Source organism: Leptodactylus fuscus, chromosome 6 (assembly GCF_031893055.1).
Source record: "Leptodactylus fuscus isolate aLepFus1 chromosome 6, aLepFus1.hap2, whole genome shotgun sequence".
Lineage (NCBI taxonomy): Eukaryota > Metazoa > Chordata > Amphibia > Anura > Leptodactylidae > Leptodactylus > Leptodactylus fuscus.
The window spans coordinates 61,533,680-61,605,768 of NC_134270.1; the positions used below are offsets into that span (position 1 = coordinate 61,533,680).

At 45.2% G+C, this 72,089-nt stretch overlaps 1 protein-coding gene across 1 annotated transcript; it reads left to right on the forward strand.

Moving 5' to 3' along the window:
- Positions 1–13,691: 13,691 nt before the first annotated feature.
- Positions 13,692–56,960, forward strand: LOC142209120 (gastrokine-2-like). The gene is made up of 8 exons (XM_075278059.1): positions 13,692–13,720; positions 17,323–17,439; positions 17,557–17,694; positions 18,771–18,887; positions 19,265–19,387; positions 56,552–56,605; positions 56,697–56,813; positions 56,931–56,960. The coding sequence occupies exons 1-8, from the start codon at positions 13,706–13,708 to the stop codon at positions 56,958–56,960; spliced, it is 711 nt and encodes a 236-aa protein (XP_075134160.1). The 5' UTR covers positions 13,692–13,705.
- The last annotated feature ends 15,129 nt before the right edge of the window (positions 56,961–72,089 follow it).

Sequence of the window (72,089 nt, forward strand, 5' to 3'; positions counted from 1 at the left end):
TTCGGCACTCAGTCTGTCAGGGGGCAGGTCAGCCATTTGTTGATGTACCTGTTTTCCCCTGGTTTTACGACATTTAACACAGCGATGTAGTGCTCCTGCTACACGTCTTTTCATACCTATGATCCAAAGTCCTGCAGACCATAATAAGCCTTCTGTAATCTGCCTGCCTTGGTGTTCGGTTTTTTCATGAAAGTGCCGGATTAATAGATCGGTGATATGATGTTTACTGGGTATGATGCAAGGATGTTGCTCTGAAGCCACGATCTTGGCTTGATTCAAACGACCACCGACTCTCAGCAAACCAAAACTGTCCATCACTGGATTTAAATGAGCGATGGGGCTTTTGAGAGGGATTTGCTGCTTGTGGTATAGGCATTTCCATTCAGTACTGAATAAGCTCTGCTGGACGCAACGTATTATAAGGGACTCACAGTGAGAAATGTCCTCGGGAGAGTGGTTTATGGCAAACGTGCCAACCGTGACAGTCTTTGTCTTCATGTGAGTTATAAGATCTCGCAATGTGGACTAACCTTGCTATAGACTTGACAAGTTTCATCCAATTGGAGAAGCGTTCAAAGCGCTGGCAACCGAGGCTGGAGGTTGTTTTAGTGTTCGTTGTCAAAGCACTAACCACGGAGCGGACTTCTGGGTCACTATCTGGATCCTGAATGCTGAAGACTTCCTGGACACATTCACTTCCCTTCTGTTCCAACAGAAACTTAGGACCTGAAAGCCAAGAAGAGTTAGCGAAGGAACTTATAGACATACGTCTAGTGGCATGGTCAGCTGGATTAAGTTCAGATGGGATATAGTGCCATTGTTCGGGCTTGGAAGATCTCCTTATTCTCTTGATGCGGTTACTGACGTACACATAGAAGCGCCTTGTTTGGTTGTAGATGTAACCTAAGACAATCTTACTGTCACTGTAGTATTGTACGTTATCTATGTTGACGTCCAGCTCGTGCTGTATAAAGTCTGCGAGTTCTACTGCAAGCACGGTCCCACAGAGCTCAAGCCTGGGAATAGTGTGTTCAGGCTTAAGAGCCAACTTAGCTTTGCCGAAAACGAACCCAACGTGATCTTGATTGTCGGGTCCCGTCACCTTCAGATAGGCAACTGCTGCAATGGTCTCCATGGATGCATCCGAGAACACATGGAGTTCCCTTCTAGTGCAAGCAGCGAGTGAGGTTCTGGCGTAACATCTTGGTATATGGATTTCATCCAAGGCACACAAAGATTGCTTCCAGGTTTCCCATTTTGAGTCCTTATCAGGGGGAAGGGGGGCATCCCAGTCTTTGACTGTTTCGGAAAGTTGTCGCAGAAGAGATTTACCTTGTATGGTTATTGGTGCTACGAATCCCAGTGGGTCGTATAAGCTATTCACCACTGACAGGACACCACGTTTAGTGAATGGTTTATCTGCGCAATTTATTTGGAAACTGAAGGTGTCGGCTGACAGGTTCCACCTCAAGCCTAGGCTTCTCTGCACAGGCGGACAATCTTATCCCAGGTCTATGTCCTTGAATACTGGAGCATAGTCACTCAACTCAAAGGCTCTCATGACAGCCGGGCTGTTTGAAGCAATCTTGTGCAGTCTAAGATTAGCTCGGTACAGCATACCTTGGGTCCTCTTGAGTAGGTCGATCGCCGCTTCTTCTGTGGGTAGAGATTTTAGTCCATCATCTACATAGAAGTCTTTCTCTACAAAGTCTCTGGCGTCTATTCCATATTCGGACTCTTCTTCTTGTGCGGTTCTCCGCAGACCATAGGTTGCAACTGCGGGGGAAGGGCTGTTCCCGAACACGTGCACCCTCATGCGATACTCCACCATCTCTTTGTTGGGGTCATTGTCCTTGTACCACAGGAACCTGAGGAAATTCCTATGGTCCTCTCTGACTATGAAACAGTGAAACATCTGTTCAATGTCAGCGGTGATGGCAATGGGCTCTTTCCGGAACCTCATCAACACTCCTACTAGGTTATTTGTTAGATTAGGACCTGTGAGGAGGACATCGTTGAGAGATACGCCTTGATGTTTGGCACTTGAATCAAAGACAACTCTAATTTGCTTAGGTTTCCGTGGGTGATACACTCCGAATGAGGGTAGGTACCAGCACTCCTCATTTTCCTTTAAAAGAAGCGCTGGCTCCGCATGGTTATTCCGGAATATTTTGCTCATAAAGGTGATAATGTGTTCTTTCATCTCCGGTTTGTTGCTAAGTGTACACTGGAGGGAGTTGAATCTGGACAAGGCTTGTTCACGATTGTTCGGGAGTCTTACCCTGGTGGCTCGGAAGGGTAAGGGAAAAACCCAGTGATTAGTCTTGTCTTTAAGGAACTCATTGTCCATTATCCTGACAAATTCCTTGTCTTCCATTGATGGGGCTACCTTGTTGTCATCCTTAGTTGTATGAAACACTGATTTTCCCAAGTTGTCTGCATAGGGAGAAGGAATGGCATCAGGTAGTTGTACGGGATCCGGAGGCTTCTCTTTCACATCGTAGTGACGAGGGCATGGTTTGCAGAAAGTAGTTCGTCCGTCCTGGCGTACATAGGTCTTAAAGGAATCAACACTTGTTCGGTCCAAGCACACATTTCCTATGATTACCCACCCTAAGTCGAGTCTCTGTGCGTAGGGGGCGTAGTCAGGACCATTGCACTGTTGGCGGACCTTATGTATCCTTAAGTTGTCTCTGCCAAGCAGAAGTAGGATTTCAGCGTCTGTATCCATAGGTGGGATAACGTTGACTAGGTGCCTTAGGTGTGGTTGATGGAACGCAGCTTCTGGGGTAGGGATCTCATCCCATTGGTTTGGTATTTGATCGCATTCAATTAGCGTAGGTAGGGGTATTTCTACGCCTCCATTGATGGGAGAAGCGATGAAACCTTGTGCCCTCCTGCCGCTAGTTTCTATGCGGCCTGAGCAAGTGTTCAGAGTATAGGGCATCGCTGGTCCTTTGATTCCAAAGGCTTCAAAGAACTTAGGTCCAGCTAGGGATCGATTGCTCTGATCGTCAATGATGGCATACATTTTTACTGCATTCTCTGGTTGCCCTTCTGCATAAACTCTGATTAGGCATATCCTAGCACAACATTTATCACTTTGGCTCTCCCCACATACTTCTGAGCATGAGCAGGAGACCGCTGTGGTAGACTTGGTGTTAGCCTGTGGCTCCCCGCCATGGCTTGTAGCCGGACTAGAGGTAACTGCGACTGCTGGATCGCTTGTGGTTGAGGATGGATGCAAAGCTGATGGGTGTTTGTCACTATGACACTCTTCACACTTAATGACACACTTAATTGGCCATGTGTTCTAAAGAGGCGCAGAACTTGAAACACACCCCAAGTTCACTGAGTATTTTCTTGCGCTCCAGCATAGTTTTGGACCTGAAGCCTCTACATTTGTTCAACGAGTGTGGTTTTTTTGTGAATGGGACACTCACGATTGAAAGATTTATCTCTTGAGGAAACAGTGTGCTGTTTATCAGTGGGTACCGCAGGTAGTGGCAGGTTAGTCTTTCTGACACTTACACTGCTCTTCAAATCCTTGCGTTTATGTGTGACGCTTTCATACCTTGGTGAGGATGTTGCTGGGGCTGCGGTGTTAGACTCCAGGAAGTCTAGGCTAGGGTCATTCCTCATTTGGGCCTGTTCGTCGATGAACTTGCAGAATTGAATGAATGGAGGAAAGGTGACATCATGTGACCGTTTGTACCTGGAGACACATACCGCCCACTTTTCTTGCAGACTATGTGGCAGCTTTGAGACGATTGGGTTCACCCCATGGGCGGTGTCTAGGTAGCACAATCCAGACAGACGAGGATCTTTTTTTGCAAGTTCCAGCTCCATAAGCAGATCACTCAAGTCCAGAAGCTTGTGGGCTTCCTTAAGGTTTCTATGGCTTAACCTTTCTATGGCTTCAGCGCTGCCATAGGTTCTTTCAAGTCTTAGCCAGGCAGCAGCGAGACCTGATTCCGCTTGCCTTACATAGACGGTCTGAAGGCTTTTAATACGGTTTGAGGAGTCAGGACCCAACCATTTAACCATAAGGTCGAGCTCCTGTTCCGCAGATAGGTTAAGGTCAGCAATGGCGGCCTTGAAAGTAGCCTTCCAGGCTCTGTAGTTCTCTGCACAATCATCAAACTTTGAGAGGCTGGTACTGATCAGCTCTCTGCTCACCATAAACCTGGCAAATTCAGACATATCTGATTCTTCACTCCTTGTTGCCGTGTTAGCTTGTGGTTCTCCTTGGGCGTATAAGCTGTGTGGCGTGAAAGGGTGAATCGCTCCCGGGTAGAATGATGTCGCTGCAGGGTTGAGCTGTGGTTTAACCTCTGGAGATTTTGATGACTGCGGCTTGAACTGTGGAGATGGGCTGGAATGCGTCTTGTGGTCGTCTTGTGATGATTGCTGCTCCTGAGGGGACACATTATGGCATTGGTCTTGGGTCTCTGCAGATGCTGTGGGTAACACTGGCACCGTAGATTGGGGTGACTTGGATGTTTCCACATTGTTGGGTAGAATGTCACTGGAGAAGGCATGTGCTGCAGATATCTGTCTCTGTACGTAGACACTGGTACGAACAGCTGGATCATCTTCTTCCAGTGGTGGTAGGCAAATTGGGTCAAGGTTTTGCTTCAAAGCTTGCTCGAGTATTGTTACTTCAGCTAATGCGATTTTTTCCTCCATTTCTGTTTGAAGGATCTTTGCTTTGGCTTCTGCCTCTGCCATTGCTTTCTTGGCTTCTGCCTCCGCCTCTGCCATTGCTTTCTTGGCTTCTGCCTCCGCCTCTGCTTTCTTGGCTTCTGCCTCTGCCTCTGCTTTCTTTTCTGCATAGGAACGTCTTAGTTTGGATCGCTCTGCGTTTAAACGAGCCTCTAGAATTCTGTCGCTGAGGGCAGAAGTTCTTGAGCAGGATGATCTGTATGATCGAGAAGAGTGCTTGGATGAGCCTGACCTGTTAGATCTAGCTTCTTGCAGATAAGTGATAGGAGCTCTGCTTTATCTCTGGCATCTTGCACAGCAGCGTCCCTTTCTCTGTTTGTGGAATCTGCTTTGCTTAGCTCTGATAAGGCTTCGTCAATATTAGAGTCTTTTAGGAAGGCAGCGTACCTTGTGGATAACCTCTTGTACCTTCCATGGGTCGCATCTAGCCGTTTTATAGTGTCCTGTAGACTAGCTGCATCATTTTTGTGGCGTTGGATGCTAGACATGAGGGAGGTGACTCTTTCCCATAGGTCATGCAGGTTGTCATTGAACTCATCCTTCATGTAACGGTAGTTCTCAAGGACCTTTACGGTTGGCTTAAGAGTGTGTACAGGTCGTGAGTCTTGGCCTGCTTCTGGTGCTGACTCTACTTCCCATTCTTCATGGTAAGTAGTATCGGGCTGTATTTGCTCTGTTTCGACACTGAGAGACAATGCAGAGTCCTTTTCGGCCATTTTGGTTTAAGGTGCGCTGTCTCTTTAAGAAACTGAACTTTTGAATTGGGGCCTGGAAATCGTAGTGCATCTTAGTTAAGGTGTTCTGACAAGATTCCCAAGCTGTTTTGGAGGATCGTGGGGTTTTGCAGTCCGACAATCTGCAGTAATGTTGTATAACATACGGAGAGTCTCTATATACAATGCAGACTAGGGTGACACTGCAGAGAGTTTCTTAGCAGAGCAGAGTTGTGGTATATGGGCAGGCAGAGGGGTTACTACAGGTTGGGGCCGGGCTTCAAGGCAGTTTTCGACTGTTCTGTCCCCACATGAAGCAAATGAAGATGTGGCAGATATATAGGGGCTGGGAGAGGTCCTACCTTCGTTTCCTCAATGCAGGGCAGACAGGACCATGTTGCTCAGCGTCCGGAGAGATGATGCACATCAGGAATGGTGAAGTTCAGGCTTGTTTATTTGGAAGACTGGACATACAGCATGTGATGGTAATGCAGCACTTCTCCAGGAATACTGGCAACTACTTACAATTGTGGTAGTAAGTGTGCGTGTGTGTGGTCGAAAACTGATGCCTTCTGCTGCTCAGTCCAAGGGTGTCTCTCCCAGAACATGGAGACTAGTGATAGTGAAAACAGGAAACACTTACCCTTGAACCAGGAAGTGAAGGCATGTACAGAATTAATTAACTACAGGCTGTCATACAGAAAAAGGACAGCAGGTGGCAGCAAGCATTACAAAGAATACAATCTATGTGTGAACGGTATGATTACATCTAGATGAAACAGCACACTAACCACGTCAAAAGTAGAAACTACATGGTAACCCTGAGGGCTCCAGGAGAATTACAGGTAAAGGAGCAGTTTTATGTAATGTGTATATACTGTATAGAATTTAACTCTTCTCTGTTCTTGCTCAAAAGAGTACCAGAGACACCCTTTAAACTGTGCACAGGGTGTAACTCTTCGGCTTCTTCTAATCACTGCGTGTGAGCCAGGGGTTCAGTGCTGAGTGGTGCGCATGCAAATTTTCTAATTTGGGGGACACCATTTCACATTTCACCTCAGGCAACAAAAAACCTAGAATTGGCCCTTAGTGTAGCAAACATTATATAAGCACAAATCTCACAGAAGCACAGCAACACACACCACACAAGCATAGCAACACACAAGTGTAGTCTGTGGAGTAACAACCACAGTCACTGATGGCTGCTCCTTGGCATCCTCTCTAGGGCTCTTTCAGCCTGTGACTAAGGTGATGCACCACTGCTGGGTCACATTAGGCATATTCATGTAATTACATCAGCGCACCCCACGTGACCGCTGAGGCCCAATCACAGGCCCCAGGCAATTACGTCTGGGCTGAGTCATCGCAGTCGCTGACAGAAGAGGACCGAAGAAGATGCTAAAGAGAGTCAAACAGAGCGTAGATGTCCAGGAGAAGTGAGGCAAGGTGACTATAAGTCTTTGTTATTTTTAATCACTTCCTCTGGGCTTTTGCTTAGTATAAATTAGGGTCTGAGGAGACCCCCAGAGTATACTAATAGCACCAAAGTGGAGGCCCATACCTCATGAACATTTTTCAAATTTTGTGGGGTTCACCTGAAGCGGCTCTTGGGGGCTCTTGGGAACATTTTATACTGTGTGGGGCCAGTGTGGGGAGAATATTATACTGTTTGGGGACCAATGTAGAGCATATAATACTGTAGAGCATTTCATACTTGGTGGGACCACTGTGGAGCATATTATACTGTGTGTGGCCCCTTTACTATTCATATCACACACCATCAGTTTTATAGCAGCCCTGCACTATTATTAAAGGCTGTAATAACATTCCATGGTGTTTATAAAACAGATACTGTGCAATAGTGAAGGAGTCACGACACTTGATAAAGCACTACAGTACCTTCAAACAGTTGATCAGCAGGTGCCTCGGTGTTGGGCCAACACTGATCTCTTACTTCAAATAGAGTGTTAGCATACCTCCCAACTTTTGAAGAACTGAAAGAGGGACAAAATGTACAAAGCTTGTACATCGCGTCTACAAGCCAGGAGCCGGCGGCAGCAGCGAAGCGAGGAGCTGACACAGGTCAGCTCCTCGCTTCAGCCGCATGTGTCAGCGAGAGAGAGACGCAGCGGCGAAGCAAGCACGCGAGCAGCTTCAGCCGCATGTGTCAGGGAGAGAGGCGGGCAGCGGCGAAGCGAGGAGCTGACCTGTGTCAGCTCCTTGCTTCAGCCGCATATGTGTTCAACTCAGATCTGCGTCCTCTGGACGCAGATCTGAGTTGAAATTGGGACATACCTCCCTCCAACCGGGACCGCGGGACATGTCACCCAAATCGTGACTGTCCCGCGGAAATCGGGACGGTTGGGAGGTATGGTGTTAGGACCCTGCAGATCAGCTGTTTCCCACAGGTCACAGCTCCCAGTATTGTTTACATGCCGGGTGCTGCGCTACTCACTCACCGTATTCTTGATAACTGCAGTTGTGGGTACTAAAGCTGTATCCTTTCCAAGTATCTGAGATACCACTGCGGCACCCGAAACCACCACTATCAAGAATTTGCTGTAGGGAGAGGATAGGTTTGGATTGGGTGCCACAAAACTTCACAAGACCAAATGCAGCAACAGATACATACCAGGACATGCATACTAGGCCCCACTGGAATTTTGTGCATGACTGAGGGCCCTGTTGAAATGTATTACTTGAACCGGTACTGTAATGTAGTTGGGTGTTCCTTTGTTCTTGGCCCCTGTGCAGGTAGCATGTGCAGCTATATATTTCTATCCTTGTATGTTCCTAATGTCCAGTGAATTAATGCCCAGCCATAATGTCTAGGGATGTATTTAGTACACACCCTGCTGTGTTTAGTCTCATTACCAACTATTTTCTCTAGATACCTTCTATACGGTATTATTGTAATTATTATTTATTGGTTTGCTGGGATTATCTGATGTTGTGAAATGTTACAAAATAAAGAAATTCACCTGTGTGTCGCAGTATTTTGGCAGAGTATAAGAAGTACATCTAAGTCTAGTTTCACTCTACTACAAAAAGTACATTGTGTTATAGTTTCACACTACTGGCACACTCTTACATTGCCAGTTGTTCTGTTGTCGTCAGAGGATCAGAACAATGGAAGTTAAAACTTTCCATATTACCAGACACAAACGGAACACACAGCATCCATTTTTATTTGTCTTCATTCGCTGCAATATTAAAATAAAAACAGAGAGTCCATTCTGTCTGCTTTCCATAGTTTTTTTCCCTTTTACAGAAAAATTATTCCTGCAGTCTGCATTATTTTTTTATTTTGTCGAAAAACATACCCTAACAGAATCTGTAGAGAAGGTAGACAAGAGTATTAGATCACAAAGGATCTTGCTTTTTATTTTTGAAACAAGGGACTGATCTTATTACTGTGTGTTCTGGCAGCCGATGCGTCAGAGTCCAGTGTAGATTTCAGGTATAGCTCATGCTAGTTTTCTGGTGTCAGGTGTAGTAAAATTGTCATCCCAATTCTCTTAATCCCCTCTCTGCTCTGTCCACTTTTCTGTAAAATGGTGAGAATGCTGGAAAATCAGATAAAGTTGCGCAATTTTGGTCAGATTTTTGAGGTGCAAAAAGTCATGCACCAAAATTGCACTACAAATGCTTAATTGATGCCAGCATAGAAGCACTATAAATTGATTGTAGTTATTCAATCTAATGAGTCCACTGCCTAATCCATACCTCCTAGCGTCCAGTCCCGCTGTTCTGGTAGGCGGAAGGTATGTCCCAGCTTCAACTCATCTGTGTCCTCTGGACAAATGCAACAATGAAGCAAGAGCCATCTGCGGACAACTCCTGCTTCACCACTTTGCCCCTGTGTGCCCCGGCCCCAGGAGCTGTAGGCACAATATGATGACGACACTCACATCGCATCTGCAGCTTCCTGAACACTATGGGAAAAGAGACTGCAGACTGAGCAGAAGGGAAGTGAGGAGAGATGAGTATCAATGTCTTTATTTTGCCTTTATTACGCTTTGGGGCAAATGGAGGGTGAAAACTAAACTGGTAGCAGATGAAGGGGGGACATTATACTGGTGGCAGATGAAGGAGGGCATTAAACTGGGGTCAGATGGAGGGGGAACATTAAACTGGAGGAAATAGGAGGGGGCATTAAACTGGGGGAAGATGGAGGGGGCATTAAACTAGGAGCAGATGGAGGGGGCCTTTAAACTGGGGGAGATGAAGAGGGATATTAATGTGGAGGGAAGATGGAGGGTGACATTAAACTGGGGACAGCAGGAGGGGGACATTAAATAGTGGTGGTCACTGGATGGGGAGATTTAACTGGGGCAAATGGAGGAGGACATTAAACCAGGGGAGTAGCTAGAGGAGGACATGTCTGCATCTATTTGCCCCCAGTCTAATTTTGCCTCTAGTTGCCCCCAGTTTAATGTCAACCTCCAGCTGCTCCCAGTTTAATGCCCCCCTCTAATTTCCCTCAGTTTAAACTGGGGCACGAGGAGAAGGAATTCATACTATAGGGCAATTAAGGAGGAACATTATAATCTGGAGGCATATAATGTTAGGGTAACTGTAAGAACATTATACTGTGTGGGTGTACAAAGAAAAATGGATGAGAATCGGGTCAACGTAGCAGTGAGTGGAGCTAAATTTTCTGCACCGCACATTCTGTCCCTCTTTCTGTCCTTTGGACGTTAAGAGGTATGCCTAATCTCCCCATTTTACAGTAGGGCAGGTTTTAGTAATACTATCTAAAAACAGAACAGTGTAAAGTTAATCTATATAGTCCTACTATTTACCAACTTCTTTCCTGTTTAAAGGGAACTTCTTCCCCAACCCTCAAATATACAGTGGGTACGGAAAGTATTTAGACCCTTTAAATTTTTCACTCTTTGTTTCATTTCAGCCATTTGCTAAAATCACCTCATCTTGACAGGAGCAGCTTTGGAACAGCTCTGTGACCATTCTTGACTGGCCCAGACAGAGCCCTGACCTAAACCCAATTGAGCATCTCTGGAGAGACCTAAAAATGGCTGTCCACCAACATCCACCATCCAACCTGATGGAGCTGGAGAGGATCTGCAACGAAGAATGGCAGAGGATCCCCAAATCCAGATGTGAAAAACATCTGAATACTTATGACCATGTGAGATTTCATTTTGTCTTTTTTAATAAATTTGCAAAAATATCTACATTTCTGGGGGGGGGGGGGGGGTTCTGTCAAGATGGGGTGCTGAGTGTACATTAATGAGAATGAAAATTGACTTTTCTGATTTTAGCAAATGGCTGCAATGAAAGAGTGATAAAATTTAAAGGGGTCTCAATACCTTCGTACCCACTGTGTGTATATATATATATATATATATATATATATATATATATATATACAGTCATGGCCAAGTTTTGAGAATGATACAAATATTAATTTTTACAAAGTCTACTGCTTCAATTTTTCTAATGGCAATTTGCGTATACTCCAGAATGTTATAAAGAGTGATCAGCTTAACAGCAATTACTTGCAAAGTCAATATTTGCCGAGAAAATGAACTTTATCCCCCAAAACACATTTCAACATCATTGCAGCCCTGCCTTAAAAGGACCAGCTAACATCGTTTCAGTGATTGCTCCATTAACACAGGTGTGGGTGTTGATGAGGACAGGGCTGGAGATCAATCTGTCATGATTAAGTAAGAATGACACCACTGGACACTTTAAAAGGAGGCTGGTGCTTGGCATCATTGTTTCTCTTCTGTTAACCATGGTTATCTCTAAAGAAATACATCATCATTGCACTGCACAAGAATGGCCTAACAGGGAAGAGTATCGCAGCTAGAAAGATTGCACCTCAGTCAACAATCTATCGCATCATCAAGAACTTCAAGGAGAGAGGTTCCATTGTTGGCAAAAAGGCTCCAGGGCGTCCAAGAAAGACCAGCAAGTGCCAGGACCGTCTCTTAAAAGTGTTTCAGCTTCAGGATCGGGCTACCAGCAGTGCAGAGCTTGCTCAGGAATGGCAGCAGGCAGGTGTGAGTGCATCTGCACGCACTGTGAGGCGGAGACTCTTGGAGCAAGGCCAGGTCTCAAGGAGGGCAGCAAAGGAGACACTTCTCTCCAGAAAAAACATCAGGGACAGACTGATATTCTGCAAAAGGTACAGGGAGTGGACTGCTGAGGACTGGGGTAAAGTCATTTTCTCTGATGAATCCCCTTTTATATTGTTTGGGACATCTGCAAAACAGCTTATTCGGAGAAGACGAGGTGAGCGCTACCACCAGTCTTGTCTCATGCCAACTGTAAAGCATCCTGAAACCATTCATGTGTGGGGTTGCTTCTCAGCCAAGGGAATCGGCTCTCTCACAGTCTTGTCTAAAAACACAGCCATGAATAAAGAATGGTACCAGAATGTCCTCCAAGATCAACTTCTCCCAACCGTCCAAGAGCAGTTTGGCGATCAACAATGCCTTTTCCAGCATGATGGAGCACCTTGCCATAAAGCAAAGGTGATAACTAAATGGCTCAGGGAACAAAACATAGAGATTTTGGGTCCATGGCCTGGAAACTCCCCAGATCTTAATCCCATTGAGAACATGTGGTCAATCATCAAGAGACGGGTGGACAAACAAAAACCTACAAATTCTGACAAAATGCAAGCATTGATTGTGCAAGAATGGACGGCTATCAGTCAGGATTTGGTCCAGAAGTTGATTGAGAGCGTGCCAGGGAGAATTGCAGAGGTCCTGAAGAAGAAGGGTCAACACTGCAAATATTGACTTGCTGCATTAACTCATTCTAACTGTCAGTATAAGCTTTTGTTACTCATAATATGATTGCAATTATATTTCTGTATGTGATAAAAACATCTGACAAACACACATATAAACCAGAGGGCAGCAGATCATGTGAAAATATAAGATTTGTGTCATTCTCAAAACTTTTGGCCATGACTGTATATATCAATCAGTAGGAAACTAAAAATTGAAACCAAACCCTTTTCCCTAGATTTCAAATAAAGATAAATATACAAAAATCAAACATAAACCATTTATACATCCCCGTGCGAACTCCATAACAGCAAGAACAATCAAAACTGATGTCTTTTCATGTTTTACCATAAAACTTTAGATAAAAAGTGATTAAAACCACGATGGCCCACATCTGGTGGGGATGTCCCCTTCTGCATCCCTTTTGGACTGGGGTACGAGGGGTTATCACACAGGTCATGGGAGTGGTCCTGGAGGATGACCCAGCTCCTCTGTTTCTCTTGTAAATTTAGGAAGCCTATCCGCACGCTCATGGGATTCATGTTAGTAGCGGGAGGTCGGTCATTCCAAGGTTATGGAAATCCCAATCCCTCCCTACACTCCTCTCCTGACTGAAGGAGTTCCTTCATCTTTGTTTGATGGAAGATATGCTGGCTGCGCTTCACCCTGGCGAAGGGCTTCACCAACAGACTTGGCTCCTGTGGAACCTTTTCTACTACTCTTCTGATTTCCGCACCCTTTTCCCCTCTGTACCCTTGTAATGTTGCCTGTTTTTCTGGTTTTCCTGTGTCCCATACTCCAATATCCACACATTTAATATTTTTGACATATGATGCTCTTATTTCACATGCAAACTGTTGTTTTGACTCTGCTGCGTCAGAGTTTGTTCTTTACCCCTTTCTCTTCCCCTCCCCCCTCCCATACCCTTTATTCTGCTTCTCCCTTGCCCTTTTCCCCGCTTCCCACCCCTTCCCCCTACTGTAAAATATTTTGAAAACCTTCAATAAACTGTAATGTTAAAAAAGTGATCAAAACATTAGACATTACCCAAAAAGACATAACTATAAAGTAAATCTGGCCCTGCAAAAATTATGCCTGATGCATCCCTTTACATGGAAATATAAAAAAACAGGAGTCAGAATATGGTGACTCTAAGAAAGTTTTCTTTGTATGTTTCACAAAAACATACCGACCCATAGACTACAGGTGACATGCCATTGTCTCACAAACATTAAGTTCTCTTGTGCGGTGAATGGAAAAATACCTTAGTTACGGGGTTTGGATGATGGAGAGTTAAAATTTATAATTAAAAATTGCGGTGGGATGGTTAATAAGATATATGACAGAGTTTCCTATGATAGTTATTTATAGCTGAAGGTACACTTCAATCCAAGTTCCTTCTGCAGGAAAGTACCAGACACAAATCTCTGCCTACAAATACCCTGGGTGGGCTGAGGTTGTCTCAGTGCAGGTACAGAGCAGAAGATGTCAGAACAAACCATGAAGAATCTGCCCGTAAGTAAGAATTATATATCAGAATAGCAATGAGATAATAATGAGTATGTATAAGAGCTGTAGTGTTATAATATACAATATGTATAGGAGACATGGAAGAGCCAGGGTGAAGTTGGCAGGGTAAGAGAACACAAAGGAAAATGATAATTAACTAAAATGTAAAGAGTAAAGTAGTTAAAGGTCCTGGTACACAATGAATAGCAAATCACAGCTCTTGTCAGTCGGGGTACAGGCACTTGGTATTTATTAGAAATCCATAGAATATTCAGGATGACAAAAGTTCTATTAACAAAATAATAATAGAATGCTTCTTAGAAGCAGAACTGAGACCCTATGACAACAGTAAGACATGTTAGTCCTCCAAGACCTAGCTAACATGGAATCATTGGAAGAAACACATTTTAGTAGGATGTTTAGCGGCTAAATCAATATAAGGTAAGTGATATATAAATGACTTGTTACCTCAAGTACAATTGGACACATGGAAAAGGTAACTGTAGATGCCGAAGCACAAATGGTAAGTGCAAAGACATAACACGCACATGTGGCAGAAAGACTTAAAGATATACTGTATATTAAGGGAAGGGCTAAACACATAAACTACAGTATAGGAAACAAAGCATAGCAAATCATAAAAACTCTATAGGATGAGGGAAGCATAAAATAAAAAACTACTCACCTGTCCCCGGCCGCAGACAATGGAGCACTGGGTCAGTATACTTTTTTTTATTCTACATCTTCCCTTCCTTTGCTCCAATTATTGGACAACCACCTTAATCTCTGTATAAATTAGACTAGGACTAGGAGCAGAGAGTGGCAAGTGGATGATAGTTAACTGTCATTAAAACACTACAGTACATGATGAAAAAGTCTAAGGAGGCAGTAGAGTCTCAGAATTAAACATTAGAGAATGCTGTAACAGGTCTAATTGATAGGACAAGACAGGAGTATATACCAAATAATAATAAGAAGCAATGGCTATGTGAGCGGGTGTGAAAAATGGTCATGACACATGTGAAGTGTGGACAACCATTTAAATCAAGAAGACTCAACATCCCCGCAACATCTATAATATCCAAGGAGCATATCAGTAACCTTATACTCCTGTTCAGTACAACGACCATTGCTAACTTGCAGTAGGCAAATGTGCTGCCACAAATGCCCAGTTATACTGCATGTGGACAGGGTTTGACCCACGTTCAGCTACTGCTATATCAGTATATATACTAATGCCTTTACTACTACGCCAATAAAAATTATGAAAACTTATTAAAATACGAACAGGCGATAACCCTCATATAGAGCACCACGGTATAAATCTCCAGTTTAGCTGACACATAATGTAGTTTCTTTGTTGGGTATAAAATTATTTCCCCTGTTAGGGAATTCTCTGCATCTCTGGTAAAAGAGGTGAGTGAGGGTAAATATTAATGTTTTTTATTTTTTACACCTCCCTTGGGCCAACAACAGTTATACTGTGGTGTCTGATGAAACCCCGGAGTATAATAATTTCACATCTGGTTCTATCCGAACAAGTCCAGACAGAACCAGGGGATCACCTCATCTAAACACCAAACGAAACAAATCTACAGAGGTTCGCCCATTCTTATTCTCCACCAACAACCCCTCCTGTTTGGCTGAGATTGGTTCACAAAATATGTGATCCTTCTTCTCTCATCTTCCTGCTCGTGTTTTATATGACAGCTGCCATTTTTGTGGGTTAACCAGATACAAATTGCAAAAGGTAGTAGACTGAAGTTTTTTGGAATGTCTAGTCAAATCCAATTCATTATAAACTTGTTTGCTCATTTCTCATAGCAATTGTAAGCAGTATGGATGGAAATGCTCAGTATATTCGCAGTACACATCACAGTGTGATCCCAGTTGTTCTGGTCTTCATTTTTACAAAGTTATGAATTATCTTGTGTTTTACATAATGAGAAGTGGAAAGAGGAGGGGATGCAGGACAAATCCAGAACATGTACAATACCCTAGTCAAGGCTTTTATTTAGCTGCCATAGGAAGATTCTGCTGCTGACAAACTCACCTCTGCATTCATGTAATATTACAATTAGTGTTGAGCGAACCCGTCAGATTAGATGAGTTTGAATCCAGAATATGTTAGCGCTATATAAATAAAATGTATTATTATCATAATGCTAGGAGTTCCTCTCCCTGCATTATATCCAAGCTAGTACATCTGGTCAACACACAGACCTAGTTTCACAGCCGAAACTCAATTGTGTGATTGTGAACATGTGATGGACATTGCAAAAACATAATAATAATAATACATTTTATTTACATAGCGCCAACATATTCCGCAGCGCTGTACAATTTGTAGGGTTCAAATACAGACAGAAAGATACATTACAAAGAAAGTCATTTCACATTTCACCATTTCACACAATGGGACTGAGGGCCCTGCTCGCAAGAGCTTACAATCTATTAGGTAGAGGGGGTGACACAAGAGGTAGCAGGGGCGGCATTGCTTATACAGAGGTCAGACACTTTTGTAATAGAGGTGACTGTCATTACATAAACATAAAACTTTATGAGCCGTCAACAGTCGTGTCCTTTAACATGTGGATGGAGCTTGGACCTATAAAGTTAGCATGAGATAACATCATATCATGTGGGGAAATGTGGGAGCGGGGACAGAGGAAGGTTAAGGGTTTACGTTAGAAATTGTGATAGGCCTGTCTGAAAAGAGGAGTCTTTAGTTTGTGTTTGAAACTGTAGAAATTGGGAGTTAATCTGATTGTCTGGGGTAGAGCATTCCAGAGAAGTGGTGCAGCGCGGGAGAAGTCTTGTATACGAACGTGGGAGGTTCTGATAATAGAGGATGTAAGTGTTAGGTCATTGAATGAACGGAGAACATGGGTTGGGCGGTAGACAGAGATGAGGGAGGAAATGTAGGGAGGTGCGGCATTATGGAGAGCCTTGTGGATGAGGGTGATAACTTTATATTTTATTCTATAATGAATAGGCAGCCAATGTAACGACTGGCACAGACCGGAGGCCTCACTGTAGCGTCTAGACTGAAAACATCTGTTATGAGAACATATTGAATTCAATGAGTCTATTCCCATGTCCTTTTTTTGATAGTCTGTTTTTCATGGCTATCAAAAAAACTGACATGCTCTATCTTTGTTCATTATCACAGACACGGACCCAATAAAAGTCAGACATCACCCAATAGACATCAGTTTTATGTCCATTAAAAACAGATCAGTTGGTTGCGTCAAAAGAAGCAATGCACCCATTTTTTTTCAATGGACAGTTAAAAACTGATGCAAAACAGATGGCACTCTCCCAACAAAAATGGAAGGATGGAACGATGCAAAACAGCCATTAGATCTGGCAGATAGATATCACACATCAGCATTCAATTCAAGTGAATGGGGGTTATTCACATGACCGGTATTCTGGTCATGTCTTATTTTTGTCTCTATGCACAGATCATATGCAATGTCCATTATTTCCTGTAGTTTTGCACCTTGGTTGTGTGAATGTAGCCTAATCCCGCATTTACACGGCTGAGTTCTAGTCAATCATTTTCATAGTGTGAGCTACAATTCTTATAGATCTCTGTGTTTCAGGTCCCATTGTCCAGGAGGAGGTGGATGGAGGGGATTGCACTTGCTGTACTGCTGGTTGGCATTATTGTGGCTGTGACTTTATTCGGCATTTACATGTCACAAAAACACACAGAGAAGGTGAGTGTTACTAACAGTAGGAGTGACAGCAGGAAATATTCACATAGATACATTTTATTTTTACATTTTACATCTGATTGTTGTTGCCTGTGGCTTAGAGATCCTTTTTATTTGCAGATGGTGACTCTGGTCTTCAATTCTAGTGAAGGGCAAAAAGTTCAACAGATGATTTCCGTCAATGAGCAGGAGAATATGGCGGCCTTTTTTGTCCACAGCAGGAATGAATCTGTCACTGTGTTATACGATTACAGGAGGGTGAGGTGTAGATGTAAAATATAAGTAAAGAACTGGTGCAGTCCTATGTAAATGAGGCCTAAACATTGTAAAATTAACATTCTTGTGATATATTTGGTGATTCCATTCATCACTAATCTCAAGATCTTGCTTTCAGTGGGTGGTAAATAATTTTCTTGTTTACATCATAATATCTGTATAAAGGGACACATTTAAGCTAGACAAATCATTTGTAACAAAATAAAAAAAACAGGACTGATCAGACTTTTTTCCAGTTCTACCCGAATATTACAAATTGTTTACTTTTTTGCTTGTTTGGCTTTTTTTTACAAAACCAAACAAATGGAAATTTAATTTGTCCAAATTAAAATGGCCACCATGTTATACTCAGGTGTCTCTCTGGGAAGGTGAGAAAAATTTAAAAAAAAACTTTCTTATTCTCCTTCCGTTACCTGATCTAAAAAAAATCTGAGTGCACACAAACATGCTAACCATCCCAACAATACAGACTCCAAACCAGAGAAACAAAATTCAGATGACAGATCACTTACTGCTCCACACATAAATGCACCTCAAATAGCAAAAGAAGACAGTAGGAGGCCAGGGCTCTGCAGAAGGGGTTTATGGAGGGGAGCATTGAATGTACCTTTGTGGGTATCCTGGGTGACACATACAAGTTGCAAGTATCTCTGCTGGGGATACCGAGAAGACTTTACACTCTGTAAGGGCCAACAGCAAGTGAATGACAGAACTTCAGTGACAGCAGGGAGATGGCAGGTAGCAAAGGACTTGTCACTACAGATAGTGAGGAGATAAATGGTAGCAGGGACAATGTGCTACTGCATCAGAGGGCAGCAGTGACAAACACAGGCAGAGGGAAGACAGAAGTTGGCAGGAGCTATTTGTTCAGATTGAGATTAAAACTAGTCTTGACTTATTTGCTCTTGTTGAAATGGAAGTGCCCAGAGATGTCCATAGACCCCTTTAACTTATGTGTGTGCACCAATGGCTGGTTAACAAAATGATGATAGACATATAGATTAACAGACAGATAGAGAATGCTACGCTGCTCACACTTATATTATGTGCCGGTATAGGACATCATTGGGATCCGGAAGATGAACAGCAGCGTGTGTTATGTGCTCAGAATGGACAGATCCCAAACTCCAACTATCCATGATATACTCAGACAGATGGATTATTTCAGGACCCATGTAAGTATCAGCAGTGTTGTGAATATAGGGGTGCAAAGTCACTTCTCAACCCTAGTATCTGAAGAGACTAAAATACTCTGTTACCTCTCAGGAGAACACAGCAAACTACCTTTTCATATATACAGTAAAGCTTGTTTAATCTGGATCCAGTAGGATTACTCATTAAATATGTGAAATTTATTATAAAATAAGATCTCATCACTCATGCCTGATATGGTTATTCAACCCAGGAACCTATTGTCAATGGGAGGCTTTTTTTCAGTGCTGAAATTCCACACCAAATTCCTCACCATTTTCCTCCGTGTGAATGGACCCTATATACTATGGTTGAAAAAAAAAGTATATATATCTGTGAATAAATCTCATTATCTCCTCAGAACATATCTGATGACTCTGAGATCACCTACAGCATTGTACAGCAGGAGGCAGCAAACCCTCCAGATGTGGGCATGAGTGTGAACCTTCTCTGCAGTGATGTCGCCATCTACTGGGCAGAACTGGTAAGGCTTGTGTACATGGAAGTTTGGATTTTCAATCAGTTGTATCCTTCAGCTAATGTAACAACAGCTAAATAAAATAATAAATAATATGACTCCTGCTCTTTAAAGGGCTGGTCCAGGTTAAATAGCGTATAGTGAATGGAGGACTTTCTAAGGCAGGGGTCGGCAACCCCTGGCACGCGAGGCATATTTTGTTGGCACGGCAGCCAGCCCGCAACCTTCGGCACTAAATTGAGAGAGAGCGTCCCTTCAGTGCTCTGGTAGAGCTGCAGTGTAGGACACGCCCCCTTCTCTCCCTGCCCACTAATCAGAGGTGAGCCTCTCACTGCACAGGATAAGGGCTCCCTGGACCTGCTGCTACATGTGAGGAGGAGCTCCTGCCGTTTGCAGCCCTGAGGAGGAGAGGAAGCAAAGTGAAAGCAAACACAACACCAGGTACGTGTGTTACTAACTATTCTTATTACTGTCAGGCATTTGGGGTTATTACTTTAGTTTTAGTAACTCCATGTGCCTCACATTAATAGCAGTTAACCCCATCATGCCTTTCACATTAACCCCTGTGTGCCTCACATAAGGGTTACTGAGGTGTGAGACATATGGAGGTACTAATAAGGGACCTATATAATGAAGATATTCACTTATTACCTCCATGTGGCTCACATATCAGTGTCCCTTATGTAAAGCACATGGGGTTAATGTGCGGAACATGATGGGGTTAACTGCTATTAATATGAGGCACATTGAGTTACTAAGCTGTAATGTACATGACCGGACTTTTTATCCACAACTTTGGTTAAGAGTACAGACTTATACATTTCAATTGACCCATATATACAGCCATTTTTTGTGGCTGTGTATTTGGGCCAAAATGAAGAACTAAAAATTATGGAGCAGGTCCTATATCTGTCCTATACATACCCTATATCTGTCCTATACATACCCTATATCTGTCCTATACATACCCTATATCTGTCTGCATTTGCGGCCCTGTCAATTCATTTTTAACATGTAGGTCAGTGAAAACCACATCCGTGCCCCTTGTGTGCGGGAAGTGTAAGGCTGAGGCCCCACGTTGCAGAAATGCAGCGTTTTTGTTGCAGAATTTGATGTTGTTTATTTCAAACAAAGCTAAAAATGGCGACAGAAGGAATGGGAAATACAGTATATAGGAAGCTTCTTATACGTCTCCCTTCTGATCAATCCACTCCTGGCTTAGGCTCAGAAAAACGCAGCAAAATATGCAACAAAAAAGCTGTGTTCCCATAACGTGGGGGCCCCGGCCTTAGGCTAAAGCCCCACGTTGCAGAAACAGCTTTTTTTCGTTGCAGATTTTGCTGTGTTTTTTGAGCCGAAGCCAAGAGTGGATTGAGCAGAAGGGAGACATATAAGGGGGCGTTCACACTACCGTCATTGTCCGACAGGTAGGTGTCAGGTTTTGCTGTCCGCTTGAAAAGTCGGACATCTTTACAAACGGACAGTTAAGGACAGGCACAGAGTGCAAAAGAACGCACCTGATCGCCATTTAAATGAATGAAAAGTGCCACGGACACAGCTAGTGTCCGCTGCTAATGTCCGTGAGAGATTTTGAACGGACACTAGCAGCGGACACTACCTGTCGCACTATGACGGTAGTGTGAACGCTCCCTAAGAAGCTTCCTATGTATTTCCCATTCCTTCTGTAGCCATTCTTGGCTTTGACGGAAAAAAAACGCAGCTAAATCTGCAACAGAAAAAGCTGCATTTTTGTAATGTGGGGCCTCAGCCTTAGTGTGATTCTATTGGGTGGTGACACTGTAACTAGATGCAATTATAGCCAGTTCCTGGGCACCAGTGCGGTCACTTTGGTGTAAGTGTGACACCCATTAATTCCTGGCTGGGGTTTTGCGGTTACTGCACCGCCAGGAACTAAAAGTGACTGAAATTAATCTGCATTTCACTTACAGAAAACTGAAGTTACTAACAGCCGAGGACTGGATGGAGCATCCAGGTACATTGTGTGTCAGCGCTTTACAGGTGTTACCTCACTCTGCTCCCAATCACATACATTACCACTAATTGTGGGTTACACATGTACTTACATTGCTTCTAATGGAAAAGAACATGTATATCCAGGCAAATAGTGGTAAGCGCATGTGGCTGGGAGCACAGTATGACAGCACCCCTATGTTTATGCTATATGACTTTAGTGTAGGTGTCGTCAGCTTTACAATTATTGACCGGCACTCCGAAGACCTCATCTTTGATTTTTTAATTTAAATTGGCACGCCGAACAAAAAAGGTTGCCTACCCCTGTTCTAAGGGCTAGTTCACACGTAGGCAAAGGGGCGGATTTTGACAGCGGATTTCGCTTCAAAATCTGCCCCTTTACAATGGTGGTCTATGTAGAAAGGACATGCTTCCGCCCCCGGCAGCTCCCTCCTATGTCGGCTCATTCATTTGAGCCGACAGCGGAGGGGAAAGCCGCGACCGCGATGGTCGCAGCAGGCGGGTTTTGACAAGAGAGAGACGCGGCTCACCGCGTCTCGCTCGGTGTCAAAACCCGCGCGGGCAGTTCACGTGTGAACTGACCCTAATACATTTTGTATTTCTATTCCTCACAATTTTTAAGATTTATGTTTGCTGTCAGTCAATGTAAACATTCATTGTTTGCACCCTTAGGCTGAAAACCTGTATTTCATCTAGACCAGGGGTAGGTAACCTTTTTTTTAAAAAAAAAAAAATCAAAGATGAGGTCCTGTGAGTTCTGTATAATAACAGTCATATAGCACAAACAAATGGTGCTGCAATACTGTGCTCCCAGCATTTGCTATTGGCCTTTATAAACCTGTAGATTTCCATTAGAAGTGATGTAAGTACATGCGTAACCTGCAATTCATGGTAAATGTATATGACTGGTAGTAGAGTGAGGTAACACCTAAAGGGGGCTACACACTATATACCTGGATGCTGCATCCATGGCCGCCAGTACCTTCACTTTTCTGTAAGTGAAACATGGATTCATTTCAGCTACTTTTCTTGGCCGTGCGGTAACAGCAAAACTACAGTCAGGAATTAATGGGTGTCACACTTACCCCAAAGCGACAGCACTGGTGCATAGAGACTAGATTTGGCTCTAGCCTGGGTACACAGTGTGTCACCACCCGAAAAAACACCCTAAGGCTACGGCCCCACGGTCCGGAACCACCGCAAAAAAGCACAAAAGCGCTGCGGGAACAACCTCAACATGAACTCATCGCGGTTCTTCCCACAGCACTTTGAAGAGAAAGTTCACAAAGTCTTCCTCTGCGAACTTTCTCTTACCATTATATCTACAGGAATGCTGCCGGCGTTTCCTTAGATATAATTGACATGCTGCGATTTTCAAAACCGCAACAGTCTTTTTCCCCAAAGTGGGCAAGGGATTTGCATAAATCCCATTCACTTTGCAAGTACTGTAAAACGCCGCTGCCAAATCGCGGCATTTCCGGTTGGGGAAACGCAACTTTTTTTGTTGCAGATTTTGCTGCCTTTTTTTGAGCCAAAATCAGGAGTGGATTGAGCAGAAGGGAGAAGTATAAGAGCTTCTATATATTTCTCATTCCTTTTGAAGCCACTCCTAGGTTTGGCTCAAAAAAAACCACAGCAAAATCTGCAATAAAAGAAGCTGCGTTTCTGCAATGTGGGGCCTCAGCCTAAGGGTAAGTTTACACGGGGTCTTTTACACAAGCATGCTGCACCCGTACAGACCAGCGCAAAAATGATCGACAGAGCATGCGCAGTCGGCTCTGGCCGAACCCGATGTGACAGAGCCGACTGCGCAAGTTGATGACGTTAGTGTTCTTGGAGCACAGAAGGAACACCCCCTGTGCTCCCTGAACATAATTTGCATATCAGAAGAAACACTCTTTTACAGAAAGGGCGGGGAGACAAGAAAATGAGAGGTAGGAATAGAATAGCCTTTTTAAGGCTATTTGAATGTGCCATTACTTCAAAACATTTTCTAATGATAGAATCCCTTTAAGATGTTAATTCAAGAGTTATATGTAGCCACTAGGGGCACCTTCTGACGTCCTCCTTCTGTTTGTGCTCTGAGACTTCCTGTCGCTTTGTAGAGCTGCTCATCTACAACCTGTGGATGGTATCCCTGTTTTAAGAACATATTTCTCATTGCTAGAAGATGTTCTTTCTTGTCTTCACTGAAAAACGAGTTGAGAGTGAGTCTAATGGTAGGATGGAACTTATTGCAGTCTTCATGCTCCTTAGTCTATTGAGTTTTTTTTTTGGTTTTGTCAAAGTAAAAGCGACAGATATGGGTATGGTGGCAACAAGCAGCTTGTTGAAAACACACTGCACTGTCCAATTTTTTTACACTTTTTAAAATAAAAAAAAAGTCGAAAATAATCCCTTTTTGTAGGCAGATACTTTATTATGTTTATACACACAATGGTATGAGAAGAAGGAATGTAGGAAAGCTCCCAGGCCTGTCACAGGTATATAGCTATTGAGGCTTGCCTGTGGCAGTGGCATTATCTCCATTTTCAACAATGTGAGATCTATAGCGATGAGCTAACCCGAACCACACAGTTTGGGTCTTTCTGAATATTGTGGGTTCAGGTATCTGAACCCCGAACTTCAGCGCTGAACTTTGGGTTTCGGCTTATCCCTATAGCTGGTTGATTGACTGCTGAGCAGCCAACCAGCTTTAAGCACACAGACATCACAGACATGAACAGTATGGGCATGGCTGTGATTGACCACATGGGACATGTGACCCATCTGTATAACGGGTCACAGGTCCAGTTGCCATTGCAGCTAGCTAGGCTAGGTAGGGAGAGGCCGCAGCAGCTGGAGGTGGGACAGTCAGGGCCTGAGCTAAATGTAATAATTGTCCCTTTCAGAGCAGTGCAGTTAGGTAGGGAGAGGAGCCGCATATGGAAATAAACCATTCAGTCGCAGTGTGGCATGCTAGCAGCATCAGGACAAATTACAATACATTCAATTTAAGATGTTTTACTTAAATTTGGCAATTCAATGAAAAAGTAACTTAGTAGTAGTGGCATGCCAGCAGCATCAGGAGAATTTTAATTGCAAGTTCACATTTACAGACTGTTTACAATAAATCGCACTGTTGGATTTTTTTAATGAGTTTTAGAATAAGAAAAATTCAGAAAGTACTCCCTTTTTGGGGACAGATGTCTGTGGTATCCTGGATGTTTGGATGTTTGTTCCTCAATCACGCTAAAACGGCTGGACGGATTTCCCTAAAATTTTCCAGAAACATAGTTATTCCTTGCGATTGAAACCTAGGCTACTTTTTGTGCCGCTAAACAACATGGCTCCTTAGCAGCACAGTCCCAAAAGTAGGACTCCTAGCCCCACGCACACACTTCCTTGCATTTCCGGCCCCAAAATACCTCCACACTCCATATTGTTGCCTCTACGGTAGCCCTAACCCCACTCCATCACATTCACATGTATTTCCACACCTTACACACTCACATAACCCCAAAAACAAAGGTCCCGCTCTGCCACCGCCATCTTCTCTTATCAGCCACGCGCCACCGCTTGGCCACTCACACCAACTGCACTTCACTGATTCACTGATGACTCCACACGCACAGTTCCTGCGCAGAGCCCTCAAACAGTCTGGCCCGCACGGCACACATCAGACCGCAGAGCGCACACACAGTCTGGCCCGCACCGCCACTCAGCCCCGACCCGGCAACTTTCCATTTCAAGTTTACCATCTACCACCTGACCTTAAAAAAAAAAAAAAATCCAAAAATCCAAAGATTTCTATAGCAAGATTTCTCAAATGCTCTGACAGTTTCACACGTCTGTCTCCACCCAATTCTCCAAACATCGCAGACGAAGTCGCGGGTAAAAGCTAGTGTATATATACCGTATTTTTCAGACTATAAGACGCACTTTTTTCCCCCCAAATTTTGGGGGAAAAGAAGGGTGCATCTTATAGTCCGAATGTGGCGCCTGGCATCCGCTCTAATAGAGAGGCGGATACCGGCAAGGGATAGACGCCGGGGCCTGAGACATCGCTGCGCTCCTCTGCCCTTCATGAAGCCAGCAGCGGCAATGCTATTCCGCTCCTCCGTCCCCCCACCGCTGGTTTCATGCAGGGCAGAGGAGCGATGTCTCAGGCCCCGGCACCTGTGATGGCGTCTATCCCTCGCCGGCATCCGCCTCTCTAGTACAGCGGAAGTTGCAGGCCGGCTCCTGCGCGATGATATCGCAAGAGCCGACCTGTTCGGGTGACAGCCGGGAGCCTAATGAGGCTCCCAGGCCTGTCACGGCTATATTAGTATTGCGGCTGGGTCTATGACCAGCCGTAATACTAATATACAGAATGTCCCATAGACGGCAATACAGTTGTATTGCCGTCTATGGGACTTGCAATCAAGTGACCGCAGGTTCAAGCCCCCGGGGGGGAATAAAATAGTAAAAAAAAAAAAAAAAAAAAGCTTTAAAAATATATAATAAAAATATGAAATCAATAAAAGTTCTAAATCACCTCCTGTCCCTAGAATATATATATAAAAGTAGAAAATCATATATCATAAACCACCGGGTTTTTTTTCAATACAAGGTGATCTAAGCAATAGATAGTCCCCAAAATGGTATAACTAAAAAGTACTTCTGGCCCCGCAAAAAAAGACACTCTATGCGTCCCCGTACAGCTGCAGGGTCACCTGTCAATGTGGCCTTGCAGCTGTTGCAAAACTACAACTCCCATATATTAAATATTTTACCATTTTTTGCTTCCAATTTTTTTCTCCCTATTTTCCTCCTCTAAAACCTAGGTGCGTCTTATAGTCTGAAAAATACACAGTATATATATATATATATATATATATATATATATATATATATACTGTGCTCATGGCCGGCGTCAGCGCACGGCATAGTAGGGCAAGTGGCGGGGCCCACAGAGCCTCTGGGGGCCCCCCGGCACTTGCCCACCCCAGCACTTGCCTGTCCCGATTTCAGCTCATCGGCGTCCGTCGGACGCCGATGAGCTGAATACATAAGCGATTAAAGCAGGAGCTTTAATCCGGCGTGCTTTAGTCCGGCGTGCGTGTGTAGGCGCGATGACGTCATCACATCACGCTTACACACGCAAGCCGGGCCGCAGCTTTAAAGCAGGAGCTGAGCTGTCACAGCTCCTGCTTTAATCGCCTATGTGAATGGAGTTTGAGAGAGGAGCGTCGGGGGAGCGATGGAAGGTGAGTGTAAGTGTTTGTTTTGTATTAAACATGGTGGAACATAATGAAGGGGACCCATGAAACTGGGGGGCAAATGAAGGGGAGGGGGGGAACGGCATGACACTGGGGAAGATGAAGGGGGTGGGGAGAGAACGGCATGAAACTGGGGACAGAGATGGAGGGGGCCCAATGAAACTGGGGGGGGGCAAATGAAGGGAAGGGGGGAACGGCATGACACTGGGGCAGATGGGGGGGTGGAACAGCATGACACTGGGGCAGAGACGGGGGACATGAAATTGTGAGCAGATGAAGGGGGAGAACGTGATGAAACTGGGGACAGAGATGGAGGGGGGACATGAAACTGGGGACAGAGGAAGGGTGTATATGAAACTGGGGAAGAGATGCAGGGGGGACATATAATTTACGGGTGACTGTAGGAGGATTATACTGTGTGGGAACACATGATAAATAAATGAGAATGGGCGGAGTCAACATAAAGTGGGTGGAGCCAAATTTGCTGCGGCACGCAGAGCCGCACATTTTACCCCTTTCTCCTCTTTAAAAATTGGGAGGTATGACGTTGGTGACGCCACACTCCTGCGTGACGTCACTCACTTCATCTGCGACGCACAATGTCTCAACTCCCCCACCTCCTTCATACCTCCCAACTTTTGAAGAACCGAAAGAGGGACAAAATGTGCGGCCCGCCGTGGCAAATCTAGCCCCGCCCACTTTTGTGTTGACTCCGCCCACTCGTTAATTTTTCATGTGCCCGCACACAGTATAATCCTCCTACAGTCACCCGTAAATTATATGTCCCCCCTCTATCTCTCCCCCAGTTTCATATACACCCTTCATCTGCCCCCAGTTTCATGTCCCTCTTCCATCTCTGCCCCCAGATTCATGTCCCTCCATCTCTGCCCCCAGATTCATGTCCTCTCCATCTCTGCCCCCAGATTCATGTCCCCACATCTCTGCCCCCAGATTCATGTCCCACATCTCTGCCCTCAGATTCATGTCCCTCCATCTCTGCCCCCAGATTCATGTCCCCCATCTCTGCCCTCAGGTTCATGTCCTCTCCATCTCTGCCCCAGATTCATGTCCCCCATCTCTGCCCCCAGTTTCATGTCCACTCCATCTCTGCCCCCAGATTCATGTCCCTCATCTCTGCCCTCAGATTCATGTCCTCTCCATCTCTGCCCCCAGATTCATGTCCCCACATCTCTGCCCCCAGATTCATGTCCTCTCCATCTCTGCCCCAGATTCATGTCCCACATCTCTGCCCCAGATTCATGTCCCACATCTCTGCCCCCAGATTCATGTCCCTCCATCTCTTCCCCCAGATTCATGTCCCTCCATCTCTGCCCCCAAATTCATGTCCTCTCCATCTCTGCCCCCAGATTCATGTCCCCCATCTCTGCCCTCAGATTCATGTCCTCTCCATCTCTGCCCCCAGATTCATGTCCCCCATCTCTGCCCCCAGATTCATGTCCCCACATCTCTGCCCCCAGATTCATGTCCCTCCATCTCTGCCCCCAGATTCATGTCCTCTCCATCTCTGCCCCAGATTCATGTCCCACATCTCTGCCCCAGATTCATGTCCCACATCTCTGCCCCCAGATTCATGTCCCTCCATCTCTGCCCCCAGATTCATGTCCCTCCATCTCTGCCCCCAAATTCATGTCCTCTCCATCTCTGCCCCCAGATTCATGTCCCCCATCTCTGCCCTCAGATTCATGTCCTCTCCATCTCTGCCCCCAGATTCATGTCCCCCATCTCTGCCCCCAGTTTCATGTCCACTCCATCTCTGCCCCAGATTCATGTCCCTCCATATCTGCCCCCAGATTCATGTCCCCACATCTCTGCCCCCAGATTCATGTCCTACATCTCTGCCCCCAGATTCATGTTCTCTCCATCTCTGCCCCCAGTGTCATGCCGTCCTCTCCTTCATCTGCCCCCAGATTCACGTTCCACCTCCACATTAAACTTACCTTCTCCTCCGCTCCCTCGCCGCTCTCTGCCCGCCTCTCTCACTGACACATGCGGCTGAAGGAAGGAGCTGACACAGGTCAGCTCCTCGCTTCGCCGCTGCCCGCCTCTCTCCCTGACACATGCGGTTGAAGCTGCTCGTGTGCTCGCTTCGCCGCTGCGTCTCTCTCTTGCTGACACATGCGGCTGAAGCGAGGAGCTGACCTGTGTCAGCTCCTCGCTTCGCCGCTGCCGCCGGCTCCCGGCTTGTACATCGCGTCTACAAGCCAGGAGCCAGTGGCAGCGGCGAAGCAAGGAGCTGACACAGGTCAGCTCCTCGCTTCAGCCGCATGTGTCAGCGAGAGAGAGACGCAGCGGCGAAGCGAGCACGCGAGCAGCTTCAGCCGCATGTGTCAGGGAGAGAGGCGGGCAGCGGCGAAGCGAGGAGCTGACCTGTGTCAGCTCCTTGCTTCAGCCGCATATGTGTTCAACTCAGATCTGCGTCCTCTGGACGCAGATCTGAGTTGAAATCGGGACATACCTCCCTCCAACCGGGACCGCGGGACATGTCACCCAAATCGTGACTGTCCCGCGGAAATCGGGACGGTTGGGAGGTATGCTCCTTTACAAGGGGGCCCACTGAGGCTCTGTTGCCCAAGGGCCCATAAAAACCTGGAGCCGGCCCTGACTATGCTAACAGAAAAATACTCCTGGAACTGAGACAGCACCACCTATTGGATCCACATGGATAATACATGGGAGCTGCAGAAGGCAAAGAAATTTTTAATGTAAACCAAGAAAAAAATTGACAAAGGTGTCACTAGCCTTTCATTCTGTAATTGAGGCAATCATTGATAATCTTACCATATGGAGCAGGAGGTAATAGGAGATTGTATGCTTCTTTTCAGGTCAGCCCCGAAGATGGAAAACGATGGCAATGGTTCATTATTATCATGATTAAAATCTACATAATGTTTTAAGAAAGTGAAGAAACCAATGAAGTATAAGTGCTGCTTTCATAAACGGAGCAGAAAATCAATCTAGTATCTTCACAGGAACCTGAATATGAATATAACTGATAAAACTGCTTATTCAATATGTAAAATAAATATTGCTTCTGTTTTCTCTCGATATCTACCGCAACTACAGTGAAAGCTGACATTCTTTATACTGCAGGCTGAATCCAGACAACTGGAAAACAAAATAGAAACAAAGTTTATTCTATAAAGCGATTTCATTTGTGAATATCTTTGATTATAACAATGGAATCCCTTTAACTACATTGTGATTAATGTGATTTGTATTGTGGCTGGTGGAGGTGCTGTGTCCTGTGATAGCAGGCGATATGAATACACTATACAATGGTATCACCATATGTCACTGACAGTTATGTTATTTCAAGTGAATCTTAATAAATATGGCATTTTGATTTGCAATAGATATTATGTCAATGTATGAAGTTTGCAAATAAAGTGACAGCTCAGTATCCCATGAGCCACCAGGCAATGCCCTAATGTGACCCCAGAGGTTGGAGTTCAGTATTGTGTGTATAATGTGGCTCAATATTGTGCAATAATTCTATGTAGGATTCTGGCACTGGAGTTTTGAATCATGTAGCACCTTTTTGGCACAAATTAGTTCATTGTTTTGTAGAATCACACTCCTCATAAGGGGATTTTCTTGGATAAAATGAGACTTAAACACCCAGCCTAACTTCTAACTTACTGTATAAATGTATAACTTACTAAATGTATATTTACTCTGATAGGGAAATCAATACGTTCATATATATTCCCTATATGTGTATACATTCTTTCAATAACTTAAGCTTGTAACATGCATCTCCAGGTCAGCTTGACCCATATTCCATATTAATCAGAATATTTGCAGACATAATGCCGCACCCCATAATAAACAGAGTAATAAAGTGGCTGGAATAAAGTGATAAGATGGTTATTAAAATAGCTTAAGATGAGACTAATGGAAAAACCCATGTCAGAATAGACTTTGTTATGCCACGCGGTAAGGTGACTAAAACATACACTACGTAATGCACACTGAGTTAACCTCATCATCAGATGTCAGAACAGTTAGAATATTCATAATTTGGGCGGGATATCTTGTAATACTCATGTATAGAAATTGCTGAATCCTAACGGTTAATGATTACTCAATGACACACCCATATACGCCTACTGAGTTAATGATTACTCTATAATACACCCTGTATGTACGCCCACTTCTTTGGGTATAAGAAGAGATGATTTGTTCAATAAACCTTATGCTTTTGCTCAGATTCAACTTGTTTCTGTGTCATTGCATCACTGACGCTCCGGAGTGTGACGTAATTTGGAATCCATCCAATATACTTAAATGGTCCCATTGAGACCACCCTGACAAATCAATAGGGCAGTCATGTAACCGCTCCAGGCACATTTTCAGATTTACCTCATGGCTTTAGGTGGCCCTGCAGTACCCCCACTGCTTTTTTTTAACAAGCAATGGAGGTCCAGTAATAGTGTCTATTAACTTACCTATCCTCGCTCCTGCTCACAGTGTTCGCTCATCTCTACTTGCAATGAAGAAACACAAAAGAGAATGAAAAAAAAAGTCAAATCATTGATCATTTTACACAAAACTCCAAAAATGGGCCGGACAAAAGTATTGGCCCCCTCAGCCTAATACTTGGTAGCACAACCTTTAGACAAAATAACTGCGCACAACCGCTTCCGGTAACCATCAGTGAGTTTCTTACAATGCTCTGCTGGAATTTTAGACCATTTTTCTTTGGCAAACTGCTCCAGGTCCCTGAGATGTGAAGGGCGCCTTCTCCAAACTGCCATCAAGAGATCTCTCCACAGGTGTTCTATGGGATTCAGGTCTGGACTCATTGCTGGCCACTTTAGAAGTCTCCAGTGCTTTCTCTCAAACCATTTTCTAGTGCTTTTTGAAGTGTGTTTTGGGTCATTGTTCTGCTGGAAGACCCATGACCTCTGAGGGAGACCCAGCTTTCTCACACTGGGCCCTACATTATGCTGCAAAATTTGTTGGTAATCTTCAGACTTCATAATGCCATGCACATGGTCAAGCAGTCCAGTGCCAGAGGCAGCAAAGCAACCCCAAAACATCAGGGAACCTCCGCCATGTTTGACTGTAGGGACCGTGTTCTTTTCTTTGAAGGCCTCTTTTTTTTTTCCTGTAAACTCTATGTTGATGCCTTTCCCCAAAAAGCTCTACTTTTGTCTCATCTGACCAGAGAACATTCTTCCAAAACGTTTTTGGCTTTCTCAGGTAAGTTTTGGCAAACTCCAGCCTGGCTTTTTTATGTCTCTGTGTAAGAAGTGGGGTCTTCCTGGGTATCCTACCATACCGTCCCTTTTCATTCAGACGCTGACAGATAGTATGGGTTGACACTGTTGTACTCTCGGACTGCAGGGCAGCTTGAACTTGTTTGGATGTTAGTCAAGGTTCTTTATCCACCATCCACACAATCTTGCGTTGAAATCTCTTGTCAATTTTTCTTTTCCGTCCACATCTAGGGAGGTTAGCCACAGTGCCATGGGCTTTAAACTTCTTGATGACACTGCGCACGGTAGACACAGGAACATTCAGGTCTTTGGAGATGGACTTGTAGCCTTGAGATTGCTCATGCTTCCTCACAATTTTGCTTCTCAAGTCCTCAGACAGTTCTTTGGTCTTCTTTCTTTTCTCTCTCTCTCTCTCTCTCTCTCTCTCTCTATATATATATATATATATATTTATCTTTTCTCTGTTCTGTACCAGAGACACCCTTTAAACTATGCACAGGGTGTAACTCTTCAGCTTCTTCTAATCACTGCGTGTGAGCCAGGGGTTCAGTGCTGAGTGGTGCGCATGCAAATTTTCTAATTTGGGGGACACCATTTCACATTTCACCTCAGGCAGCAAAAAACCTAGAATTGGCCCTTAGTGTAGCACACATTATATAAGCACAAATCTCACAGAAGCACAGCAACACACACCACACGAGCATAGCAACACACAAGTGTAGTCTTTGGAGTAACAACCACAGTCGCTGATGCTCCTCGGCATCCTCTCTAGGGCTCTTTCAGCCTGTGACTAAGGTGATGTACCACTGCTGGGGCCTGTGAATGAGCCCCAAACAGTCACATAAGGATATTCGTGTAATGACATCAGCGCACCCCACGTGACCGCTGAGGCCCAATCACAGGCCCCAACAATGACGTCTGGGCTGAGTCACCGCAGTCACTGACAGAAGAGGACCGAAGAAGATGCTAAATTGAGTCAGACAGAGTGTAGATGTCCAGGAGAGGTGAGGTGACTATGTGTTTGTTATTTTTATTCACTTCCTCTGGGCTTTTGCTTAGTATACTTTAGGGTCTGAGGAGACCCCCAGAGTATAATAATAGCACCAAAGTGGAGGCCCATACCTCATGAACATTTTTCAAATGTTGTGGGGTTCACCTGAAGCGGCTCTTGGGAACGTTTTATACTGTGTGGGGCCAGTGTGGGGAGAATATTATACTGTTTGGGGACCAATGTAGGGCATATAATACTGTGTGGGGGCTACTGCAGAGCATTTCATACTTGGTGGGACCACTGTGGAGCATATTATACTGTGTGTGGCCCCTTTACTATTCATATCACATGCCATCAGTTTTATAGCAGCTGTGCACTATTATTAAAGGCTGTAATAACATTGCATGCTGATTATAAAACAGATACTGTGCAATGTCAATAGTGAAGGAGTCACGGCACTTGATAAAGCACTACAGTACCTTCAAATAGTTGATCAGCAGGTGTCTCGGGTGTTGGACCAACACTGATCTCTTACTTAGAGTGTTAGGACCCTGCAGATCAGCTGTTTCCCACAGGTCACAGCTCCCAGTATTGTTTACATGCCGGGTGCTGCGCTACTCACTCACCGTATTCTTGATAACTGCAGTTGTGGGTACTAAAGCTGTATCCTTTCCAAGTATCTGAGATACCACTGCGGCACCCGAAACCACCACTATCAAGAATTTGCTGTAGGGAGAGGATAGGTTTGGATTGGGTGCCACAAAACTTCACAAGACCAAATGCAGCAACAGATACATACCAGGACATGCATACTAGGCCCCACTGGAATTTTGTGCATGACTGAGGGCCCTGTTGAAATGTATTACTTGAACCGGTACTGTAGTGTAGTTGGGTCTTCCTTTGATCTTGGCCCCTGTGCAGGTAGCATGTGCAGCTATATTTCTATCCTTGTATGTTCCTAATGTCCAGTGAATTAATGCCCAGCCATAATGTCTAGGGATGTATTTAGTGCACACCCTGCTGTGTTTAGTCTCATTACCAACTATTTTCTCTAGATACCTTCCATACGGTATTATTGTAATTATTATTTATTGGTTTGCTGGGATTATCTGATGTTGTGAAATGTTACAAAATAGAGAAATTCACCTGTGTATCGCAGTATTTTGGCAGAGTATAAGAAGTACATCTAAGTCTAGTTTCACTCTACTACAAAAAGTACATTGTGTTATAGTTTCACACTACTGGCACACTCATACATTGCCGGTTGTTCTGTTCTTGTCAGTGGATCAGAACAATGGAAGTTTAAACTTTCCATATTACCAGACACAAACGGAACACACAGCATCCATTTTTATTTGTCCTCATTCGCTGCAATGTTAAAATAAAACCAGAAAGTCCATTCTGTCTGCTTTCCATAGTTTTTTTCCCTTTTACAGAAAAATTATTCCTGCAGTCTGCATTATTTTTTTATTTTGTCGAAAAACATACCCTAACAGAAGCTGTAGAGAAGGAAGACAAGAGTATTAGATCACAAAGGATCTTGCTTTTTATTTTTGAAACAAGGGACTGATCTTATTACTGTGTGTTCTGGCAGCCGATGCGTCAGAGTCCAGTGTAGATTTCAGGTATAGCTCATGCTAGTTTTCTGGTGTCAGGTGTAGTAAAATTGTCATCCCAATTCTCTAAATCCCCTCTCTGCTCTGCCCACTTTTCTGTAAAATGGTGAGAATGCTGGAAAATCAGACAAAGTTGCACAATTTTGGTCACATTTTTGAGGTGCAAAAAGTCATGTACCAAAATTGCACTACAAATGCTTAATTTATGTCAGCATAAATAGAAGCACTATAAATTGATTGTAGTTATTCAATCTAATGAGTCCACTACCTAATCCATACCTCCTAGCGTCCAGTCCCGCTGTTGCGGTAGGCGGAAGGTATGTCCCAGCTTCAACTGATCTGCGCCCTCCAGACAAATGCAACGATGAAGCAAGAGCCATCTGCAGACAACTCCTGATTCACCACTGTATCCCTGTGTGCCCCGGCCCCAGGAGCTGTAGGCACAATATGATGACGATACTCACATCGCATCTGCAGCTCCCTGAACACTCTGGGAAAAGAGACTGCAGACTGAGCAGAAGGGAAGTGAGGAGAGATGAGTATCAATGTCTTTATTTTGCCTTTATTACGCTTTGGGGGCAAATGAAGGGGAAACATTAAACTGGTGGCAAATGGAGGGTGAACACTAAACTGGTAGCAGATGAAGGGGGGGCATTAAACTGGGGTCAGATGGAGGGGGGAACATTAAACTGGGTGCAAAAGGAGAGGGCAATAAACTGGGGGAAGATGGAGGGGGCATTAAACTAGGAGCAGATGGAGGGGGCCTTTAAACTGGGGGAGATGAAGAGGGATATTAATGTGGAGGGAAGATAGAGGGTGACATTAAACTGGGGACAGCAGGAGGGGGACATTAAATAGTGGTGGTCACTGGATGGGGACATTTAACTGGGGCAACTGGAGGAGGACATTAAACCAGGGGACTAGATAGAGGGGGACATGTCTGCATCTATTTGCCCCCAGTCTAATTTTGCCTCTAGTTTCTCCCAGTTTAATGTCAACCTCCAGCTGCTCCCAGTTTAATGTCCCCCTCCAACTACTCCCACGGTTTAATGTTATCCTCTAGTGCCCTATAGTTTAATGTTCCCCTCCAGCTGCCCCAGTTTAATGCCCCCCTCTAATTTCCCTCAGTTTAAACTGGGGCACGAGGAGAGGGAATTCATACTGTAGGGCAATTAAGGAGGAACATTATAATCTGGAGGCATATAATGTTAGGGTGACTGTAGGAACATTATACTGTGTGGGTGTACAAAGAAAAATGGATGAGAATCGGGTGAATGTAGCAGTGAGTAGAGCACCGCACATTCTGCCCCTCTTTCTGTCCTTTGAAAGTTAAGAGGTATGCCTAATCTTCCCATTTTATAGTAGGACAGGTTTTAGTAATACTATCTAAAAACAGAACAGTGTAAAGTTAATCTATATAGTCCTACTATTTACCAACTTCTTTCCTGTTTAAAGGGAACTTCTTCCCCAACCCACAAATATACAGTGGGTACGGAAAGTATTTAGACTCCTTTAAATTTTCACTCTTTGTTTCATTGCAGCCATTTGCTAAAATCACCTCATCATGACAGGAGCGGCTTTGGAACAGCTCTGTGACCATTCTTGACTGGCCCAGACAGAGCCCTGACCTAAACCCATTTGAGCATCTCTGGAGAGACCTAAAAATGGCTGTCCACCAACATTCACCATCCAACCTGATGGAACTGGAGAGGATCTACAATGAGGAATGGCAGAGGATCCCCAAATCCAGATGTGAAAAAACATCTGAATACTTATGACCATGTGAGATTTCACTTTTTCTTTTTTTTTAAAATGTGCAACAATATCTACATTTCTGGGGGGGTTTCTGTCAAGATGAGGCTGAGTGTACATTAATGAGAATGAAAATGGACTTTTTTGATTTTAGCAAATGGCTGCAATGAAACAAAGAGTGATAAAATTTAAAGGGGTTTCAATACTTTCGTACCCACTGAATATATATATATATATATATATATATATATATATATATATATATATATATAACAGTAGGAAACTAAAAATTGAAACCAACCCCCTTTTCCCTAGATTTCAAATAGAGATAAATAAACAAAAATCAAACATAAACCATTTATACATCCCCGTGCGAACTCCATAACAGCAAGAACGATCAAAACTGATGTCTTTTCACCGTTTGCCATAATACTTTAGATAAAAAGCGATCAAAACCACGATGGCCCACATCTGGGCATCCCTTTTGGACTGGGGTATGAGGGGTTATCACACAGGTCATGGGAGTGGTCCTGGAGGACAACCCAGTTCCTCTGCTTCTCTCCTTATTCTCTTGTAAATTTAGGAAGCCTATCTGCACGCTCATGGGATTCATGTTAGTAGCACGAGGTCGGTCATTCCAAGGTTATGGAAATCCCAATCCCTCCCTACACTCCTCTCCTGACTGAAGGAGTTCCTTCATCTTTGTTTGATGGAAGATATGCTGGCTGCGCTTCACCCTGGCGAAGGGCTTCACCAACAGACTTGGCTCCTGTGGAACCTTTTCTACTACTCTTCTGATTTCCGCACCCTTTTCCCCTCTGTACCCTTGTAATGTTGTCTGTTTTTCTGGTTTTCCTGTGTCCCATACTCCAATATCCACACATTTAATATTTTTGACATTTGATGCTCTTATTTCACATGCAATCTATTGTTTTGACTCTGCTGCGTCAGAGTTTGTTCTTTACCCCTTTCTCTTCCCTTCCCCCCTCCCATACCCTTTATTCTGCTTCTCCCTTGCCCTTTTCCCCTCTTCTCCCCCCCTTACCCTCTACTGTAAAATATTTTGAAAACCTTCAATAAACTGTAATGTTAAAAAAGTGATCAAAACATTAGACATTCCCCAAAAAGACATAACTATAAAGTAAATCTGGCCCTGCAAAAATTATGCCTGATGCATCCCTTTACATGGAAATATAAAAAAAAGTCACAGGAGTCACGGTATGTTTCACAAAAACATACCGACCCATAGACTACAGGTGACATGCCATTGTCTCACAAACATTAAGTTTAGAGATGAGCGAACAGTGTTCTATCGAACTCATGTTCGATCGGATATTAGGCTGTTCGGCATGTTCGAATCGAATCGAACACCGCGTGGTAAAGTGCGCCATTACTCGATTCCCCTCCCACCTTCCCTGGCGCCTTTTTTGCTCCAATAACAGCGCAGGGTAGGTGGGACAGGAACTACGACACCGGTGACGTTGAGAAAAGTAGGCAAAACCCATTGGCTGCCGAAAACATGTGACCTCTAATTTAAAAGAACAGCGCCGCCCAGGTTCGCGTCATTCTGAGCTTGCAATTCACCGAGGACGGAGGTTTCCGTCCAGCTAGCTAGGGCTTAGATTCTGGGTAGGCAGGGACAGGCTAGGATAGGAAGGAGAAGACAACCACAACAGCTCTTGTAAGAGCTAAATTCCAGGGAGAAGCTTGTCAGTGTAACGTGGCACTGACGGGCTCAATCGCCGCAACCCAGCTTTCCCAGGATCCTGAATGGAATACACTGTCAGTGTATTCCCGTATACCCGATATATACCCCGATACCCGTTCCAACGGTGTGCCCCCCCACCTTCACCCCAGAAATACCCTGCAAGTCCCCTAGCAATAGAATTGGGGCTATATACACCCACAATTTTTACTACTGGTATACAGTGCCATTGTCTGACTGGGAATTCAAAGAATATATTGGGAATACAAATACCCTCATTTCTTGCTACTGCCATATAGTGCCAGTTTCTGACTGGTAATTCAAAGAATATATTGGGGTTACGTGCACCCACAATTTTTACTACTGGTATACAGTGCCATTGTCTGACTGGGAATTCAAAGAATATATTGGGAATACAAATACCCTCATTTCTTGCTACTGCCATATAGTGCCAGTTTCTGACTGGTAATTCAAAGAATATATTGGGGTTACGTGCACCCACAATTTTTACTACTGGTATACAGTGCCATTGTCTGACTGGGAATTCAAAGAATATATTGGGAATACAAATACCCTCATTTCTTGCTACTGCCATATAGTGCCAGTTTCTGACTGGGAATTCAAAGAATATATTGGGGTTACGTGCACCCACAATTTTTACTACTGGTATACAGTGCCATTGTCTGACTGGGAATTCAAAGAATATATTGGGAATACAAATACCCTCATTTCTTGCTACTGCCATATAGTGCCAGTCCTAACTAGCATAAAATATAACTTTTATTTTGATCAGCTAAAAATAATATAGCCAGGGCTATTAAAACAAACAAATAACAAACACACCAGCAGGCGTGATTAGGACAACTCCCAATACACTCTTTCAGTATGTGTCCCCACAGACTGCTGGCGCAATTATATTGATTTAAATGAGCATCCAGGGAATAGTAAACTAACTCTCTGGCACATGCTAGTAAACACCACTTTATAGGTTCAAGAATAAGAGGTTGTTACTCTAGCTGCTGCCGTAGCTGTATAGGATAATCATCCCCCCATTACCCTGCTCTGATATCTTGCATAGAGCCCTGGAGCCTATTGACACTCATGCACACTTACACACATGCCACCCTATGTAAGCTAGGTGCGGCTTTTTTACAGATTAAGTGTGCAAAAGGGTGTAAAAAAGCCGCACCTAGCTTACATAGGGTGGCATGTGTGTAAGTGTGCATGAGTGTCAATAGGCTCCAGGGCTCTATGCAAGATATCAGAGCAGGGTAATGGGGGGATGATTATCCTATACAGCTACGGCAGCAGCTAGAGTAACAACCTCTTATTCTTGAACCTATAAAGTGGTGTTTACTAGCATGTGCCAGAGAGTTAGTTTACTATTCCCTGGATGCTCATTTAAATCAATATAATTGCGCCAGCAGTCTGTGGGGACACATACTGAAAGAGTGTATTGGGAGTTGTCCTAATCACGCCTGCTGGTGTGTTTGTTATTTGTTTGTTTTAATAGCCCTGGCTATATTATTTTTAGCTGATCAAAATAAAAGTTATATTTTATGCTAGTTAGAATTCGTGTGTTTAAAGGTAGCATTTTGTGCCCCTCTTTGTCAAATAGCATATAGTGCCAGTGTCTGACTGGGAATTCAAAGAATATATTGGGGTTACGTGCACCCACAATTTTTACTACTGGTATACAGTGCCATTGTCTGACTGGGAATTCAAAGAATATGTTGGGAATACAAATACCCTCATTTCTTGCTACTGCCATATAGTGCCAGTGTCTGACTGGGAATTCAAAGAATATATTGGGGTTACGTGCACCCACAATTTTTACTACTGGTATACAGTGCCATTGTCTGACTGGGAATTCAAAGAATATATTGGGAATACAAATACCCTCATTTCTTGCTACTGCCATATAGTGCCAGTTTCTGACTGGTAATTCAAAGAATATATTGGGGTTACGTGCACCCACAATTTTTACTACTGGTATACAGTGCCATTGTCTGACTGGGAATTCAAAGAATATATTGGGAATACAAATACCCTCATTTCTTGCTACTGCCATATAGTGCCAGTGTCTGACTGGGAATTCAAAGAATATATTGGGGTTACGTGCACCCACAATTTTTACTACTGGTATACAGTGCCATTGTCTGACTGGGAATTCAAAGAATATATTGGGAATACAAATACCCTCATTTCTTGCTACTGCCATATAGTGCCAGTTTCTGACTGGTAATTCAAAGAATATATTGGGGTTACGTGCACCCACAATTTTTACTACTGGTATACAGTGCCATTGTCTGACTGGGAATTCAAAGAATATATTGGGAATACAAATACCCTCATTTCTTGCTACTGCCATATAGTGCCAGTGTCTGACTGGGAATTCAAAGAATATATTGGGGTTACGTGCACCCACAATTTTTACTACTGGTATACAGTGCCATTGTCTGACTGGGAATTCAAAGAACATATTGGGAATACAAATACCCTCATTTCTTGCTACTGCCATATAGTGCCAGTTTCTGACTGGTAATTCAAAGAATATATTGTGGTTACGTGCACCCACAATTTTTACTACCGGTATACAGTGCCATTGTCTGACTGGGAATTCAAAGAATATATTGGGAATACAAATACCCTCATTTCTTGCTACTGCCATATAGTGCCAGTGTCTGACTGGGAATTCAAAGAATATATTGGGGTTACGTGCACCCACAATTTTTACTACTGGTATACAGTGCCATTGTCTGACTGGGAATTCAAAGAATATATTGGGAATACAAATACCCTCATTTCTTGCTACTGCCATATAGTGCCAGTGTCTGACTGGGAATTCAAAGAATATATTGGGGTTACGTGCACCCACAATTTTTACTACTGGTATACAGTGCCATTGTCTGACTGGGAATTCAAAGAATATATTGGGGTTATAAATACCCTCATTTCTTGCTACTGCCATATAGTGCCAGTTTCTGACTGGTAATTCAAAGAATATATTGTGGTTACGTGCACCCACAATTTTTACTACTGGTATACAGTGCCATTGTCTGACTGGGAATTCAAAGAATATATTGGGAATACAAATACCCTCATTTCTTGCTACTGCCATATAGTGCCAGTTTCTGACTGGTAATTCAAAGAATATATTGGGGTTACGTGCACCCACAATTTTTACTACTGGTATACAGTGCCATTGTCTGACTGGGAATTCAAAGAATATATTGGGAATACAAATACCCTCATTTCTTGCTACTGCCATATAGTGCCAGTGTCTGACTGGGAATTCAAAGAATATATTGGGGTTACGTGCACCCACAATTTTTACTACTGGTATACAGTGCCATTGTCTGACTGGGAATTCAAAGAATATATTGGGAATACAAATACCCTCATTTCTTGCTACTGCCATATAGTGCCAGTGTCTGACTGGGAATTCAAAGAATATATTGGGGTTACGTGCACCCACAATTTTTACTACTGGTATACAGTGCCATTGTCTGACTGGGAATTCAAAGAATATATTGGGAATACAAATACCCTCATTTCTTGCTACTGCCATATAGTGCCAGTGTCTGACTGGGAATTCAAAGAATATATTGGGGTTACGTGCACCCACAATTTTTACTACTGGTATACAGTGCCATTGTCTGACTGGGAATTCAAAGAATATATTGGGAATACAAATACCCTCATTTCTTGCTACTGCCATATAGTGCCAGTTTCTGACTGGTAATTCAAAGAATATATTGGGGTTACGTGCACCCACAATTTTTACTACTGGTATACAGTGCCATTGTCTGACTGGGAATTCAAAGAATATATTGGGAATACAAATACCCTCATTTCTTGCTACTGCCATATAGTGCCAGTGTCTGACTGGGAATTCAAAGAATATATTGGGGTTACGTGCACCCACAATTTTTACTACTGGTATACAGTGCCATTGTCTGACTGGGAATTCAAAGAATATATTGGGAATACAAATACCCTCATTTCTTGCTACTGCCATATAGTGCCAGTTTCTGACTGGTAATTCAAAGAATATATTGGGGTTACGTGCACCCACAATTTTTACTTCTGGTATACAGTGCCATTGTCTGACTGGGAATTCAAAGAATATATTGGGAATACAAATACCCTCATTTCTTGCTACTGCCATATAGTGCCAGTGTCTGACTGGGAATTCAAAGAATATATTGGGGTTACGTGCACCCACAATTTTTACTACTGGTATACAGTGCCATTGTCTGACTGGGAATTCAAAGAATATATTGGGAATACAAATACCCTCATTTCTTGCTACTGCCATATAGTGCCAGTTTCTGACTGGTAATTCAAAGAATATATTGGGGTTACGTGCACCCACAATTTTTACTACTGGTATACAGTGCCATTGTCTGACTGGGAATTCAAAGAATATATTGGGAATACAAATACCCTCATTTCTTGCTACTGCCATATAGTGCCAGTGTCTGACTGGGAATTCAAAGAATATATTGGGGTTACGTGCACCCACAATTTTTACTACTGGTATACAGTGCCATTGTCTGACTGGGAATTCAAAGAATATATTGGGGTTATAAATACCCTCATTTCTTGCTACTGCCATATAGTGCCAGTTTCTGACTGGTAATTCAAAGAATATATTGTGGTTACGTGCACCCACAATTTTTACTACTAGTATACAGTGCCATTGTCTGACTGGGAATTCAAAGAATATATTGGGAATACAAATACCCTAATTTCTTGCTACTGCCATATAGTGCCAGTTTCTGACTGGTAATTCAAAGAATATATTGGGGTTACGTGCACCCACAATTTTTACTACTGGTATACAGTGCCATTGTCTGACTGGGAATTCAAAGAATATATTGGGAATACAAATACCCTCATTTCTTGCTACTGCCATATAGTGCCAGTGTCTGACTGGGAATTCAAAGAATATATTGGGGTTACGTGCACCCACAATTTTTACTACTGGTATACAGTGCCATTGTCTGACTGGGAATTCAAAGAATATATTGGGGTTATAAATACCCTCATTTCTTGCTACTGCCATATAGTGCCAGTTTCTGACTGGTAATTCAAAGAATATATTGTGGTTACGTGCACCCACAATTTTTACTACTGGTATACAGTGCCATTGTCTGACTGGGAATTCAAAGAATATATTGGGAATACAAATACCCTCATTTCTTGCTACTGCCATATAGTGCCAGTTTCTGACTGGTAATTCAAAGAATATATTGGGGTTACGTGCACCCACAATTTTTACTACTGGTATACAGTGCCATTGTCTGACTGGGAATTCAAAGAATATATTGGGAATACAAATACCCTCATTTCTTGCTACTGCCATATAGTGCCAGTGTCTGACTGGGAATTCAAAGAATATATTGGGGTTACGTGCATCCACAATTTTTACTACTGGTATACAGTGCCATTGTCTGACTGGGAATTCAAAGAATATATTGGGAATACAAATACCCTCATTTCTTGCTACTGCCATATAGTGCCAGTTTCTGACTGGTAATTCAAAGAATATATTGGGGTTACGTGCACCCACAATTTTTACTACTGGTATACAGTGCCATTGTCTGACTGGGAATTCAAAGAATATATTGGGAATACAAATACCCTCATTTCTTGCTACTGCCATATAGTGCCAGTGTCTGACTGGGAATTCAAAGAATATATTGGGGTTACGTGCACCCACAATTTTTACTACTGGTATACAGTGCCATTGTCTGACTGGGAATTCAAAGAATATATTGGGAATACAAATACCCTCATTTCTTGCTACTGCCATATAGTGCCAGTGTCTGACTGGGAATTCAAAGAATATATTGGGGTTACGTGCACCCACAATTTTTACTACTGGTATACAGTGCCATTGTCTGACTGGGAATTCAAAGAATATATTGGGGTTATAAATACCCTCATTTCTTGCTACTGCCATATAGTGCCAGTTTCTGACTGGTAATTCAAAGAATATATTGTGGTTACGTGCACCCACAATTTTTACTACTGGTATACAGTGCCATTGTCTGACTGGGAATTCAAAGAATATATTGGGAATACAAATACCCTCATTTCTTGCTACTGCCATATAGTGCCAGTTTCTGACTGGTAATTCAAAGAATATATTGGGGTTACGTGCACCCACAATTTTTACTACTGGTATACAGTGCCATTGTCTGACTGGGAATTCAAAGAATATATTGGGAATACAAATACCCTCATTTCTTGCTACTGCCATATAGTGCCAGTGTCTGACTGGGAATTCAAAGAATATATTGTGGTTACGTGCACCCACAATTTTTACTACTGGTATACAGTGCCATTGTCTGACTGGGAATTCAAAGAATATATTGGGAATACAAATACCCTCATTTCTTGCTACTGCCATATAGTGCCAGTGTCTGACTGGGAATTCAAAGAATATATTGGGGTTACGTGCACCCACAATTTTTACTACTGGTATACAGTGCCATTGTCTGACTGGGAATTCAAAGAATATATTGGGAATACAAATACCCTCATTTCTTGCTACTGCCATATAGTGCCAGTTTCTGACTGGTAATTCAAAGAATATATTGGGGTTACGTGCACCCACAATTTTTACTACTGGTATACAGTGCCATTGTCTGACTGGGAATTCAAAGAATATATTGGGAATACAAATACCCTCATTTCTTGCTACTGCCATATAGTGCCAGTGTCTGACTGGGAATTCAAAGAATATATTGGGGTTACGTGCACCCACAATTTTTACTACTGGTATACAGTGCCATTGTCTGACTGGGAATTCAAAGAATATATTGGGGTTATAAATACCCTCATTTCTTGCTACTGCCATATAGTGCCAGTTTCTGACTGGTAATTCAAAGAATATATTGTGGTTACGTGCACCCACAATTTTTACTTCTGGTATACAGTGCCATTGTCTGACTGGGAATTCAAAGAATATATTGGGAATACAAATACCCTCATTTCTTGCTACTGCCATATAGTGCCAGTGTCTGACTGGGAATTCAAAGAATATATTGGGGTTACGTGCACCCACAATTTTTACTACTGGTATACAGTGCCATTGTCTGACTGGGAATTCAAAGAATATATTGGGAATACAAATACCCTCATTTCTTGCTACTGCCATATAGTGCCAGTTTCTGACTGGTAATTCAAAGAATATATTGGGGTTACGTGCACCCACAATTTTTACTACTGGTATACAGTGCCATTGTCTGACTGGGAATTCAAAGAATATATTGGGAATACAAATACCCTCATTTCTTGCTACTGCCATATAGTGCCAGTTTCTGACTGGTAATTCAAAGAATATATTGGGGTTACGTGCACCCACAATTTTTACTACTGGTATACAGTGCCAATTTCTAACTAGGAATTCAAAATGCGCAAGGCTCCCGGAAAGGGACGTGGACGAGGCCGTGGGCGAGGTCGGGGGAATGGTTCTGGGGAGCAAGGTAGCAGTGAAGCCACAGGGCGTCCCATGCCTACTCCTGTGGGGCAGCAAGCATTGCGCCACTCCACAGTGCCAGGGTTGCTTGCCACATTAACTAAACTGCAGGGTACAAACCTTAGTAGGCCCGAGAACCAGGAACAGGTCTTGCAATGGCTGTCAGAGAACGCTTACAGCACATTGTCCAGCAGCCAGTCAGACTCTGCCTCCTCTCCTCCTATTACCCAACAGTCTTGTCTTCCTTCCTCCCAAAATTCCGAAGCTTTACAGAACAATAACCCAAACTGTCCCTGCTCCCCAGAGCTGTTCTCCGCTCCTTTCATTGTCCCTCAACCTGCCTCTCCACGTCATGATTCCACGAACCTAACAGAGGAGCATCTGTGTCCAGATGCTCAAACACTAGAGTCTCCTCCATCTCCGTTCGATTTGGTGGTGGATGACCAGCAACCCACCCTCATCGACGATGATGTGACGCAGTTGCCGTCAGGGCATCCAGTTGACCGGCGCATTGTGCGGGAGGAGGAGATGAGACAGGAGTTGGAAGAGGAAGTGGTGGATGATGAGGACACTGACCCGACCTGGACAGGGGGGATGTCAAGCGGGGAAAGTAGTGTGGATGTTGAGGCAGGTGCAGCACCAAAAAGGGTAGCTAGAGGCAGAGGCAGAGGTCAGCAGCTTAGGCGAAGCCAGGCCACACCCGGAATCTCCCAAGATGTTCCAGTTCGTACCCAGCCCCGAAAAACTCCCACCTCGAGGGCACGTTTCTCGAAGGTGTGGAGTTTTTTCAAGGAATGCGCCGAGGACAGATATAGTGTTGTCTGCACAATTTGCCTCTCGAAATTGATTAGGGGCTCTGAGAAGAGCAACCTGTCCACCACTTCAATGCGCCGTCATTTGGAATCCAAGCACTGGAATCAGTGGCAGGCAGCAACGGCAGGACAAAGGCCGCCTGCCGTTCACGCCACTGCCACTGCCTCTGCCACTGCCTCTGCCTCTGCCACTGCCACTGCTGACTGTGCTGGCGATGCACTCCAGAGGACGAGCCAGGACACCACTTCATCTGCCTCCGCCACTTTGTTGACTTCTACCTCATCCTCCCCTGGTCCTGTCTTATCTCCTTCTCCTGCACCATCAAAGGCACCATCAGGCGTTTCTTTACAACAACCCACCATCTCTCAGACATTGGAGCGGCGGCAGAAATACACTGCTAACCACCCACACGCGCAAGCCTTGAACGCCAACATCGCTAAACTGCTGGCCCAGGAGATGTTGGCGTTCCGGCTTGTTGAAACTCCCGCCTTCCTGGACCTGATGGCAACTGCGGCACCTCGCTATGCCGTCCCTAGCCGTCACTACTTCTCCCGGTGTGCCGTCCCCGCCTTGCACCAGCACGTGTCACTCAACATCAGGCGGGCCCTTAGTTTTGCACAAAGGTCCACTTGACCACCGACGCGTGGACAAGTGCATGCGGACAGGGATGCTACATTTCACTGACGGCACACTGGGTGAATGTAGTTGAGGCTGGGACTGCTTCCCAAACTGGCCCGGTGTACCTCGTCTCCCCGCCTAACATTCCTGGCAGGGACACGAGAAGAACACCCCCCTCCTCCTCCTCCTCTACCGCCTCCTCCTCCGCCACCGCCTCCTCCTCCGCTGTTAGATTGACCCCAGCTACGAGTTGGAAACGTTGCAGCACTGGCGTTGGTAGACGTCAGCAGGCTGTGCTGAAGCTGATCAGCTTGGGGGACAGACAGCACACTGCCTCCGAGGTGAGGGATGCCCTCCTCGATGAGACGGCAATATGGTTTGAGCCGCTGCACCTGGGCCCAGGCATGGTCGTTTGTGATAACGGCCGGAACCTGGTAGCAGCTCTGGAGCTTGCCGGACTCCAACATGTTCCATGCCTGGCCCACGTCTTCAACCTAGTGGTGCAACGTTTCCTAAAGAGCTACCCCAATGTTCCAGAGCTACTGGTGAAAGTGCGGCGCATGTGCGCCCACTTTCGCAAGTCGACAGTAGCCGCTGCTAGCTTAAAATCTCTCCAGCAACGCCTGCATGTGCCACAACACCGGCTTTTGTGCGATGTCCCCACACGCTGGAACTCAACGTTTCAGATGTTGAATAGAGTGGTTGAGCAGCAGAGACCTTTGATGGAATACCAGCTACAAAACCCTAGGGTGCCACAAAGTCAGCTGCCTCAGTTTCACATCCATGAGTGGCCATGGATGAGAGACCTTTGTGACATCCTACGGGTCTTTGAGGAGTCCACAAGGAGGGTGAGCTCTGAGGATGCGATGGTGAGCCTTACAATCCCGCTCTTGTGTGTTCTGAGAGAATCCCTGATTGACATCAGGGATAACTCAGATCACACAGAGGAGTTAGGGATAGCATCCGATCCGTCACAGCTGGAGAGTAGGTCCACACATCTGTCCGCTTCACTGCGTTTAATGGAGGAGGAGGAGGAGGAGGAGGAGGAAGAAGAGTTGTCCGATGATGTGATGGTGATACAGGAGGCTTCCGGGCAACTTCGAATCGTCCCATTGTTGCAGCGCGGATGGGTAGACATGGAGGATGAGGAGGAAATGGAGATTGAACTTTCCGGTGGGGCCAGAGGAGTCATGCCAACTAACACTGTGGCAGACATGGCTGAGTTCATGTTGGGGTGCTTTACAACCGACAAGCGTATTGTCAAAATCATGGAGGACAACCAGTACTGGATCTTTGCTATCCTTGACCCCCGGTATAAAAACAACATCTCGTCTTTTATTCCGGTAGAGGGGAGGGCCAATCGCATCAATGCTTGCCACAGGCAATTGGTGCAGAATATGATGGAGATGTTTCCAGCATGTGACGTTGGCGGCAGGGAGGGCAGTTCCTCCAGTAGGCAACCAAGTTCTCACCGGTCCACACAAACGAGGGGCACACTGTCTAAGGTCTGGGACACCTTGATGGCACCCCCTCACCAAAGTGCCGCCACGGAGGGTCCTAGTGTCACCAGGCGTGAGAAGTATAGGCGCATGTTGCGGGAATACCTTTCCGACCACAGCCCTGTCCTCTCCGACCCCTCTGCGCCCTACACGTATTGGGTGTCGAAGTTGGACCTGTGGCTTGAACTTGCCCTATATGCCTTGGAGGTGCTGTCCTGTCCTGCCGCCAGCGTCCTATCTGAGAGGGTGTTCAGTGCAGCCGGTGGCATCATCACTGACAAGCGCACCCGTCTGTCAGCTGAGAGTGCCGACCGGCTCACTTTGATAAAAATGAACCACCACTGGGTAGAGCCGTCATTTTTGTGCCCACCTGTGTAAAGCACCCCAACATGAAACTCCATGTCTGTACTCAACCTCTCCAATTCCTCCGCATCCTCATACTCATCCACCATAAGCGTTGCACAATTCTGCTAATACTAGGCTCCCTCCACCCTGATTTCCCCCAACTCTGCTGGTTAGAGGCTCCCTCCACCCTGATTTCCACCAACTCTGCTGGTTAGAGGCTCCCTCCACCATGAATTGGTCCAAACTGGGGTTTTTAGAGGCTCCCTCCACCATGAATTGGTCCAAACTGGGCTGTTTAGCGGCTCCCTCCACCATTAATTGGTCCAAACTGGGCTGGTTAGAGGCTCCCTCCACCATGAATTTGCCCAAACTGGGCTGTTTAGAGGCTCCCTCCACCATGAATTTGCCCAAACTGGGCTGGTTAGAGGCTCCCTCCACCATGAATTGGTCCAAACTGGGGTTTTTAGAGGCTCCCTCCACCATGAATTGGTCCAAACTTGGCTGTTTAGAGGCTCCCTCCACCATTAATTGGTCCAAACTGGGCTGGTTAGAGGCTCCCTCCACCATGAATTGGTCCAAACTGGGTTTTTTAGAGGCTCCCTCCACCATGAATTGGTCCAAACTGGGGTTTTTAGAGGCTCCCTCCACCATGAATTGGTCCAAACTGGGCTGTTTAGCGGCTCCCTCCACCATTAATTGGTCCAAACTGGGCTGGTTAGAGGCTCCCTCCACCATGAATTTGCCCAAACTGGGCTGTTTAGAGGTTCCCTCCACCATGAATTTGCCCAAACTGGGCTGGTTAGAGGCTCCCTCCACCATGAATTGGTCCAAACTGGGGTTTTTAGAGGCTCCCTCCACCATGAATTGGTCCAAACTTGGCTGTTTAGAGGCTCCCTCCACCATTAATTGGTCCAAACTGGGCTGGTTAGAGGCTCCCTCCACCATGAATTGGTCCAAACTGGGTTTTTTAGAGGCTCCCTCCACCATGAATTGGTCCAAACTGGGGTTTTTAGAGGCTCCCTCCACCATGAATTGGTCCAAACTGGGCTGTTTAGCGGCTCCCTCCACCATTAATTGGTCCAAACTGGGCTGGTTAGAGGCTCCCTCCACCATGAATTTGCCCAAACTGGGCTGTTTAGAGGTTCCCTCCACCATGAATTTGCCCAAACTGGGCTGGTTAGAGGCTCCCTCCACCATGAATTGGTCCAAACTGGGGTTTTTAGAGGCTCCCTCCACCATGAATTGGTCCAAACTTGGCTGTTTAGAGGCTCCCTCCACCATGAATTGGTCCAAACTTGGCTGTTTAGAGGCTCCCTCCACCATTAATTGGTCCAAACTGGGCTGGTTAGAGGCTCCCTCCACCATGAATTGGTCCAAACTGGGTTTTTTAGAGGCTCCCTCCACCATGAATTGGTCCAAACTGGGGTTTTTAGAGGCTCCCTCCACCATGAATTGGTCCAAACTGGGCTGTTTAGCGGCTCCCTCCACCATTAATTGGTCCAAACTGGGCTGGTTAGAGGCTCCCTCCACCATGAATTTGCCCAAACTGGGCTGTTTAGAGGTTCCCTCCACCATGAATTTGCCCAAACTGGGCTGGTTAGAGGCTCCCTCCACCATGAATTGGTCCAAACTGGGGTTTTTAGAGGCTCCCTCCACCATGAATTGGTCCAAACTTGGCTGTTTAGAGGCTCCCTCCACCATTAATTGGTCCAAACTGGGCTGGTTAGAGGCTCCCTCCACCATGAATTGGTCCAAACTGGGTTTTTTAGAGGCTCCCTCCACCATGAATTGGTCCAAACTGGGGTTTTTAGAGGCTCCCTCCACCATGAATTGGTCCAAACTGGGCTGTTTAGCGGCTCCCTCCACCATTAATTGGTCCAAACTGGGCTGGTTAGAGGCTCCCTCCACCATGAATTTGCCCAAACTGGGCTGTTTAGAGGCTCCCTCCACCATGAATTTGCCCAAACTGGGCTGGTTAGAGGCTCCCTCCACCATGAATTGGTCCAAACTGGGGTTTTTAGAGGCTCCCTCCACCATGAATTGGTCCAAACTTGGCTGTTTAGAGGCTCCCTCCACCATTAATTGGTCCAAACTGGGCTGGTTAGAGGCTCCCTCCACCATGAATTGGTCCAAACTGGGTTTTTTAGAGGCTCCCTCCACCATGAATTGGTCCAAACTGGGTTTTTTAGAGGCTCCCTCCACCATGAATTGGTCCAAACTGGGCTGTTTAGCGGCCCCCTCCACCATTAATTGGTCCAAACTGGGCTGGTTAGAGGCTCCCTCCACCATGAATTTGCCCAAACTGGGCTGTTTAGAGGCTCCCTCCACCATGAATTTGCCCAAACTGGGCTGGTTAGAGGCTCCCTCCACCATGAATTGGTCCAAACTGGGGTTTTTAGAGGCTCCCTCCACCATGAATTGGTCCAAACTTGGCTGTTTAGAGGCTCCCTCCACCATTAATTGGTCCAAACTGGGCTGGTTAGAGGCTCCCTCCACCATGAATTGGTCCAAACTGGGTTTTTTAGAGGCTCCCTCCACCATGAATTGGTCCAAACTGGGGTTTTTAGAGGCTCCCTCCACCATGAATTGGTCCAAACTGGGCTGTTTAGCGGCTCCCTCCACCATTAATTGGTCCAAACTGGGCTGGTTAGAGGCTCCCTCCACCATGAATTTGCCCAAACTGGGCTGTTTAGAGGCTCCCTCCACCATGAATTTGCCCAAACTGGGCTGGTTAGAGGCTCCCTCCACCATGAATTGGTCCAAACTGGGGTTTTTAGAGGCTCCCTCCACCATGAATTGGTCCAAACTTGGCTGTTTAGAGGCTCCCTCCACCATTAATTGGTCCAAACTGGGCTGGTTAGAGGCTCCCTCCACCATGAATTGGTCCAAACTGGGTTTTTTAGAGGCTCCCTCCACCATGAATTGGTCCAAACTGGGGTTTTTAGAGGCTCCCTCCACCATGAATTGGTCCAAACTGGGCTGTTTAGCGGCTCCCTCCACCATTAATTGGTCCAAACTGGGCTGGTTAGAGGCTCCCTCCACCATGAATTTGCCCAAACTGGGCTGTTTAGAGGCTCCCTCCACCATGAATTTGCCCAAACTGGGCTGGTTAGAGGCTCCCTCCACCATGAATTGGTCCAAACTGGGGTTTTTAGAGGCTCCCTCCACCATGAATTGGTCCAAACTTGGCTGTTTAGAGGCTCCCTCCACCATTAATTGGTCCAAACTGGGCTGGTTAGAGGCTCCCTCCACCATGAATTGGTCCAAACTGGGTTTTTTAGAGGCTCCCTCCACCATGAATTTGCCCAAACTGGGCTGTTTAGAGGCTCCCTCCACCATGAATTGGTCCAAACTGGGCTGGTTAGAGGCTCCCTCCACCATGAATTTCCCAAAACTTGGCTGTTTAGAGGCTCCCTCCACCATTAATTGGTCCAAACTGGGCTGGTTAGAGGCTCCCTCCACCATGAATTTGCCCAAACTGGGCTGTTTAGAGGCTCCCTCCACCATGAATTGGTCCAAACTGGGTTTTTTAGAGGCTCCCTCCACCATGAATTGGTCCAAACTGGGCTGTTTAGAGGCTCCCTCCACCATGAATTTGCCCAAACTGGGCTGGTTAGAGGCTCCCTCCACCATGAATTGGTCCAAACTGGGCTGGTTAGAGGCTCCCTCCACCATGAATTTGCCCAAACTGGGCTGTTTAGAGGCTCCCTCCACCATGAATTGGTCCAAACTGGGGTTTTTAGAGGCTCCCTCCACCATGAATTGGTCCAAACTTGGCTGTTTAGAGGCTCCCTCCACCATGAATTTGCCCAAACTGGGCTGGTTAGAGGCTCCCTCCACCATTAATTGGTCCAAACTGGGCTGGTTAGAGGCTCCCTCCACCATGAATTTGCCCAAACTGGGCTGTTTAGAGGCTCCCTCCACCATGAATTTGCCCAAACTGGGCTGTTTAGAGGCTCCCTCCACCATGAATTTGCCCAAACTGGGCTGGTTAGAGGCTCCCTCCACCATGAATTGGTCCAAACTGGGTTTTTTAGAGGCTCCCTCCACCATGAATTTGCCCAAACTGGGCTGGTTAGAGGCTCCCTCCACCATGAATTGGTCCAAACTGGGTTTTTTAGAGGCTCCCTCCACCATGAATTTGCCCAAACTGGGCTGGTTAGAGGCTCCCTCCACCATGAATTGGTCCAAACTGGGTTTTTTAGAGGCTCCCTCCACCATGAATTTGCCCACACTGGGCTGGTTAGAGGCTCCCTCCACCATGAATTGGTCCAAACTGGGGTTTTTAGAGGCTCCCTCCACCATGAATTTGCCCAAACTGGGGTGTTTAGAGGCTCCCTCCACCATGAATTTGCCCAAACTCTGCTGGTTAGAGGCTCAATCCACCCTGATTTTCAAAACAAATGTTGGTGCCAACCTCAACTTACTACAAGGGCCAAATTCACTGCTGGTGACAAGCTCTCCTCACTGCAAGTGCCAAATACACATGTTTCAAGGTGTTTTCCTACTGTCAGAGAGGTGGTATTGAGTGTGTAAAGTGTGTAGTTGTTAGGCTGTGATGTTGGGGTAATAGAGGGTCTTTGGTGTGTTAGATGCCCCCAGACATGCTTCCCCTGCTGTCCCAGTGTCATTCCAGAGGTGTTGGCATCATTTCCTGGGGTGTCATAGTGGACTTGGTGACCCTCCAGACACGGATTTGGGTTTCCCCCTTAACGAGTATCTGTTCCCCATAGACTATAATGGGGTTCGAAACCCATTCGAACACACGAACATTGAGCGGCTGTTCGAATCGAATTTCGAACCTCGAACATTTTAGTGTTCGCTCATCTCTAATTAAGTTCTCTTACGCAGTGAATGGAAAAATACCTTAGTTACGGGGTTTGGATGATGGAGAGTTAAAATTTATAATTAAAAAATGCCTGCGGTGGGACGGTTAATAAGATATATGACAGAGTTTCCTATGATAGTTATTTATAGCTGAAGGTACACTTCAATCCAAGTTCCTTCTGCAGGAAAGTACCAGACACAAATCTCTGCCTACAAATACCCTGGGTGGGCTGAGGTTGTCTCAGTGCAGGTACAGAGCAGAAGATGTCAGAACAAACCATGAAGAATCTGCCCGTAAGTAAGAATTATATATCAGAATAGCAATGAGATAATAATGAGTATGTATAAGAGCTGTAGTGTTATAATATACAATATGTATAGGAGACATGGAAGAGCCAGGGTGAAGTTGGCAGGGTAAGAGAACACAAAGGAAAATGATAATTAACTAAGATGTAAAGAGTAAAGTAGTTAAAGGTCCTGGTACACAATGAATAGCAAATCACAGCTCTTGTCAGTCGGGGTACAGGCACTTGGTATTTATTAGAAATCCATAGAATATTCAGGATGACAAAAGTTCTATTAACAAAATAATAATAGAATGCTTCTTAGAAGCAGAACTGAGACCCTATGACAACAGTAAGACATGTTAGTCCTCCAAGACCTAGCTAACATGGAATCATTCGAAGAAACACATTTCAGTAGGATGTTTAGCGGCTAAATCAATATAAGGTAAGTGATATATAAATGACTTGTTACTTCATGTACAATAGGACACATGGGAAAGGTAACTGTAGATGCCGAAGCACAAATGGTAAGTGCAAAGACATAACACGCACATGTGGCAGAAAGACTTAAAGATATACTGTATATTAAGGGAAGGGCTAAACACATAAACTACAGTATAGGAAACAAAGCATAGCAAATCATAAAAACTCTATAGGATGAGGGAAGCATAAAATAAAAAACTACTCACCTGTCCCCGGCCGCAGACAATGGAGCACTGGGTCAGTATACTTTTTTTTATTCTACATCTTCCCTTCCTTTGCTCCAATTATTGGACAACCACCTTAATCTCTGTATAAATTAGACTAGGACTAGGAGCAGAGAGTGGCAAGTGGATGATAGTTAACTGTCATTAAAACACTACAGTACATGATGAAAAAGTCTAAGGAGGCAGTAGAGTCTCAGAATTAAACATTAGAGAATGCTGTAACAGGTCTAATTGATAGGACAAGACAGGAGTATATACCAAATAATAATAAGAAGCAATGGCTATGTGAGCGGGTGTGAAAAATGGTCATGACACATGTGAAGTGTGGACAACCATTTAAGTCAAGAAGACTCAACATCCCAGCAACATCTATAATATCCAAGGAGCATATCAGTAACCTTATACTCCTGTTCAGTACAACGACCATTGCTAACTTGCTGTTAAAAAGATGACAGACTTTGGGGATATTATGAGAGCTGTTATGGTAATGTAGCATGCTCACCTAGCAGTAGCCAAATGTGCTGCCACAAATGCCCAATTATACTGCTTGTGGACGGGGTTTGACCCACGTTCAGCTACTGCTATATCTGTATACATACTAATGCCTTTACTACTACTCCAATAAAAATTATGAAAATTTATTAAAATACAATCAGGCGATAACCCTCATATAGAGCACCACTGTATAACTCTCCAGTTTAGCTGACACATAATGTAGTTTCTTTGTTGGCTATGAAATTATTTCCCCTGTTAGGGAATGCTCTGCATCTCTGGTATTAGAGGTGAGTGAGGGTAAATATAAAGGTTTTTTATTTTTTACACCTCAGTTATACAATATATATTATTACAGTTGTACTGTGGTGTCTGAAGAAACCCCGGAGTATAATAATTTCACATCTGGTTCTATCCAAACAAGTCCAGATACACAGTCCACCTCATCCAAACACCAAACGAAACAAATCTACAGAGGTTCGCCCATTCTTATTCTCCACCAACAACCCCTCCTGTTTGGCTGAGATTGGTTCACAAAATATGTGATCCTTCTTCTCTCATCTTCCTGCTCCTGTTTGATATGACAGCTGCCATTTTTGTGAGTTAACCAGATACCAATTGCAAAAGGTACTTTTTTGCAAGAGACTGAAGTTTTTTGGAATGTCTAGTCAAATCCAATTCATTATAAACTGGTTTGCTCATTTCTCATAGCAATTGTAAGCAGTATGGATGGAAATGCTCAGTATATTCGCAGTACACATCACAGTGTGATCCCAGTTGTTCTGGTCTTCATTTTTACAAAGTTATGAATTATCTTGTGTTTTACATAATGAGAAGTGGAAAGAGGAGGGGATGCAGGACAAATCCAGAACATGTACAATACCCTAGTCAAGGCTTTTATTTAGCTGCCATAGGAAGATTCTGCTGCTGACAAACTCACCTCTGCATTCATGTAATATTACAATTAGTGTTGAGCGAACCCGTCAGATTAGATGAGTTTGAATCCGGAATTTGTTAGTGCTATATAAATAAAATGTATTATTATTATAATGCATTATATCCAAGCTAGTACATCTGGTCAACACACAGACCTAGTTTCACAGCCGAAACTCAATTGTGTGAATGTGAACATGTGATGGACATTGCAAAAACATCTGTTTTGAGAACATATTTAATTCAATGAGTCTATTCCCATGTCCATTTTTTTGATAGTCTGTTTTTCATGGCCATCAAAAAACTGACATGCTCTATCTTTGTTCATTATCACAAACACGGACCCAATAAAAATCAGACATCACCCAATAGACATCAGTTTTATGTCCAGTTGGTTGCGTCAAAAGAAGCAATGCACCCATTTTTTTTCCACTGACAGTTAAAAACTGATGCAAAACAGATGGCACTCTCCCAACAAAAATTGAAGGATGGAACGGATGCAAAACAGCCATTAGATCCGGCAAATAGATATCACACATCAGCATTCAATTCAAGTGAATGGGGGTTATTCACATGACCCGTATTTCGGTCATGTCTTATTTTTGTCTCTATGCACAGATCAGATGCAATGTCCATTATTTCCTGACTGTTTTGCACCCTGGTTTTGTGAATGTAGCCTAATCCCGCATTTACACGGCTGAGTTCTAGTCAATCATTTTGATAGTGTGAGCTACAATTCTTATAGATCTTCTCTGTGGTTCAGGTCCCATTGTCCAGGAGGAGGTGGATGGAGGGGATTGCACTTGCTGTACTGCTGGTTGGGATTATTGTGGCTGTGACTTTATTCGGCATTTACATGTCACAAAAACACACAGAGAAGGTGAGTGTTACTAACAGTAGGAGTGACAGCAGGAAATATTCACATAGATACATTTTATTTTTACATTTTACATCTGATTGTTGTTGCCTGTGGCTTAGAGATCCTTTTTATTTGCAGATGGTGACTCTGGTCTTCAATTCTAGTTAAGGGCAAAAAGTTCAACAGATGATTTCCGTCAATGAGCAGGAGAATATGGCGGCCTTTTTTGTCCACAGCAGGAATGAATCTGTCACTGTGTTATACGATTACAGGAGGGTGAGGTGTAGATGTAAAATATAAGTAAAGAACTGGTGCAGTCCTATGTAAATGAGGCCTAAACATTGTACAATTAACATTCTTGTGATATATTTGGTGATTCCATTCATCACTAATCTCAAGACCTTGCTTTCAGTGGGACACATTTTAGCTAGACAAATCATTTGTAACAAAGTAACATCACACAAACATGCTAACTAGAGATGAGCGAACAGTGTTCTATCGAACTCATGTTCGATCGGATATTAGGCTGTTCGGCATGTTCGAATCGAATCGAACACCGCGTGGTAAAGTGCGCCATTACTCGATTCCCCTCCCACCTTCCCTGGCGCCTTTTTTGCTCCAATAACAGCGCAGGGTAGGTGGGACAGGAACTACGACACCGGTGACGTTGAGAAAAGTAGGCAAAACCCATTGGCTGCCGAAAACATGTGACCTCTAATTTAAAAGAACAGCGCCGCCCAGGTTCGCGTCATTCTGAGCTTGCAATTCACCGAGGACGGAGGTTTCCGTCCAGCTAGCTAGGGCTTAGATTCTGGGTAGGCAGGGACAGGCTAGGATAGGAAGGAGAAGACAACCACAACAGCTCTTGTAAGAGCTAAATTCCAGGGAGAAGCTTGTCAGTGTAACGTGGCACTGACGGGCTCAATCGCCGCAACCCAGCTTTCCCAGGATCCTGAATGGAATACACTGTCAGTGTATTCCCGTATACCCGATATATACCCCGATACCCGTTCCAACGGTGTGCCCCCCCACCTTCACCCCAGAAATACCCTGCAAGTCCCCTAGCAATAGAATTGGGGCTATATACACCCACAATTTTTACTACTGGTATACAGTGCCATTGTCTGACTGGGAATTCAAAGAATATATTGGGAATACAAATACCCTCATTTCTTGCTACTGCCATATAGTGCCAGTTTCTGACTGGTAATTCAAAGAATATATTGGGGTTACGTGCACCCACAATTTTTACTACTGGTATACAGTGCCATTGTCTGACTGGGAATTCAAAAAATATATTGGGGTTATAAATACCCTCATTTCTTGCTACTGCCATATAGTGCCAGTTTCTGACTGGTAATTCAAAGAATATATTGTGGTTACGTGCACCCACAATTTTTACTACTGGTATACAGTGCCATTGTCTGACTGGGAATTCAAAGAATATATTGGGAATACAAATACCCTCATTTCTTGCTACTGCCATATAGTGCCAGTGTCTGACTGGGAATTCAAAGAATATATTGGGGTTACGTGCACCCACAATTTTTACTACTGGTATACAGTGCCATTGTCTGACTGGGAATTCAAAGAATATATTGGGAATACAAATACCCTCATTTCTTGCTACTGCCATATAGTGCCAGTTTCTGACTGGTAATTCAAAGAATATATTGGGGTTACGTGCACCCACAATTTTTACTACTGGTATACAGTACCATTGTCTGACTGGGAATTCAAAGAATATATTGGGAATACAAATACCCTCATTTCTTGCTACTGCCATATAGTGCCAGTTTCTGACTGGTAATTCAAAGAATATATTGTGGTTACGTGCACCCACAATTTTTACTACTGGTATACAGTGCCATTGTCTGACTGGGAATTCAAAGAATATATTGGGAATACAAATACCCTCATTTCTTGCTACTGCCATATAGTGCCAGTTTCTGACTGGTAATTCAAAGAATATATTGGGGTTACGTGCACCCACAATTTTTACTACTGGTATACAGTACCATTGTCTGACTGGGAATTCAAAGAATATATTGGGAATACAAATACCCTCATTTCTTGCTACTGCCATATAGTGCCAGTTTCTGACTGGTAATTCAAAGAATATATTGGGGTTACGTGCACCCACAATTTTTACTACTGGTATACAGTGCCATTGTCTGACTGGGAATTCAAAGAATATATTGGGAATACAAATACCCTCATTTCTTGCTACTGCCATATAGTGCCAGTGTCTGACTGGGAATTCAAAGAATATATTGGGGTTACGTGCACCCACAATTTTTACTACTGGTATACAGTGCCATTGTCTGACTAGGAATTCAAAGAATATATTGGGAATACAAATACCCTCATTTCTTGCTACTGCCATATAGTGCCAGTTTCTGACTGGTAATTCAAAGAATATATTGGGGTTACGTGCACCCACAATTTTTACTACTGGTATACAGTGCCATTGTCTGACTGGGAATTCAAAGAATATATTGGGAATACAAATACCCTCATTTCTTGCTACTGCCATATAGTGCCAGTGTCTGACTGGGAATTCAAAGAATATATTGGGGTTACGTGCACCCACAATTTTTACTACTGGTATACAGTGCCATTGTCTGACTGGGAATTCAAAGAATATATTGGGGTTATAAATACCCTCATTTCTTGCTACTGCCATATAGTGCCAGTTTCTGACTGGTAATTCAAAGAATATATTGGGGTTACGTGCACCCACAATTTTTACTACTGGTATACAGTGCCATTGTCTGACTGGGAATTCAAAGAATATATTGGGAATACAAATACCCTCATTTCTTGCTACTGCCATATAGTGCCAGTTTCTGACTGGTAATTCAAAGAATATATTGGGGTTACGTGTACCCACAATTTTTACTACTGGTATACAGTGCCATTGTCTGACTGGGAATTCAAAGAATATATTGGGAATACAAATACCCTCATTTCTTGCTACTGCCATATAGTGCCAGTTTCTGACTGGTAATTCAAAGAATATATTGGGGTTACGTGCACCCACAATTTTTACTACTGGTATACAGTGCCATTGTCTGAAAGGGAATTCAAAGAATATATTGGGAATACAAATACCCTCATTTCTTGCTACTGCCATATAGTGCCAGTGTCTGACTGGGAATTCAAAGAATATATTGGGGTTACGTGCACCCACAATTTTTACTACTGGTATACAGTGCCATTGTCTGACTGGGAATTCAAAGAATATATTGGGAATACAAATACCCTCATTTCTTGCTACTGCCATATAGTGCCAGTGTCTGACTGGGAATTCAAAGAATATATTGGGGTTACGTGCACCCACAATTTTTACTACTGGTATACAGTGCCATTGTCTGACTGGGAATTCAAAGAATATATTGGGGTTATAAATACCCTCATTTCTTGCTACTGCCATATAGTGCCAGTTTCTGACTGGTAATTCAAAGAATATATTGTGGTTACGTGCACCCACAATTTTTACTACTGGTATACAGTGCCATTGTCTGACTGGGAATTCAAAGAATATATTGGGAATACAAATACCCTCATTTCTTGCTACTGCCATATAGTGCCAGTTTCTGACTGGTAATTCAAAGAATATATTGGGGTTACGTGCACCCACAATTTTTACTACTGGTATACAGTGCCATTGTCTGACTGGGAATTCAAAGAATATATTGGGAATACAAATACCCTCATTTCTTGCTACTGCCATATAGTGCCAGTGTCTGACTGGGAATTCAAAGAATATATTGGGGTTACGTGCACCCACAATTTTTACTACTGGTATACAGTGCCATTGTCTGACTGGGAATTCAAAGAATATATTGGGAATACAAATACCCTCATTTCTTGCTACTGCCATATAGTGCCAGTTTCTGACTGGTAATTCAAAGAATATATTGGGGTTACGTGCACCCACAATTTTTACTACTGGTATACAGTGCCATTGTCTGACTGGGAATTCAAAGAATATATTGGGAATACAAATACCCTCATTTCTTGCTACTGCCATATAGTGCCAGTGTCTGACTGGGAATTCAAAGAATATATTGGGGTTACGTGCACCCACAATTTTTACTACTGGTATACAGTGCCATTGTCTGACTGGGAATTCAAAGAATATATTGGGAATACAAATACCCTCATTTCTTGCTACTGCCATATAGTGCCAGTTTCTGACTGGTAATTCAAAGAATATATTGGGGTTACGTGCACCCACAATTTTTACTACTGGTATACAGTGCCATTGTCTGACTGGGAATTCAAAGAATATATTGGGAATACAAATACCCTCATTTCTTGCTACTGCCATATAGTGCCAGTGTCTGACTGGGAATTCAAAGAATATATTGGGGTTACGTGCACCCACAATTTTTACTACTGGTATACAGTGCCATTGTCTGACTGGGAATTCAAAGAATATATTGGGGTTATAAATACCCTCATTTCTTGCTACTGCCATATAGTGCCAGTTTCTGACTGGTAATTCAAAGAATATATTGTGGTTACGTGCACCCACAATTTTTACTACTGGTATACAGTGCCATTGTCTGACTGGGAATTCAAAGAATATATTGGGAATACAAATACCCTCATTTCTTGCTACTGCCATATAGTGCCAGTGTCTGACTGGGAATTCAAAGAATATATTGGGGTTACGTGCACCCACAATTTTTACTACTGGTATACAGTGCCATTGTCTGACTGGGAATTCAAAGAATATATTAGGAATACAAATACCCTCATTTCTTGCTACTGCCATATAGTGCCAGTTTCTGACTGGTAATTCAAAGAATATATTGGGGTTACGTGCACCCACAATTTTTACTACTGGTATACAGTGCCATTGTCTGACTGGGAATTCAAAGAATATATTGGGAATACAAATACCCTCATTTCTTGCTACTGCCATATAGTGCCAGTTTCTGACTGGTAATTCAAAGAATATATTGGGGTTACGTGCACCCACAATTTTTACTACTGGTATACAGTGCCAATTTCTAACTAGGAATTCAAAATGCGCAAGGCTCCCGGAAAGGGACGTGGACGAGGCCGTGGGCGAGGTCGGGGGAATGGTTCTGGGGAGCAAGGTAGCAGTGAAGCCACAGGGCGTCCCGTGCCTACTCCTGTGGGGCAGCAAGCATTGCGCCACTCCACAGTGCCAGGGTTGCTTGCCACATTAACTAAACTGCAGGGTACAAACCTTAGTAGGCCCGAGAACCAGGAACAGGTCTTGCAATGGCTGTCAGAGAACGCTTACAGCACATTGTCCAGCAGCCAGTCAGACTCTGCCTCCTCTCCTCCTATTACCCAACAGTCTTGTCTTCCTTCCTCCCAAAATTCCGAAGCTTTACAGAACAATAACCCAAACTGTCCCTGCTCCCCAGAGCTGTTCTCCGCTCCTTTCATTGTCCCTCAACCTGCCTCTCCACGTCACGATTCCACGAACCTAACAGAGGAGCATCTGTGTCCAGATGCTCAAACACTAGAGTCTCCTCCATCTCCGTTCGATTTGGTGGTGGATGACCAGCAACCCACCCTCATCGACGATGATGTGACGCAGTTGCCGTCAGGGCATCCAGTTGACCGGCGCATTGTGCGGGAGGAGGAGATGAGACAGGATTTGGAAGAGGAAGTGGTGGATGATGAGGACACTGACCCGACCTGGACAGGGGGGATGTCAAGCGGGGAAAGTAGTGTGGATGTTGAGGCAGGTGCAGCACCAAAAAGGGTAGCTAGAGGCAGAGGCAGAGGTCAGCAGCTTAGGCGAAGCCAGGCCACACCCGGAATCTCCCAAGATGTTCCAGTTCGTACCCAGCCCCGAAAAACTCCCACCTCGAGGGCACGTTTCTCGAAGGTGTGGAGTTTTTTCAAGGAATGCGCCGAGGACAGATATAGTGTTGTCTGCACAATTTGCCTCTCGAAATTGATTAGGGGCTCTGAGAAGAGCAACCTGTCCACCACTTCAATGCGCCGTCATTTGGAATCCAAGCACTGGAATCAGTGGCAGGCAGCAACGGCAGGACAAAGGCCGCCTGCCGTTCACGCCACTGCCTCTGCCACTGCCTCTGCCTCTGCCACTGCCACTGCTGACTGTGCTGGCGATGCACTCCAGAGGACGAGCCAGGACACCACTTCATCTGCCTCCGCCACTTTGTTGACTTCTACCTCATCCTCCCCTGGTCCTGTCTTATCTCCTTCTCTTGCACCATCAAAGGCACCATCAGGCGTTTCTTTACAACAACCCACCATCTCTCAGACATTGGAGCGGCGGCAGAAATACACTGCTAACCACCCACACGCGCAAGCCTTGAACGCCAACATCGCTAAACTGCTGGCCCAGGAGATGTTGGCGTTCCGGCTTGTTGAAACTCCCGCCTTCCTGGACCTGATGGCAACTGCGGCACCTCGCTATGCCGTCCCTACTTCTCCCGGTGTGCCGTCCCCGCCTTGCACCAGCACGTGTCACTCAACATCAGGCGGGCCCTTAGTTCCGCGCTTTGCACAAAGGTCCACTTGACCACCGACGCGTGGACAAGTGCATGCGGACAGGGACGCTACATTTCACTGACGGCACACTGGGTGAATGTAGTTGAGGCTGGGACTGCTTCCCAAACTGGCCCGGTGTACCTCGTCTCCCCGCCTAACATTCCTGGCAGGGACATGAGAAGAACACCCCCCTCCTCCTCCTCCTCTACCGCCTCCTCCTCCGCCACCGCCTCCTCCTCCGCCACCGCCTCCTCCTCCGCTGTTAGATTGACCCCAGCTACGAGTTGGAAACGTTGCAGCATTGGCGTTGGTAGACGTCAGCAGGCTGTGCTGAAGCTGATCAGCTTGGGGGACAGACAGCACACTGCCTCCGAGGTGAGGGATGCCCTCCTCGATGAGACGGCAATATGGTTTGAGCCGCTGCACCTGGGCCCAGGCATGGTCGTTTGTGATAACGGCCGGAACCTGGTAGCAGCTCTGGAGCTTGCCGGACTCCAACATGTTCCATGCCTGGCCCACGTCTTCAACCTAGTGGTGCAACGTTTCCTAAAGAGCTACCCCAATGTTCCAGAGCTACTGGTGAAAGTGCGGCGCATGTGCGCCCACTTTCGCAAGTCGACAGTAGCCGCTGCTAGCTTAAAATCTCTCCAGCAACGCCTGCATGTGCCACAACACCGGCTTTTGTGCGACGTCCCCACACGCTGGAACTCAACGTTTCAGATGTTGAATAGAGTGGTTGAGCAGCAGAGACCTTTGATGGAATACCAGCTACAAAACCCTAGGGTGCCACAAAGTCAGCTGCCTCAGTTTCACATCCATGAGTGGCCATGGATGAGAGACCTTTGTGACATCCTACGGGTCTTTGAGGAGTCCACAAGGAGGGTGAGCTCTGAGGATGCGATGGTGAGCCTTACAATCCCGCTCTTGTGTGTTCTGAGAGAATCCCTGATTGACATCAGGGATAACTCAGATCACACAGAGGAGTTAGGGATAGCATCCGATCCGTCACAGCTGGAGAGTAGGTCCACACATCTGTCCGCTTCACTGCGTTTAATGGAGGAGGAGGAGGAGGAGGAAGAAGAGTTGTCCGATGATGTGATGGTGATACAGGAGGCTTCCGGGCAACTTCGAATCGTCCCATTGTTGCAGCGCGGATGGGTAGACATGGAGGATGAGGAGGAAATGGAGATTGAACTTTCCGGTGGGGCCAGAGGAGTCATGCCAACTAACACTGTGGCAGACATGGCTGAGTTCATGTTGGGGTGCTTTACAACCGACAAGCGTATTGTCAAAATCATGGAGGACAACCAGTACTGGATCTTTGCTATCCTTGACCCCCGGTATAAAAACAACATCTCGTCTTTTATTCCGGTAGAGGGGAGGGCCAATCGCATCAATGCTTGCCACAGGCAATTGGTGCAGAATATGATGGAGATGTTTCCAGCATGTGACGTTGGCGGCAGGGAGGGCAGTTCCTCCAGTAGGCAACCAAGTTCTCACCGGTCCACACAAACGAGGGGCACACTGTCTAAGGTCTGGGACACCTTGATGGCACCCCCTCGCCAAAGTGCCGCCACGGAGGGTCCTAGTGTCACCAGGCGTGAGAAGTATAGGCGCATGTTGCGGGAATACCTTTCCGACCACAGCCCTGTCCTCTCCGACCCCTCTGCGCCCTACACGTATTGGGTGTCGAAGTTGGACCTGTGGCTTGAACTTGCCCTATATGCCTTGGAGGTGCTGTCCTGTCCTGCCGCCAGCGTCCTATCTGAGAGGGTGTTCAGTGCAGCCGGTGGCATCATCACTGACAAGCGCACCCGTCTGTCAGCTGAGAGTGCCGACCGGCTCACTTTGATAAAAATGAACCACCACTGGGTAGAGCCGTCATTTTTGTGCCCACCTGTGTAAAGCACCCCAACATGAAACTCCATGTCTGTACTCAACCTCTCCAATTCCTCCGCATCCTCATACTCATCCACCATAAGCGTTGCACAATTCTGCTAATACTAGGCTCCCTCCACCCTGATTTCCCCCAACTCTGCTGGTTAGAGGCTCCCTCCACCCTGATTTCCACCAACTCTGCTGGTTAGAGGCTCCCTCCACCATGAATTTGCCCAAACTGGGCTGTTTAGAGGCTCCCTCCACCATGAATTGGTCCAAACTGGGGTTTTTAGAGGCTCCCTCCACCATGAATTGGTCCAAACTGGGCTGTTTAGCGGCTCCCTCCACCATTAATTGGTCCAAACTGGGCTGGTTCGAGGCTCCCTCCACCATGAATTTGCCCAAACTGGGCTGTTTAGAGGCTCCCTCCACCATGAATTTGCCCAAACTGGGCTGGTTAGAGGCTCCCTCCACCATGAATTGGTCCAAACTGGGGTTTTTAGAGGCTCCCTCCACCATGAATTGGTCCAAACTTGGCTGTTTAGAGGCTCCCTCCACCATTAATTGGTCCAAACTGGGCTGGTTAGAGGCTCCCTCCACCATGAATTGGTCCAAACTGGGTTTTTTAGAGGCTCCCTCCACCATGAATTGGTCCAAACTGGGGTTTTTAGAAGCTCCCTCCACCATGAATTGGTCCAAACTGGGCTGTTTAGCGGCTCCCTCCACCATTAATTGGTCCAAACTGGGCTGGTTAGAGGCTCCCTCCACCATGAATTTGCCCAAACTGGGCTGTTTAGAGGCTCCCTCCACCATGAATTTGCCCAAACTGGGCTGGTTAGAGGCTCCCTCCACCATGAATTGGTCCAAACTGGGTTTTTTAGAGGCTCCCTCCACCATGAATTGGTCCAAACTTGGCTGTTTAGAGGCTCCCTCCACCATTAATTGGTCCAAACTGGGCTAGTTAAAGGCTCCCTCCACCATGAATTTGTCCAAACTGGGTTTTTTAGAGGCTCCCTCCACCATGAATTGGTCCAAACTGGGGTTTTTAGAGGTTCCCTCCACCATGAATTGGTCCAAACTGGGCTGTTTAGCGGCTCCCTCCACCATTAATTGGTCCAAACTGGGCTGGTTAGAGGCTCCCTCCACCATGAATTTGCCCAAACTGGGCTGTTTAGAGGCTCCCTCCACCATGAATTTGCCCAAACTGGGCTGGTTAGAGGCTCCCTCCACCATGAATTGGTCCAAACTGGGGTTTTTAGAGGCTCCCTCCATCATGAATTGGTCCAAACTTGGCTGTTTAGAGGCTCCCTCCACCATTAATTGGTCCAAACTGGGCTGGTTAGAGGCTCCCTCCACCATGAATTGGTCCAAACTGGGTTTTTTAGAGGCTCCCTCCACCATGAATTGGTCCAAACTGGGGTTTTTAGAGGCTCCCTCCACCATGAATTGGTCCAAACTGGGCTGTTTAGCGGCTCCCTCCACCATTAATTGGTCCAAACTGGGCTGGTTAGAGGCTCCCTCCACCATGAATTTGCCCAAACTGGGCTGTTTAGAGGCTCCCTCCACCATGAATTTGCCCAAACTGGGCTGGTTAGAGGCTCCCTCCACCATGAATTGGTCCAAACTGGGGTTTTTAGAGGCTCCCTCCACCATGAATTGGTCCAAACTTGGCTGTTTAGAGGCTCCCTCCACCATTAATTGGTCCAAACTGGGCTGGTTAGAGGCTCCCTCCACCATGAATTGGTCCAAACTGGGTTTTTTAGAGGCTCCCTCCACCATGAATTGGTCCAAACTGGGGTTTTTAGAGGCTCCCTCCACCATGAATTGGTCCAAACTGGGCTGTTTAGCGGCTCCCTCCACCATTAATTGGTCCAAACTGGGCTGGTTAGAGGCTCCCTCCACCATGAATTTGCCCAAACTGGGCTGTTTAGAGGCTCCCTCCACCATGAATTTGCCCAAACTGGGCTGGTTAGAGGCTCCCTCCACCATGAATTGGTCCAAACTGGGGTTTTTAGAGGCTCCCTCCACCATGAATTGGTCCAAACTTGGCTGTTTAGAGGCTCCCTCCACCATGAATTGGTCCAAACTGGGGTTTTTAGAGGCTCCCTCCACCATGAATTGGTCCAAACTTGGCTGTTTAGAGGCTCCCTCCACCATGAATTGGTCCAAACTGGGTTTTTTAGAGGCTCCCTCCACCATGAATTGGTCCAAACTGGGGTTTTTAGAGGCTCCCTCCACCATGAATTGGTCCAAACTGGGCTGTTTAGCGGCTCCCTCCACCATTAATTGGTCCAAACTGGGCTGGTTAGAGGCTCCCTCCACCATGAATTTGCCCAAACTGGGCTGTTTAGAGGCTCCCTCCACCATGAATTTGCCCAAACTGGGCTGGTTAGAGGCTCCCTCCACCATGAATTGGTCCAAACTGGGGTTTTTAGAGGCTCCCTCCACCATGAATTGGTCCAAACTTGGCTGTTTAGAGGCTCCCTCCACCATGAATTTGCCCAAACTGGGCTGTTTAGAGGCTCCCTCCACCATGAATTTGCCCAAACTGGGCTGGTTAGAGGCTCCCTCCACCATGAATTGGTCCAAACTGGGCTGGTTAGAGGCTCCCTCCACCATGAATTGGTCCAAACTGGGGTTTTTAGAGGCTCCCTCCACCATGAATTGGTCCAAACTTGGCTGTTTAGAGGCTCCCTCCACCATGAATTGGTCCAAACTGGGGTTTTTAGAGGCTCCCTCCACCTTGAATTGGTTCAAACTGGGCTGTTTAGCGGCTCCCTCCACCATTAATTGGTCCAAACTGGGCTGGTTAGAGGCTCCCTCCACCATGAATTTGCCCAAACTGGGCTGTTTAGAGGCTCCCTCCACCATGAATTTGCCCAAACTGGGCTGGTTAGAGGCTCCCTCCACCATGAATTGGTCCAAACTGGGGTTTTTAGAGGCTCCCTCCACCATGAATTGGTCCAAACTTGGCTGTTTAGAGGCTCCCTCCACCATGAATTGGTCCAAACTGGGGTTTTTAGAGGCTCCCTCCACCATGAATTTGCCCAAACTGGGCTGGTTAGAGGCTCCCTCCACCATGAATTGGTCCAAACTGGGGTTTTTAGAGGCTCCCTCCACCATGAATTGGTCCAAACTTGGCTGTTTAGAGGCTCCCTCCACCATGAATTGGTCCAAACTGGGGTTTTTAGAGGCTCCCTCCACCATGAATTGGTCCAAACTTGGCTGTTTAGAGGCTCCCTCCACCATTAATTGGTCCAAACTGGGCTGGTTAGAGGCTCCCTCCACCATGAATTGGTCCAAACTGGGTTTTTTAGAGGCTCCCTCCACCATGAATTTGCCCAAACTGGGCTGTTTAGAGGCTCCCTCCACCATGAATTGGTCCAAACTGGGCTGGTTAGAGGCTCCCTCCACCATAAATTTCCCAAAACTTGGCTGTTTAGAGGCTCCCTCCACCATTAATTGGTCCAAACTGGGCTGGTTAGAGGCTCCCTCCACCATGAATTTGCCCAAACTGGGCTGTTTAGAGGCTCCCTCCACCATGAATTGGTCCAAACTGGGTTTTTTAGAGGCTCCCTCCACCATGAATTGGTCCAAACTGGGCTGTTTAGAGGCTCCCTCCACCATGAATTTGCCCAAACTGGGCTGGTTAGAGGCTCCCTCCACCATGAATTGGTCCAAACTGGGCTGGTTAGAGGCTCCCTCCACCATGAATTTGCCCAAACTGGGCTGTTTAGAGGCTCCCTCCACCATGAATTGGTCCAAACTGGGTTTTTTAGAGGCTCCCTCCACCATGAATTGGTCCAAACTGGGCTGTTTAGAGGCTCCCTCCACCATGAATTTGCCCAAACTGGGCTGGTTAGAGGCTCCCTCCACCATTAATTGGTCCAAACTGGGCTGGTTAGAGGCTCCCTCCACCATGAATTTGCCCAAACTGGGCTGTTTAGAGGCTCCCTCCACCATGAATTTGCCCAAACTGGGCTGTTTAGAGGCTCCCTCCACCATGAATTTGCCCAAACTGGGCTGGTTAGAGGCTCCCTCCACCATGAATTGGTCCAAACTGGGTTTTTTAGAGGCTCCCTCCACCATGAATTTGCCCAAACTGGGCTGGTTAGAGGCTCCCTCCACCATGAATTGGTCCAAACTGGGTTTTTTAGAGGCTCCCTCCACCATGAATTTGCCCAAACTGGGCTGGTTAGAGGCTCCCTCCACCATGAATTGGTCCAAACTGGGTTTTTTAGAGGCTCCCTCCACCATGAATTTGCCCACACTGGGCTGGTTAGAGGCTCCCTCCACCATGAATTGGTCCAAACTGGGGTTTTTAGAGGCTCCCTCCACCATGAATTTGCCCAAACTGGGGTGTTTAGAGGCTCCCTCCACCATGAATTTGCCCAAACTCTGCTGGTTAGAGGCTCAATCCACCCTGATTTTCAAAACAAATGTTGGTGCCAACCTCAACTTACTACAAGGGCCAAATTCACTGCTGGTGACAAGCTCTCCTCACTGCAAGTGCCAAATACACATGTTTCAAGGTGTTTTCCTACTGTCAGAGAGGTGGTATTGAGTGTGTAAAGTGTGTAGTTGTTAGGCTGTGATGTTGGGGTAATAGAGGGTCTTTGGTGTGTTAGATGCCCCCAGACATGCTTCCCCTGCTGTCCCAGTGTCATTCCAGAGGTGTTGGCATCATTTCCTGGGGTGTCATAGTGGACTTGGTGACCCTCCAGACACGGATTTGGGTTTCCCCCTTAACGAGTATCTGTTCCCCATAGACTATAATGGGGTTCGAAACCCATTCGAACACACGAACATTGAGCGGCTGTTCGAATCGAATTTCGAACCTCGAACATTTTAGTGTTCGCTCATCTCTAATGCTAACCATCCCAACAATACAGACCCCAAACCAGAGAAACAAAATTCAGATGACAGATCACTTACTGCTCCACACATAAATGCACCTCAAATAGCAAAAGAAGACAGTAGGAGGCCAGGGCTCTGCAGAAGGGGTGTATGGAGGGGAGCATTGAATGTACCTTTGTGGGTGTCCTGGGTGACACATGGAAGTTGCAAGTATCTCTGCTGGGGATACCGAGAAGACTTTACACTCTGTAAGGGCCAACAGCAAGTGAATGACAGAACTTCAGTGACAGCAGGGAGATGGCAGGTAGCAAAGGACTTGTCACTACAGATAGTGAGGAGATAAATGGTAGCAGGGACAATGTGCTACTGCATCAGAGGGCAGCAGTGACAAACACAGGCAGAGGGAAGACAGAAGTTGGCAGGAGCTATTTGTTCAGATTGAGATTAAAACTAGTCTTGACTTATTTGCTCTTGTTGAAATGGAAGTGCCCAGAGATGTCCATAGACCCCTTTAACTTATGTGTGTGCACCAATGGCTGGTTAACAAAATGATGATAGACATATAGATTAACAGACAGATAGAGAATGCTACGCTGCTCACACTTATATTATGTGCCGGTATAGGACATCATTGGGATCCGGAAGATGAACAGCAGCGTGTGTTATGTGCTCAGAATGGACAGATCCCAGATTCCAACTATCCATGATATACTCAGACAGATAGATTATTTCAGGACCCATGTAAGTATCAGCAGTGTTGTGAATATAGGGGTGCAAAGTCACTTCTCAACCCAAGTATCTGAAGAGACTAAAATACTCTGTTACCTCTCAGGAGAACGCAGGATAAAGAAGCAAACTACCTTTTCATATATACAGTAAAGCTTGTTTAAAGGGATTCTACCACTAAAACACTTTTTTTTCTAGTTACCACGTCGGAATAGCCTTTAAAAAGACTATTCGTCTCTTACCTGTAGAAGTGCTCTCCGCCGCGCCGTTCGTTCAAAATACCGGTTTGTACCGGTATGCTAATGAGTTCTCTTGCAGCGATGGGGGCGTCCCCATCGCAGGAGCAGCGATGGGGGCGTCCCCATTGCAGCTCGAAAACTCACCGCAGCGCCGCCTCTCCGGTCTTCGGTGTCCTCCCCTTGCGTCTTCAGCGTCTGTCGGACGCCTGCGCAGTATGCTCTCTGTTCGGCGTAGATTGCCGAACGTACTGCGCATGCGCGAAAGTTCGGTGCCCGCACTATGGCTGGGATCGCAATTTCGCGCATGCGCAGTACGTTCGGCAATCTTCGTCGAACAGAGCGTACTGCGCAGGCGTCCGACAGTACGCTGAAGAAGCAAAGGGAGGACACCGAAGACCAGAGAGGCGGCGCTGCGGTCAGTTTTCGAGCTGCAATGGGGACGCCCCCATCGCTGCTCCTGCGATGGGGACGCCCCCATCGCTGCGAGAGAACTCATTAGCATACCGGTACAAACCGGTATTTTGAATGAACGGCGCGGCAGAGAGCACTTCCACAGGTAAGAGACGAATAGCCTTTTTAAAGGCTATTCCGACGTGGTAACTAGAAAAAAAAGTGTTTTAGTGGTAGAATCCCTTTAATCTGGATCTGGAAGGATGTCATTAAACATGTGAAATGTATTATAAAATAAGATCTCATCACTCATGCCTGATATGGTTATTCAACCCAGGAACCCATTGAAGTCAATGGGAGGCTTTTTTTCAGCGCTGAAATTCCACACCAAATTCCTCACCATTTTCCTCCGTGTGAATGGACCCTACATACTATGGTTGAAAAAAAAAGTATATATATATATATATATATATATATATATATATATATATATATATATATATCAATGCATAAATTATCTCATTATCTCCTCAGAACATATCTGATGACTCTGAGATCACCTACAGCATTGTACAGCAGGAGGCAGCAAACCCTCCAGATGTGGGCATGAGTGTGAACCTTCTCTGCAGTGATGTCGCCATCTACTGGGCAGAACTGGTAAGGCTTGTGTACATGGAAGTTTGGATTTTCAATC

Coding starts and splice junctions, on each gene's coding strand:
- LOC142209120 (XM_075278059.1), top strand. Junction 19,388..56,551: donor CCATCTACTGGGCAGAACTG/GTAAGGCTTGTG, acceptor CTCTATGCACAG/ATCAGATGCAATGTCCATTA. Junction 56,814..56,930: donor CACAAAAACACACAGAGAAG/GTGAGTGTTACT, acceptor TTTTATTTGCAG/ATGGTGACTCTGGTCTTCAA.